This window comes from Cavia porcellus, unplaced genomic scaffold (genome assembly GCF_034190915.1).
Source record: "Cavia porcellus strain 051 isolate PalLab524CR breed Dunkin Hartley unplaced genomic scaffold, mCavPor4.1 scaffold_34, whole genome shotgun sequence".
Lineage (NCBI taxonomy): Eukaryota > Metazoa > Chordata > Mammalia > Rodentia > Caviidae > Cavia > Cavia porcellus.
This window is the reverse complement of record NW_026947517.1, coordinates 5,619,531-5,691,619: the sequence shown is the minus strand read 5'-3', so window position 1 is coordinate 5,691,619 and position 72,089 is coordinate 5,619,531. Positions and strand designations below refer to the sequence as shown.

The window sequence follows — 72,089 nt, the reverse complement described above, 5'->3', positions numbered from 1 at the left end:
TGGATGTTGCTTTAAATCATGAGTGTACCAGGTACTGACCATGAAGTAATACCAAGAGCAGATGCAACCATTGATCTTCTGTGCTTCCATTTTGTCCAGGCACACAATCAACTTGGACCAAATACTACCAATATTATAGACTACGTTCCTGGCCTCTGTACATGGGGACACAAAATAGAGGACGGATGTCATGGGAAGACACACAGAATGGGGTGATGCATCACTATATGAACTGAAGATGAATAAAAGGCAGGCAGGACACACTCCAACTGCACTTCTCAGATAGTTAGAGAGCAGCACCCTGTAGAGTACCCATGAGTAGAGTAACACTGAATACACCACTCTCTTTCTCACAGAGGCAACATGCCATGAGGTCGGGAAATGGAGATGCATTTCAGGCTTCCTGAAGAATGGAGGACAGATGGTCACAGCACTGTCCAGGGACTTCCATTAGCATGTGAGGGCTGCCTGGGTCAGCATTGCCCCATTCAGGGCATAGTGATGGCTGGGGCTGGGCTCTCTGTAGCTGGAGCAAGAGGCTGGTGTCCAACTCCACAGGATGCCTTGGGAGGGCAGTTTGGGAGGGAGGCCAGACCTGTACTGCTGCTTACAGCTGTCCTCCCTAGGACCAGTGCTTCCTTTACCGACTCCTGGTAGGTGCTGCTTGCCAAGTTGGGACACCCAGTCCAAACTAAACTGAGTCTTTTGGAAAAACCTGAACTCACTGAAGACAAGAACTACAGAGAGCAAGGTTTGGCCTTGTTCTTTTATTCTCTGGGTAGGGCATATGTAACTTTACATGGAGAAAGTCTCTCAAACTTAGGGCCTCCTGCAACAATGAGGCATGCACAAGTGAATGGGGCGAGGCAGAACAGGAAGCTTTTCTGGGGTGGATTTGTGCACAGAATTGTCTTTGAGAGGCCTTGGGAGGCTTTGGGGCCTGCGAGGATGAAGGACAGTTGGTGATTTTGCTCCGTCCTCTGAGGCAGGGCTGGTACCTGACTGAGCTCAAGTCCTACTTGCTGAGCTTATTCGAGCTCCAACTCCAGTGACCTCACCAGCTCTGGGATCAGTGTGAAAGCTATGCCCAGTTCAGTACCAGGACTTCATGAATTTCAGAGCTGGGGCTGTTGCTGGCACCATGGTAGACATCCTGAGCTGTGCATAGGGCCAAATCCTTAAAAGTATTGCCTTTCCCTTCCCTCCCCTTGTACCCCTTGTATTTCTTTCAGTTTGCATTTCTACTCTTATGTAATTCCTCTAAACATTACATTCTAAGTTAATATAAATTAACAGTGAAGATTTTATTAGTTTCAACTCAGTAGCCCTATCATAAGCGCATCGCCAATTTGTACAATATTCACATCTGTCGAGTTCTAGCTTTCTACTCAGTTTTGGACCCATCCATAGGCCTGTACTCTCCTGCTAGTCCCCATGTTCTTCTAACATTTCTCTCAATGTTATTTGCTACTCTGAATCTTTCATGTCAGTGCATCAGATTCTGTTTGGCCAAACATTACTGGAGGAGACTGGCTGCTATTGCTCTTTGATAGAAGAAAAAATACCAGATAGACAAAGTCTGCAGGGAGAATGTAGAGACCATTGTGTATATATTTATCTTTTCATGTTGGAAAATCTTTCCCATGATTTCAGTGACAGAACAGAGACTGAAAGTTCTGATACATCTCATTTGAAAAACAGAAACAAGACTAATGTAGAGACCACAGCAGGAAATCTTTCTGTACAACCAATATTCAGATAGATGATTGTTATTACAGGTGTGACAGATGTCTCAAGAGTCCACTTTCTGAGAGAACTGACAAATTATTGTAACTCAAAAGCAATCACCACACATGGCCAAGAAGTACAGAAAATGCTGAGCCTCCCAAAGCTGAAGCACGGAGGGGACAGATCCCTGAGATGTGCTGTGTCCCCATTCGATGGCAGGTTCTAAGGCAGATGCTGAACAGCACACATGAAATTATGGGGTGCAAAGCAGAACCTTGACATGCAGCTCCCTTCAGAGCTATACACTGGTGTCCCTGCAGCATGCAGGGCTAAGAACAGAGATTTCTCCCAGAGAGAAACTTGCAAAACTTTTCAAGATTTCTGTTCAAGAGTTTGATTCACAGTACTGTTTGAAGCAGAAAGGAACCGGGACCCTCCCTAGCCTCCACATAGAGGGTGTACAGGAGAGCTACCTGGAGGATGCTGTGCATGGTTGCTGGAACTAAGTGACCACAGGGCCACAGAGGTGAAAGTCAAGGGACCGACAACCTCATGGCAGCACAAGGCTTTCCAAGAGCCAGCCAGTGCACAGGGAGTCTCTACAGCAATCCAATGCTTCCAAAAACCAAGGCCAGATTGGGGAAAGGACATTTGGATGTCAGTGGGGCCAGTCAACTAATGAGCAGCCCTTCCTGGCACAGCTGTGCAAAGCATGTCCCTCTGGGGATAACCCTCCAGCAGGTCCAACTCACTGTCTTTTTCAAGTCTGGCAGCAAGGAAGTCACACAGAAACACAGCAACACAGTTGAAGTTTTCTCAAAATAAATTGTTTAGCTTCCTTTGAAGAAATGATTGAAAATGCACAGGTCTGGTGAAACAAGGCTGAGAAAAGTGCTCTGCATGTTGTGTAAATAAATTAGCCCTTGACAAGACATAGGACTAATGCCCATGAATAGGTGTGCAATGGCAGAGGCATAAAATCTCATCATGCAGATTCCATAAATGCAAAAGAAAATGGCAAATAAATGATACATTTACATGATTTTCCTTTGGAAGGATAATCCCTGCAACCACCTGGATTTACCAAGTCACATCAGTAAACCCAGGGCAAAACCTACCATACCATTCCATCACCCAGCAGTGAAGGCTCAGCAGCTCTGCTCCATGCTTGTTGCAGCTGCTGGTTGACTATTTCTAGGTGATTCTATCTGCACAAGCCATCTGCCCCTCTCTCAGCTCATGACTGCCGGGGTGTGGGCTGGACTATATGTTTACATAAAATCCCATCATGATTTCAGGATGGGTAGCAGGCTCTTGTCTACTGGAACTTATTTTTCAAGTTTGGGCATAAGAAATCTTAGACAATGTGCTTATCCAGTTGAGGGGAAATGAGATTGTTTGAAACAAATGCAGGAAACTCATTTTGTCAGTGGCAGATTCAGTTGGTACTGAAGCCTATACTTTGGAGGTAAAAACACACGAGTCAAGGTTTTCTTTTCAAGGTGCTAGAAGGCAAAGAAATATCCCCAAATTCAGTTTCTGCTTTGTTTCCCCATGCTATGAAGCTGCAGATAGGATTCTGAGCATTCAAGCATATGGGTTTGAAGTGCAGTAGAAATTTGTAAGAACTTTAGTTAACTGGGGTATGAAAAGACAAATAAATGTTTTTTGCAAAATGCAATTCTAAATATATGTTTAAATAACTAAAGAAACCACAGAAAAAGAACAAAAAGAAAAAGTAATGACAATTTTGTGTATTGTTCCAATGCCAAAGCCTCAGTCAGAAATTAGAGGGGCAAAATTTGCAGACTGGCAGTGTCAATGTGGTCAGTGATATTTGTGCATGTGGGGCTAACATTGTGCCCCACCCACTATGCCAGCTGAACACATGGCAGCACCTGAAGCCTGGTGGAGGCTGATTCCAGGACCTAGGAACTGAGGATCCTGGGGCTGAGGAGGCAGAGTCTTGGCTGCACCCTGGCAGGGCTGCAGCATGGATACAGTGGGGGAAAGGGGTGTAAGGCAGGCAGTGCTGGTCTCCTCTGCATGCTGCTCACTCCCTAGGCTGCCTGGCAGCCAGATGATTCAGGCCTTCCTTGCTGGAAATATAAACACTGAACCAAATCTCTTGCTGTCCTCTGGCAGTAGCAGGCACAGATGTGCATGGTGGCTTCTAGGGTGTTTTCTAGAACCACTGCACCATGGAAGGGCTCTGCATGACCTCATGTGTAAGAGATAGTGATAAACAGAGTGTTACCTTTCTGAATATCAATACTCCTTTACACACACACACATATAGATAGATAGATATTTGAACTTTATATGTGTTGTGGTACATTCAGTGGTTTCTAACTATTCACAGCTAAGCTGAGTAAGAAGAGAATATGGGTGTGGTCAGCCTCATTCTTTATAATGAAGCCATAGATGCTGAATTCCCAGTTTAAATGTATACAGGTTGAGTTTCATAGTCACAGATTTCACACCTCAAGTTTCTACATAGAGTGGCAGCCTGGAAGAGGAAGCCCAAAGCTGTGCAGACCTCTGTTGAGATCTAAAGGTGGGGAAGATGGACCAGGCAGAGGTACTGGACACCGTGACACCTAGCAGGAACCATGGCAAGAAAGGCCCAGATTCAGGCCTGCTGACCCATGAATGAGCTTCTCAGAAAACAGCACAGCTTGCAGGCTGGACAGGAGATGGCTGGAATGGCCCTGCTGCCAGAGCTCCTGCCTGCAGGCATAAGGCCCCCTGTCTCCCTCAGGGGACCTTTCTTCAAGAAGGTCATCCTGTTACAGAGCCCACCTTGACTGAATGTCTTCCACTCAGGTGCAGATCTCAACTGCCACATGTGGACTCACCACAGCTGTGGAGCAGTTCAGAAAATGGGGACACTGCAGGCTGGTCAAGGTATGGAGCCTGAAATAAGAGGTGGGCTCAGGACTGCTACAGTTTCCTTCAGTAGAAGCAACATGATGAGAATATTTTGCTTAAAAGGCTAAATAACTGAAAGTAGTTACTCACAATAATATACACTGTAGGGTTAGTTTGAGGATACCAAAGAAAATGGCTGCATCCCTAAGTAAAATGAAATATGACCCTTAATGGATGTGTGGTTTCCTTTGATGTCACTGACCCACAGACATCAGGGACAGACACACTGGTGAACAGAGCAAAAATTAGAAACAAAAATCAACATCCAAAACCAAAACAAACCCTTGGAAAGTAGGACTGCAGGGAAAATAATGTTTTACCCTGGCCTGGCCTTCTGGAGGGCAGCGTGCCCCAAGTAGCTTTAACTTTCACACCTTTATGGGGGTCTGAATTCAAACAATAATCAAATTCCAGGAGGGATCAAATAAAAAGAGAATGTGCTTCAAGAACACCAAACCTCAGTCCCAGTGCAGAAGGCAATTAGAGTGATGCTCTGAAGCACATGCTGACCACAGTTAAAAAGCAGAGAATCCAAAACAGTATTAATGGGATTTTCAGTCTTACTCTCTGTGAAAGAAACTGCAGGCGAGGAAGGGAGCACATAGCTTAAGTAGATCGACTCTTTCTGCAAAGTGTCTAAAAAACAAAGCTGAACAGTTTATTCCATGAATACACAACATTGCTATCAATTGCCAATGTAGGATAATGTACACCTGTAATCCCAGCACTCTGGGAGGGTGAGAAAGAATGAGGAAAGGTTTAAGCCTAGCCTGGGAAACTTAGAAAGTTAGTAAGACCATGTATTAAAATTTGTAAATAATTTTACAAATGTATGAAAATATCCATCATTTAGAAATTCCAGAAATCCCAGTGGTTAATATGTTAACCACTATTAATCTATAATCATTTTTACCATTTTATACACTCAAAAAGAGTATCTTTATAAGATTCTTATCATTATTTCAAAAAAGATAGTAATCCCTTGATCAAATTCTTGTTCAAAATATAAATTTAGGACAGAAAAAATAAGAATGAACAAATTCTCTTCATACTGAGCTACTCATATACTTAGAGGGTATATTCAGTAGCATATCTGCACTCATTTCAGTAAAAACTTTAAAATATTAAAACAATACAAACACCAGGTAGAACATCAATGCCTACATGATGGTAAATCTTATGATAATTGTGTTGACTAAAACACATATTCAAGAAAACCTCACAAAGATTTGATTTCTCAATTGACAGGTGACTTTTGACTTTTCATTATCTTATTTCATCTTTCTTTCTTTCTTTCATTTTGTTTTTAGAAAAGGCTTTGCTATGCAGTTCAGGCTGGTCTTCTTACCTTGTAGCCCAGGATGACCTCAAACTCACTACAATCCCCCTGCCTCAACCTTCTGAGTACTGGAATGACAGGTGTGCACCAACATCCCTGACTGGGTTTTCCTTTTTAAATGTTCTCCAAAGCAAAATTAGTCAGATTATGTTATATTCTTATATTTTCTCAGGTTGATTATTCAAAGTCAAATCAGAAAACACTGAAAACACGTTGAAGGAGTTTCAAAATTGTAACCAACACATAACATAGTGGAACATAACATAGCATGGCATACTATAGCATAATAAAACAAAACAAAAACCAACCACTCAACTCTGCTTGAATCAACTACTTCCAAAGATACTTTAAGAATTTCTAAGGTAGCCATACAACAGAAATATGATCCAGTAATTTCACATTCAAGCACTTTTCTTTGAAATAAAAACATACATACACACAAGAATATGAATAAAAATGGCTATCGTACCCTGTTTTCAAGAATCAAGCCATAAACAGAACAAATCCCCATCAGCACATAGGTGACACATGCATGAACAAGTCACAGTTGTTTGGTTCAGCCCCATAATAGCAGGTAGTGACAGCACAGGTGGACCCCAGCATGGAGACACTGCTTGAAGTATACCAAGCAAAGAGCACGGCCACTAAACAGGCTCAGCACCATCACCTACAGGAAAGGCAAACTACCCAGGAGGGACACAAAACTCATGGTCTGTTTGGGATGGGAGGACAGGAAGTGATAGCAGCTACTAGGAGATAAGTTCCCCAGGAGTGACACGCATGTGTCCTTCATCCACATGGGGCAATGATGTTCATGGCCTTGCAAAGCCTTCCCTTGTTCTCACCACCTGCTGTCCCCCACCCACAGGCTGTCAGAGTAGGGAGCACTACAGTGTGTGGCTGAGGTAAACATCCAAGGACTCATAAGTAATCATTCATAGACATATGAGAGCAAGACTTGCTAGGAATCCTCCTCCCCTAGACATGTGGTGTTTTAGCATGAAACATTCACATTCTTCAAGGAAAAATATTATGGGCAATCTGGGAACATCTCCATACTCCCTTATGGAACTGAAATGAAACTAACATATGCCCAGGAAAGCAAGTCACCTGAAAATGTGACAGATCTCTAAGTGAAGACACTAAATACCTCATCTTCAGAGACAAGGGACCCTTTGGATGGAATTGTGTAATTGGCACCATGCCTGCCACATCTGAAGCATCTACATGTTTGCTGCATTTAAATTTTCAAAGTGTAGCAAAGTGTAAAACCACACTCAGTTTTCCAGTTTTTCACCTACTCTTTCTAAGGAGAACAGATTTATTCCACAATAAAAATAAATTGGGCATTAGAGGTGGCAGCCCAACTATGGACCCTAGGGTATGACCTCATTTGCTTGGCAACAGATCTAAACAGAACTCTGAAGGCTCTGGTCATCAAGCACCTTGATCTGGTGACAGTTGGCCTTCACAGGCACTTGGCTAGAGAGAGTGATAAGTCAATATGTTATGCTGCATTCCCAGGCCTCAAAACCCCAGCCTCAGACCCGCCATGGGAAAGCTACCTTGGGACAAGTGAGAGGATGGTTAGTTCAGCCAAGATACTTCAGGATGCTCACAGGGAACTGCCCAACCATCAAAGGCAGAACAGGACAGGATTCACCAGGCCTAGTCCTCAGGCATCCAGACAGAAGAGGGAGCCTAGGCCATATGTCCCTAGGCTCTGCCCCAGCCACTCAGAGACACAGACTCCATGACAAGGCTATTTAGGCCTGGCCTCCACTGTAAGTCTGCATAAACAATTCCCTCCCTAGGTCATCAGTGTGAGGGGGTCTGAGGACAGGCACTGAGGGCAGATGCTCCCGGGCAGGGTCAGGGAAACTGAGCCTGGGCCACTGTTATGTTCCCGCTCCCACCTAGGACAGGGTTGTCAGGTGGAGAAGGGCAGGGCCATGTTTATCCACAGCCTCTAGAGTCATCTCCTGTCCTCCTGGGTAGAAGTCTGGGACAGTGCTTTTTGTCTTTGAGGAACATAAGTTTATGTTGTTTATCAAAGTGAATCCTGTGGTTTCTCAGAGCCTCAGGCTTTCTCCAGGTTTTCTGGCTCTGGCCCAACAGAGCTGTACACAGGACACTGGCATGGAGTTGGCAACTGGGCCCTGTGTGACATGTCCCTGCTCCCGACACGGTACCCACAATAACAATAAATATCTGCTCTGATGCAGGATATGTCAGCAGAAGGGACTGTATAGCGGCCCATAGAGTACTGAGGGGAGTTTAGGGTCAGATTAACCCTTTAAGCACATCCATCCAGGACTTGTCAAACACTGCACCTGTGGTCCTGCTCTCAAGGAATCTAGACTCCAAGTGCTCAAATACCGTATGCTCTCTACTCAGCTTCTACCTTGTCACAGGCAAGGTCATTGTACACACATTGGTGGGAGAAGGGGAAATGGGACACAAACACAAAGTCACTTCATTTCTTGGCATGATTGAATTCTGCCATTGTATCTCATATTCAGACCTAGGCCTGGTGTCCATGCACCATTAGCTGGCTGCCTCTCCACCCTATCTCCAGCTATTACACATCATCAACTCACCACAGATGTGCTCACCTCAAATGTCAGTCCACTCTGTCCATTTCTCTGGCACTTGTCTTACAGGAATTTTTCAGGCACCACAGTTCCTATCATAGGAACCTCAGGGCTAAATGAGCACAAGAAAAGAGCAGTGAACACAGCTGCTCACCTTCCATGGCTATGGAAGGGTAACTTAATTCCTTCCTGTGGACATTCTATCAGGAAACTGGGGAACATTCTGTGGGGCCTCAATAATGGATCTGGAAATCCAGAATGATCCTCCATTTTCTTATCTATAAAATTGGAGGCTGTCTTAAGACTCATAGGTTTTGTTAATGCATAGATTTCTATTCTGCCTCTCCTCTATTGAAGTGATGTGAGCATGGTAGTATTCCTTAGTGAGCCCTATACCACAAGCCTCTGTGGGCCATTTGGCATGTGGGCTTTGCTTCAGCTCCAAACCTTCTGAGAAGTCATGTGCACAACATCAATTCCATGTCTCCCCACTCTCTCATCACAGATTGGAAGTCAGCCAGCAGAGAGCCTGGCAGAGGTCTGTACAGCAAGCCAGGTGCAGGCAGAATGACCTCACAGCCTGAAAGAGACTCTGGACTTAGCCTTCCTGGACAGCTGCCCCAGCTCTGGCCATTCCTCTCTGGCTTCCTCCATGGCTGACATCTCAACCCTACAGGCACCAAAGCTGAGAAGGTGAGTTCTTACCTTAGCAGCCCAGCAAAACTTTGCCACCTGCAGATTCAGGTCCTGGTCATGTGCAAGTTGATCACTCAATCCCAGTTTACAATGCTGAATGATGAGGTGCTGAGTGAATTGAGAACTCAGGGTCACTGGGGATGAAATGGGGGCTCCAGGCAAAGTGGTTAGCTGTGGCCTTGGCCCCATGAAGACATACAGTAGAGGCTGTGCTGATTCCCATGAATGATCTTCCATCCCCCTTACTTTGGGGAAGCTGTTCTATTCTTTGGAAATGAGATTGGAGAGTCACTATATGGGCCTCAGGGTTTGTTCAGTGCAGGAAACCCTGAGGACAGCAAAGAATCCATGACTGTCACATATCATGGAAGAGCAAATAGGTGTAATCATGCTACAAATACACATGAAGACACATTGTGTGCAGACACATTTCTGGGTATTGGCCGTGACCTTGTAAGCAGAGCAGATGCAACTCCTGCCCTTTTGAGTTACAATGTTCTTTGGAGGCCACAGAGTCACTATTTGCAGCAGAACAGGTATTGCTCACCTAAAAGCCATTTTCTGGACCCCAGGCCTCCCTTGGTGTGGGTATAGACCATGCATAAGTGGGTACAGCAATGGATCACTGCCTAAGCAGAGACTGCACAGAGGCAAAACAGATACCGACTGACCTCTCACTTCTCAGATATTCATGGAGCAGCAGCCCTGATCCACTGAGTGCCATGACATGGCATATAGCAGTCACTGCCTTCACCAAGCTGACTGCACTGGAGAGGGGCAGGGAGACAATGTGTCAGAAAGTACAAGTGTGATACAACTATGCAAGGTCTCCCTCTCACAGAGATTTCTTTTAGCCACTAAGGTCTTCTTGTGCCCAAAGTGCCCCACTGTGCATGGGGGAGGCTGTGGCTGGATGCTGTACAGACTGGGCAGAAGGTCTACACACCCCTCCCTACAGATGAGATGCCCAGGTATATCAGGCCTCTCACTCAGCTGGCTCCCTTCTGCCCCAGGTCCACATCTTCTGTGCTTGACTCTTCATTGGAACTGTACTTCCATGTAGATCCCCAGGCTAAGCTTCTTCAGGAACAGCTAGAGCATCCTGAACCTCCCAGGCCTGAGCTCCAGAATTTGTGGGCTTGTGGGGAGTGGATATGCCTTGGAACTCAGCAAAGTGCCCAAATGCTGTGTGACCCAGGAGCATGAGATCCTCAGCAGTCAGTGTGAGGATGTAGTCAGGGAGGCTTTGCTAGGGCTGAGCTGGCGCACACAGCTGCCTCTGACAGGCAGTGGGAAGGTTTTACCCCACAAAATCCATGAGCAGTTGGTGATATTTTCTCTTCCTGAAATCACAGGGCCAGTTTCAGTCCATGCATAAGTTGCACCTCCTGACCTTGTGCCAGCTCTGCCTGCAGCTCCCTCACCAGCTCTGGCCCCACAGCAAGAGCCAGCACCTGGATTCCCTTGTCCATCAGCTGCAGAGCTGGACCTCCTGGATGCTCCATAGCAGGAGTCATCTCTTGAGTTTTAACTGTGGGCAGCTCTTGACCCAAACCTGCCATTTCCCTCTCTTCCAGTTTTATTTATCATTGTATTCATCACTACTCTTATTTCTCAGAGATTTGTTAGTGACAGAACAAAATAAATCAAATTTAACATTTTAATGAAGTTTAAAGTAATCAGCTTGTTGGCATTCAGTGTATTCTCAATGTTGTGCGGATTTTCCGGCTATCCTATTCCAGAATGTTCTTCAAATTTTTACACAATGCTTTTTTTTTTACTTTCCCCTGATGCAGCACCCCAGCCACCAGTGATCTTATGTCCTTATAATTAACTTATGCTAAATTTCCCACATCAATGCAATCAAGTTTTCTTTGCCCAGAGAATGCTGGTAGTGACTTTTTAGTTTTAGTTAGATTTAGGGTTCAGGTTAGAGTTAGGGTTAGGGCTGGACTAAGCTTCCAAATATTGCATTATGCCCACTGCAATGATCATAAAGAAAGAAAAATCCAGACAAAGCAGTGCTTTGTGCTGGCAATGGCTTGGCCCTGAGCTAGGTTCTCAATGTCTGCAACATTAAGAACAGTGATGAGTTGATGGACTGCACCATTGTGCACAAGGTAGGGCCTAACTTCCATTCTATGCATCACATGTGCCATGGACCTACCAAAAACATAATCAGTACACACTGTAAATAAGTAGTAATAAAATATGATAATTTATAAGCAAAACACACAGCAAGAAAATCCACTTCTGATATGTGGGAATAAAAGCACTACTGATGAAAAATCTCATGCAGGAAGGACACACTCTACCTGGTCAGCACTGAGTCCTTCATGCACATGCAAACCTGAAGATCAAAGCATCAGCTGTCCTCAAACTAAGACCTCACTAATGGAATTTTGGGGCCAACCTTACTATCATGGGAAGTGCACTTTTATACTTTGCTCTATGCAAAATCTAACAGAGATGCATAGAGATCTCACTGTGTGCTGACTACCCAAGATCCCCAGAAGCAGCTCACTTGGGAAGACAGGTGAACCCACACTGCCAATAGCTGGTGATGACTAAGTCATGGAACAGCAAGTGAAAACAAAATGCAGGCAAATCTTCTGGAGGAGTCCTCAGTTGGGCTCCCAAGTCCAGCCTTTGTAGCTCTGCTCAGACTCCTGATTTCTAGCAAAGTGATCAAAATAGCTGTCTCCTCTCTGGCCTCAGGATACAGGCTCAGAAGTGGGTGTAACACTTACAGCTGAAAGTGCCCCTTGTCCTTCTCTATTTTCTGTCTTGGCAGAGAAAGCCCCTTGTCTTCCTCTACTTTCCTCCCCTGCCTGCCCAGTGGAAGTTCGAAGGCTGAGCTGCTGCCAATCGGGCTGGTTGGAGATGGCTAGCAGGGCATTCAACATACGTTTTATCAACATACTTTTATATGTGACACAATAAGAACAGGTGCCTTGCAGAGTACATAAGGAGCTGATTTCAGTAGGGGTTGTGATGAGCATGGGTTCTCCCTACCACACATTAATGCTGTGCCTGGCTTTAACACACTATGAACCACAGGAAATGTGAGTCCCCATGGGTTCAGGAATCAGGGGAGGCTAAGATATTCTGGTAAGTAACTCCACTGTGTTACAGTTGGGTCAACAGATAACACTGTCCTTGGCCTTCAGCCTTGGGATTGACTCATCTGAGCCATTGTCTGACCAGTCTGCTTGAAGGCTGCACATCTGTTGCTTGGGAAGCTGCGTTCCAGGTCAAGGTCATTTTAGAACATTAATGCTCTGTGCATAGAGAGGAGGGATGCAAGTGAGGCAGATGTTTGTCACAGGGCTTAGGAATTGATCTTCAAGGTGCAGGCTTGAAACACGGTCCTTTTCTAAAGCTGTACCCCAAAAGAGATTTGGGCTGTAGGATGTTATGTGTGCCTTGGAACAGGGGACAGAGACTTTACTTTTGTGGGGTACTAAAGTTCCCTGTGTCTGTGGTATGAGATTTTCTCAGAGACAGGGTGGTGAATGGATATTTTAGTGGGTAAAAGGAGAAGAAACCACACAGAGCCAACATTAGCAACAGCAATAAACAAGTATCTTTTTTATGGAGCCTGGATATATCATCCATCATTAGGCATTACATTCTTGCATACTGTCACAAACCTTAGCGCATCCATGGCAGTCTATGCTAAGTTCTGCTTATAGACTTGTGTGCATGCTGTGCATATGCCATTCAGTTGGGTCAGTTCCATACAGTCCTCAAAGCCTTTGGCTTGAAAAAATGTGAAGTGGTTTCCCACATTCCACCATCTCAAATATCAGGGAAAATATGCTTATTGTAAGTGACCCATATGGTGTACTCATGCACACAAAGACCACAACCACAAGAAATGTAAAGAATAATACCACTAATCCCACCACAGTGCAGCTTATGGCCACCCAGAGTGAAGTGGATCCCAAGGATTATCTCCACTGCATGTACAGGTCTTGCTGCAAGGCGTGGAGGGCAGAGAACTCCACATCCAATTCTTTTAAAAATTTTTTATTCAAAGAAACAATAAAAAAGGTATCATACGGAATGCAATAAAATTAACATCATAAAATCACTAGTTGATACATTACATATTGTCATCTTAAAAATAATTGTGAAAGTTACAAAAAAGCATAAAAAGTGGCAAAACACTCAAACATTTACAGTGCAAACCTTTCTTATCAATGATTAACAGAAATTTAGTAATGTGGACATCTATCTTACACACTATACATATCATTATACCCTTTAGAGCAGTTTCCTTTCTCCTTTACAATATGTATTATACATTTTGGATCATATTACTTTGTTATTTTTTAATATGTTTTACACCATAGACACAATATGATATTTACTACTGTGAGTGTTATTTCACTTGGGAGGATATTCTCAAGTTGCCTCCATTTACCTATAAAGAACTCAAGACCATACTTTTCTATATCTGAGTAGTAGTAAAAATGTATAAAAATACATTTTTCATCCACTCTTCAGCTGATGACCATTTTGGTTGTTTTCAAGATTTGGCTATCACCTATTGTGTTGCTATGAACATGGGTGCACATATATCACTGTGACATGACATTTTCAGTTTTTCTGTGAAAATACCCAGGAAAGGAATAACTGGATTGAATGGAACTTACAATCCTAGTTTTTTGAGGAATCTCAATACTTATTTCCACAGTGGTTGCACCAATCTGCACGCCCATCAAATCATCAAGAAGATTATACACCATGACCAAGTGGGATTTATGCCAGGAACACCGGGGTAATTCTTGATGTTCCTTTTCCCCACACTTTCACCCACATTTATTATCAGTTGATTTCTTGATGGTAGCCATTCTTTCTGGAGTGAGAGGAAATCTCAATGCTGTCTTAATGTGCATTTCTCAAATGATCATTAATGGTGAACATTTTTTCATGTATTTATTTGCCATTTATATATCTTCATCTGAGAACTGTGTGTTTATTTTTGATGCCCATTTGTGGAGATGGTCTTCGAATCTGGGGGGCTTGATGTTTTTCAGTTCTTTACATGTTCTGGATATAAGTCCTTGTCTGAGTGGCTGTTTGCTAAAATTCTTTCCCATTTTGTAGGTTTACTTTTCACTTAGTTGTTGATTTCTTTTGAAGTGAAAAATGTTTTAATTATATGAGATCCCAGTTGTTGATTCTTTGAAGTATTTCCTATGTGGTTTGCATTTTATTCACAAATTCTCTGCCAACCCCAATGTCCCCAAGATTTCTACCTACCTTGTTCTACAGTTGATTTAGTGTTTCTTTTTTAATATTTAGATTCTTGATCCATTTGGATTTTAGTTTAGTGTATGGTGACAAACATGAGTGTAGTTTAGTGTTCAGAATGTGGAAAGCCGATTTTTCCAAAACCATTTATTATGGAGGCTATCTTTCTTCTAGGGAACATATTTAGCCCATTTGTCAAATGTAAGGTGGCTGGTAGTGTTTGCATCTTCTAATTTATTCCATTGATCCTCAGGTCTCTGCCAGTAGTATGTTGATTTTTATTACTGTGACTCTGTAGTATAGTTTTAACTTAGGAATTGAGATCCCTCCTGTCTTGCCTTTGTTACCCAAAATCACCTTTGCTATTCTACATTTCTTCTGTTTCCAGATGAATTGTCAGAATATTTTCTCTTGATCTGCAAGGTATGTTAATCCAGACAGATTACATCAATTTCTCATTTGTGTATTCATGGACTCTTGGCACGGCAAAAAAAAAAAGAATTCAGGAATTTTTTGGAATTCTTAGGCTTCTTTGTTTTCTTAATTATGTTCCTGGATTTATAGACATATAGACATCAAAATTGCTCCATGTTTAATTACATGTAGGTCATTTCATGTCTATTTCATATGAAGGAAATTAACACATTTTCTTTTGTTACAGAGCAGCACCATGGGAGAGTCACACTCATGTTTATACTTTAGATATTTTTAATGATAAATTATTAATTTTAATTTATGAGTGCTTAACAGGAAAAAAATCACAAAAGTAAAGTATTGTAGTTGTAATACAACCAATAAAATGTGAGGCACTGTGTGGTTCCAAGGAAAGTCTATAACCCAGTATAGAAACTGCAGTGTCGCAGGCAGCATGTCCATTGAATTCCCCTGTGGTTTATTTCCATACAATGTCATTAATATGGCTGCCTATGTCCTCTTCTCTAGACAGAGTAAATTTTCATAATGTCTGGGTCAACATGTCACCACCTACAAATTTCAGTTCTTACCCAGTAGTTCAGTCAAAGAACAAGACACGTGAGCCCAGCCCAATTAAAAATAATGAGGCCTTATTTACATAAGAAAAGAAACATAATGGTCAAGGAGGCAAACAAGTGGGAGAAATGAGCACTGGGAAACAGCAGTGGCATCAGGTCCCAGGTAGTAAAAGCCAGCCCAGAACTCGAATCCACCAGGATCCTGGCAGGGCTGGGGTAGATGGGGGGACCCAAGAGCTCTCCATGACTCCTCAGGAGCTGGGGTGCAGTCTTCAATCACAGATCTGCTGTGACATGGCATAAACCCCTGCAGCCTTCACAAAGGCCAGGTGATTGGTTGCTCCAAGCTATAAATGCTCCAGGCTGAAGTTAATTCCCCCAAGTCCTGGCTGCACTGTGCTGCCACTGGGGGCTGGGCAGCAGGAGAGATTAGGTCACTTATTCAGCAGCCCCATGGTTTCCCACAAAGAAATAGCTGAGCATGTGGGTTCCCCAGTGTGAACTAAGATGTGGCTCCTGAATTCCATGGAAATATAGAAAGTTTTCCTATGGTCTTTGAACCAAGTGATCCTATAAAGAGTCACAGGTTTGGGGCAAGGTATCAGGGACAGTGAGTGGTGAGTTCTAAGTCCAGGCCTTGCCCTGCTCAATGAACTGCATGTGACAATGGCAAAGTGAGGTAACCTGAAGATAATGGCCTTATTAGAGATGGTATCAAATTACAGGCAGGTGTGGATGGGGACAGTGCCCAGGTGAAGAGAACCCCTTGTGACCCCCTAGTGCCTCACCCCCAAGCATGCTAGAATCTCCACAGTAAAGGACTATGCATGTTATTCCACTCCCAATGGACATTTGAGAACCAGTGCCCAGAGAGGGACAATGCCAGTCCCAAGTCACAGGACATGGGCAGAGTGAAAAGGATGGGGGAGAAATCCAAAGGAGAAGGACCTCTTAGCACAGGACCCAGCCCACTCCCAAAGGCGTTAGAAAGGCAGCTCCCAAGCTCCTGGGACCTGAGCATAAACATGTGGGACTGATTTCAAGCAGCATCCCAAGTGCACACACACAGACACACAGACACACACACACACACACACACACACACACACACACACACACGAACACACAGTGATGCCATGGGCACACACTGGGTTGCTTAGAAGAAAAGTGATCTGATTTATTCAAGCTACATGCCTCAAATTCGCACCTTATTCCTGGGCTGAACTAGGCTGGCACCAACACAGAAAAGTACAATATGTCACTGGCCACCCAGAAGCTGGAAGGCTGGAGGAGAGGGACAAACCACTGCAGAATGCAGTAGAAGAGAAGACTCAGCACTATATCCCAATAAAGCAAAGGTACAGAGGTCAAGGTCACCACATGAGGGCATCTGAACAGCCTCACTGAGATGGAACTGATGCCTGAACCTGAGACATGCAGGCCCTAATGCTGTACAGAGTTGAGTCTGTGTGGCAGAAGACAGAGGACCAACCATTTAGAGATTCAAAGTCAAGAAAGATGAGAAGCGAGAACAGGGGGCCTGGGGAGAATAAGGGAGGGGAGGAGTGGGCGTGGGACAGGGGTGGGGGCAGAACCTCACATCTGCTATAGCTCGTCAGTGACCACTGATGATTGCATGCCTGCAAACTTAGGTACAACAGGTAAACTTCAGTTCTCTCAGGTTCTATGGGTTAGGAATTCAGGAGGTGCTGCTGCAGGATCCACCATAGTTTCTCCTGACAAGGCTGCAGGCTCAGTGGAAGCACAACTGTGGCAGAATCTGTTCTCAGGCTCTCTCTCTTGCTAATAGGTAGGAACACAGTTAGGATGGAGGTCTGATGTCTGTTCTGTCTGTTACCCTTTTTCTCTGCAAAGAGTGAGCCTCTCTTCAAGGAAGATGCAGAGACAGTCAGAGATATAGAGAGGAAAACAGAACAAAACAGAGAGGAAGGAAGGAAGAACAGAGGAGGGACACAGCAGGAGATTAGCCAGTCTTTTTATGTGTGAACCTTGATAGTCACATCCCATCACGTCTGCCATGTTCTGTTATTAAGAACAAGTAAGGAATTGGGGAGAGAGCTCAGGATAGAGCACTTGCCTACCTTGCATGAGGACCTGGGCTCAATTTCAGCCTGGCTAATACAAACCAGGACAAAATTCACTACCTGTGACCCATTCTCAAGGAATGGGCTACTCATGATGTGGCCATCAGAAGATGAGCTGTCAGCAGTTGAGCACGCTGGCCATGGGTGGGGTGACTCACACAGGTGTGAATGTAGGCACAGTGCTGGTAGATTTGGGGGTGTATCTCCATCCATAGTGCTTGCTTAGCCTGTGTGAGGTCTTGACTTGAGGCCACAGCACCAATACATAGAAGAAATTGAGATGTTTAGGGAACATAATGATGGCTGATCTGATGAACTTCTGCCCCCTCATGATGCCACCAGGGAAACATGTCCAGGAGGTGAGTGTCATTTACACCACCATACAGAAAGATCTAGGCCTATTTGCAATGTGTTCACCTCCCTCCCAACCCTTCATGGATTTCACCTCTAATTCTGTACACTGTGTACACATGACATCAGCTCACAAGCTTTAAAAGTGTCATCTCTCACCTCTGATGATGTCCCGGGGAAGCAGATGCCAAAATGACTTCCACAGTTCAGGGGGACACACTGGAAAAGACCTGAGAGGCATGGTGTCTTTTCTAAGTTGACAAGGGAAGTTGGAAGGAGGATGTGGGTATAAAACAAGGTCTTCTCAGACCAGGGACCCTGGCTTCATTGCAATTTTTCCTTTCCCGTGGGGAAGCTTTGCCTCCTGCCAAGGATCCATCACTTGGGTGGAGCAGTTGTCTTCACTCTGAAGGACACTGGGCAGTCATTCCATGTGCTTCCATGGTATCCAGAGCAAGAATCTCTGCGGGATGCCAGATGACCCACTTCCACACAGACATCATGGAGGGAGCTGATGGGTGCCTTAAATCATCAGTGTACCAGGCATTGAACATGATGCAATGACCAGAGCAGATACAAACACTGGTCTCTTGTAATTCCATGTTATGAAGGCCACACAGTCACCCTAGAGAGCAGACCATGTACCACCCACATTATGGTGAATGTGCCTAACTTCTTGGCCTCTGTACATATGGACATAAAATAGGGGAAAGAGAGACTCACAAAGGCACACAGAATGGGGGGATGCATCAGTATATGAACTGAAGGTGGAGGAAAGGCAGGGAGGATGCACTCCCACTGTCCACTCACTTCTTGGATAGTTATAGAGCAGCACCCTGTGGAGCACCCATGATTAGAGTAACACTGCAGACTCCACTTGCTTTCTCACAGAGGCAACAGGCCACAAGGGTGGAAAAGGGAGTTGCATTTCAGGCTTCCTACAGAGTGAAGGACAGATGGTAACAGCACTGTCCAGGGACCTCTGACAGGAAGTGAGGGCTGATTATGGTTAGCACACAGGATACTCTGGGGGGGCAGTTTGGGAGGGAGGCCAGACATGTAGTGCTGCTTACACCTGTCCTCAGGATCAGAGTTTCTCTTCTTGGCTCCTGGCAGGTGCTGCTAAGCAAGGTGGTACAATCAGCCCAACCTAATTTGATTGATTTTGGCCAAGCTCACTGAAAATGAGAACTACAGTGAGAAGGAATTGGCCTGGGTCTGTTGGTTTCTGAGGAGGACACGGGGCACATTAGAGGGAGAAATACGCTCAGACTTGGGGCCTCCTGCAACACAGAGGCATGCAGAAGTGAGTGGGGTGAAGGAGAATGGGAAGCTTTCCTGGGGTGCATTTGTGCACATAGCTGTCCCTGACAGGCCCTGGGAGGTTTTGGGGCCTGCAAGGAGCAAGGACAGTTGGTGATTTTTCTAAAGCAGGGCTGGTACCAGACTGAGCTCAAGGTCTACTTACAGATCTTGTGCCAACTCCACCCCCAATGACCTCACCAGCTCTGGGATCAACCTGAAAATAAAAGGGCAGATACCGGGTCTGGTGGAATTCCAAGGCAGGTCCTAAGTTCCAACATGGCATGCATCTCAGGAGACATTGCTAGTTCTCGCCCTGGAAGGGCTGCGGTGGGCCACACTACCATCGCTTACCAGGAGGGGAGGAATTCAAACTGGAAATAATATATCAGGTAAAAGAAGAAATAATAAAAGAAATGAAAGAGATGCTGAACATATCTAAAGAAGACACAGCAAAAAAATTGGAGGAACTAAACAAAAGGATAGAATCTCTGGGTGAACAATATAAGAAACAAGAAGGAAAAAAAAAAAGAAAAAAAAAAGTAATGCTAATGTGTGGGGTTTTGTCTTCAATGCCTCAGCCTCATTTAGAAAGGAAAGGATTAAAATTTGTGAAATGGAAGTGTCACTGTGGAAAATGGACTTGGCCCCCAAGGCACTGATGGTCTGGCCCACTATGTAAGTCCAACCCAGGGCAGAGCCTGGAGCCTGGTGGAGGCTGAGGCCAGGACCCAGGAGTTGAGGCCCCTGGGGCTGAGGTGGCAGAGTATTTGCTGCACCCTCGTGGCTCTGCCTTATTGGGCCTGCAGGGCTGCAGCATGGATGCAGTGGTGGAAAGGGGTGTAAGCAGGATGTGCTGGGCTCCTCTGCATGCTGCACACTCCCTGCGTGGCCTGAGCACAGGAAGATTCAAGTCCTACTTGCTGGAAAAAGAAACTCTGAGGAAGATTCTGGGTGTCCTCTACCAGACACAGATGAGCACAGTGACTTCTCAGGTAGGGAGGGCAGGACACCCACCACAGCGGGATCTGCATGGCTTCATGTGTTGGGAGTTTAAAAGTTAGTCATCAATGATGTGTTGCCTTTCTGAATAAAAAGACTCCTTATTTTATGTAACTATAAAGTGAAGCTTGAATGTTCTTCTATATGCTTATCCTACATTACAGATAAAAGAAAATTAAGTCATCCATTTCTACTCACCTATTCAAGAAAATACCGACTATTTATTCTTAAGTGAATTGAACAGGAGAGAAGTAATATTGAAGGGAGCACTATAAATAATGCAGTGGAAAATAAAATGGAAAAACCGCAAAGGCATCCCTCCCAGGATGAGAGGTCTGCCATTGACCAGCTCCTCTCTCCTGTCCTCACCTGCTGTGCAGGTCTGTGTCTCTTCACTGCTGAGTGGAGAGAGAGCCAGGACACAAGCTCTCTTCCATCTCAGGAAAGATCAGGGACATGGCCTAGGACATGGCCTTCTTTCAGCATTTTCAGTGGCTGCCATTTATAAAAAATTCAGCAGCTGTGCTGTGGAACATTCCTGGTTTCTAACTGTCCACACCTTAACTGATTAAGAAGAGAATATGGTGTCTATCAATCTCATTTTTATAATGAACCTGAGAAGTGGAATTTCCAGGTTAAAAGTATATAAGATGAATTTGAGGGTCACAGATATTTCACCTGAAGCCTCAGCATAGAGTTAGAGCCTGGTAGAGGAAGACTGAGTCTGCTCAGTGGAGATCTGAAGTCAGGGAGATGGTCCAGGCAGAGGTGCAGGACACCATGACACCTAGCAGGAACCATGGCTAAAAAAGGCCCAGTCCAGGCTGCCTCATCCATCAGTGAGTTCTAAGGAAAGTATCACACACTCCACACTGGACAGGAGAGAGCTGGAATGGTTCCAGAGCTCCTCCCTACATGCCTGAGGCCACCTGTCTCACTCAGGGGAGTTCTGTAGGAGAAGGCCAGTCTGCTACAGAGCTCAAATTGACTGAATGTTTTCCACACAGGTACAGATCTGATCTGCCACGTATTGACTCACCATAGCTATGGAACAGGACAGGTGTTACAGGGTGCAGGCCAGGAGATGTAGGCACTGCAGGCAGGTCAGGGTACAAAGCTTTAAATAAGAGACCAGGCCCTCACCAGCCCCAGTTTCCTCCAGCAGTAACCAAACCCTGCAAGAGTATGCATTAAAAACTGAGTAACTGAAAGGAGTTACTCACAAAATTATATATCATGGAGATAGTTTGAAGATACAAAAGTAAATGGTAGCATCCGTAAATAACATGAGATGTGACCCTTAAAGGATATGTGGTGTCCATTGATATCCCCGAACCACATGCATCAGAAGGAAACCATCTGCTGAACAGAGCAATAAGGAGCACAGGCAATGGGTAAACATCACAGCTGCTTAAAAACAGCAACAAAGCTGGGATACAATAAGTGCACTGGTGACTTTTATCCAGTATGTGATAAAGAATGAATACTGATTGTTTTTCAATTCTTCCATCAAGTTGAAGAAAAAACCACCACCAACTTCTTTTAAGTGACAAGTCATCCTGAGAATGAAGCCAGACAATAATGTGTTAAAAATAAAATAAATGAAAACACTCTGTTGGCTAATATTCCTAACAAACATACACAAAAGTATTCAGCTAACTGTTTGCAACATTAACTCATCAGCATGTTCAAAATTAACCAACACGATCAACACTGGGCTCAATCTCAGTGGTGCAAGAATATTTCCTCTCGCAAAAAATAGTAAGTGTTGCTTCACACATTCACAGCATAAGGCACAGCTAACCCCTGAAGAGATTTGGAAAAACAGCTTTGAGAACCTGGAAAGTTCACCATTTTTTCATGATAAAAATCATTCATAGACTATAAGTAGGAGGAATGGACCTCAGCACAGCATGGCAAGCTCCATCCTTGACATGGTGCTCAAAGGCTGACAAGCTGCAAGCTTAGCTTCTAGGGTCAGGAAGCAGACAAGGCTTGCAACTCTTTTCAACATACTGTACTTGAAGGCCTGGCCATAGAATTTAATCCAGAAAGAGAAAGCAAAGCATTCCAAATCAGAAAGGAAGAATTAACTGTTGTTGCAGTTCTCCTGAGGGTGCAGCATTGTATATAAGAAATTTAAACTCCATTGACAACCTTATAGAACAAATTCACAAATCACTTAATTTACAGGATAGATGAGCAACATGCCCTAATCAATTCATTACTATGTACTACAAATTGTAGCCTCAAATACAAAGAACACAACTCATTTCACAAATAATCAGAAATAACTAATGATTAGGTTAAATTTGTAGTATCACAGACAATAAAATAAAAACACCCAAACTAAAACCATTCCAAGTAATGAGTGAAAACATTATATGGCTTCAAACCAGTGTGACTGGGAATCATGATTACCACATGCTTTCATGTATTCTTATCGTTTCTTATACTCGGGAAACTATTTGGTATTTATACAGGTGAGTTTGATTTATTTCACTTATAAGTATAATCGTGAGCTGCGTCCACTTATTTATAAATGTCTCAATGTGATCATTCTTTATAGCTGAGTAGTACTCCATTGTATAAAAATACCACAACTTTTTTATCCATTCCTCAGTTGATGGACATTTAGGTTGTTTCCAAGATCTAGCTATTACAAATTGTGCTGCTATAAACATGGGTGCACATATATCACTGTGGTATGATGCTTTCAGTTCTTCTGGGAATATGCCTCGGAGTGGAATAGGTGGGTCAAATTGTGCTTCCAGTCCCAGCTTTCTGAGAAATCTCCAGAAGGATCTCCACAATGCTTGCACCAGTCTACACTCTCACCAACAGTGTGGGAGAGTTCCTTTTTCCCCACAGCCTCTCCAGCATTTGTTATTGGTGGTTTTCTTGATCTTGGCCATTATTTCAGGAGTGAGATGAAATCTTAGTGTGGTTTTAATTTGCATTTCTCTAATGACTAGCGATGCTGAAATTTTTTTCATATATTTATTTGCTGTTTGTATTTCTTCATCTGAAAATTGTTTATTCATCTCCAATGCCCATTTTTGGATGGGGTCTTTGAATTTTGGGGGTCTAATTTTTTTTAAATTCTTTGTATGTTTTAGACAGAAGTCCTTTGTCTGAGGGATAGTTCACTAGGATTTTTTTCCCAGTTTGTGGGTTTTCTTTTCACTATGTTAGAGATTTCTTCTGATGTGCAGAAACTTTTTAATAAGATGTGATCCCAGTTATTGACTCTGGGAAGAATTTCCCATGCAGTTTGAGTCTTGTTCATGAATTCTCTACCTACCCCTATGTCTTTAAGGTTTTTTCCCAATTTGTCTTCCAATAGATTTAGTGTTTCTGTTTTAATATTTAGATCTTTGATCCATTTAGATTTTATTTTAGTATATGGTGACAGGCATGGGTCTAGTTTTAGTTTTTGGCATATGGAGAGCCAGTTTTTCCACCACCATTTATTAAAGAGACTGTCATTCTTCCAGTGAATATGTTTGGCTCCTTTTTTGAAGATAAGGTGGTGGAGTGTTTTAGTAGTTGTGGTTGTAACTTCTAATCTATTCCAGCGATTTTTGGCTCTGTTTTGATTCCAGTACCATGTTGATTTTACTACAGATGCTTTGTAGTAAAACTTCAAGTCAGGGATTGTGATGTCTCCTGCCTTGCCTTTGCTGCTTAGAACTGTCCTTGCTATTCTAGGTCTCTTCTGGTTCCATACGAATTTTAGGATTGATTTCTCGAGATCTATGAGGTATGTTGATGGTATTTTTATCGGGATTGCATTGAATATGTATAACAGTTTTGGGAGAATTGCCATTTTCACAATATTTATTCTTCCTATCCATGAGCAAGGGATGTCTTTCCATTTCCTGAGATCATCTTCAATTTCATTTTTCAATGCATTGTGATTTTCCCCGTATAGGTCTTTCACTTCTTTCATGAGAGTAATTCCTAAATATTTCATTTTCTTGGTTGCTAGTGTAAAGGGTGTGGCTTCTCTTATTTCTCTCTCTGTGGTTTTGTTGTTAGTATATACGAATGCTATTGATTTTTGAGTGTTGATTTTGTATCCAGCCACATTGCTGAATTTATTTATTATATCTAGGAGTCTTTCAATGGAATTTTGGGGGTCTTCTATGTAGAGTATCATATCATCTGCAAATAGTGATAATTTAACTTCTTCTTTTCCTATCGTTATGTCTTTTATTTTTCTTTCATGTCTAATTGCTCTGGCTAGTATTTCCAGTACAATGTTAAATAGGAGCGGTGACAGGGGACATCCTTGTCTTGTGCCTGATTTTAAAGTAAAGGCCTTCAATTTTTGGCCATTTAGTTTGATACTGGCTGTTGGTTTGTCATAGATGGCCTTTATTATGTTGAGGTAAAGACCATCTATTCCAATTTTCTGTAAGGTTCTTATCATAAATGAATTTTGTACCGTATCAAATGCTTTTTCTGCATCTATAGAAATGATCATGTGATTCTTACATTTGACTCTATTGATAAGATGGATTACATTTATTGATTTATGTATATTGAACCATCCCTGCATACCTGGAATGAATCCCACTTGGTCATGGTGTATAATCTTCTTGATGACTTGCTGCATCCTATTTGCGAATATTTTATTGAGGATCTTTGCATCCGTGTTCATTAAGGAGATTGGTCTGTAGTTCTCTTTTTCAGTTGGGTCTTTCTCAGGTTTTGGTACTATAGTAATATTTGTTTCCAGGAATGACTTAAGAAGGATTGTTTCCCTTTCAATTTCATTGAAGAGTTTGAGGAGTGTCTCCATTAAGTCCTCTTTGTATTTCTTGTAGAATTCTGCAGTGAATCCATCTGGGCCTGGGCTCTTCTTTGTAGGTAATGACTTAATTACATTTTTGATTTCATGAATAGAAATTGGGTTATTCAGCAGTTTTACTTCTTCTTGACTTAGCTTTGGTACTTCATATGCTTCTAGAAATCTGTCTATTTCTTCTGTGTTATCTAACCTTTGAGAGTAGAAGTTTTTGATATAGGTGTTGATGATCTTCTGTATTTCTATTGAGTCTGTACTGATTTCACCTTTTTCATTCCTTATTGCATGCATTTGAGCTTTTACTTTCCTTTTTTTAAATAAAGTTTGATAGGGGCTTATCAATTTTATTTATTCTTTCAAAGAACCAACTCTTTGATTCATTGATTCTTTGTATTGTTTTCTTAGTCTCTATTGCATTGATTTCTGCTCTGATTTTTATAATTTCCTCTTTTCTTTTGGCTTTGGGATTGACTTGCTCTTCTTTTTATAGTTGTTTGAGGTGTAGCATCAAGTTATTTATTTGTATTTGTTCGTTTTCCCTGATGTGGGAACTCAGTGCAACAAATTTCCCTTTGAGGACAGCTTTCATTGCATCCTACAGATTCTGGTAAGTTGTATTTGTGTTCTCATTTGTTTGTAGGTATTGTTTAATTTCCTCTTTAATTTCCTCTGTGACCCACTGATTACTCAAGAGTGTGTTATTCAGTTTCCATGTGTTTATGGGATTTTTGCAGTATGCAAAGTTTTTGATATTCTCAAAGTTCATTAGGTTGGTTATACAAAACCAAATCAGAAAGTACTGAAAACACCCTGAAGCACTTTCAAAATCCTCACCAACATATAACATAATATAAGATAACAGAGCATAATATAGTATAGCATAATAACACAAAACAAAATAAAAAAGGAACCACATAACTCTGCTTTAAACATCTGCTTCCAAAGATACAGTAAGAATTTCTAAGTTATCCATACACCAGCTATATGATGCATTTTCTTTGAAATAAAGTCAGTATCCACTCAAATGCTTGTGTAAGAATGAGTGTGGCAGCTTCCTTTTGAAGTCTGACCCAAAAACATAAAAAATGGCCATCACAAGATGGGTGACAGGTGCATGTGCTTGGTTCAGCCACATAATAGTGGGTGGTGGAAGCACAGAGAGAGCCCAGCATGGAAACACTGCTTCAAGGAGACCAACCAAAGAGTATTACAACTGAAAAGGCTCAGCACCATCACCTCTAGGAAAGGGAAACTACCCATCAGGGACACAAAGCCCATGGTCTGATTGGGATCGGAGGAAAGGAAGTGACAGCAGCAGCTAGGAGACAAGTTCCCCAGGAGTGATGCACATGTGTCCTTCATCTGTACTGGGTGATGATATCACCTCCCCTTGTACTCACCACCTGATGTCCCCCCTCCCTGGAGGTCAGAGTTTGGAGCACTACAGTGTATAGCTGAGTTGAACATCTAAGGATGAATAAATAATCATTCCTAAGCACATGAGAGTAAAACTGGCTATGAATCCTCCTGCCCTGGATATATGGGGTTTATAACATGAGACCTTCACATTGTTTGGTAAAATTATTATGGGTATTCAGCTTCCTAATGGAACTGTAATGAAAGTAAGATAAGCCCAAGAAAGGAAGTCATCCTAACATTTGACAAATCTTTAACAGAAGACAATGTGTCTTTCATCCTCCGAGATAATGGACCCTTTGGATGGACATTTGTGTTTGGCACCCAGCCTAACACATCTGAAGTATCTACATGTTTCCTGCATTAAAATCTTCAAAGTGCAACAAAGTCTAAAAGTAGGCTCATTTTTCTAGCATTTTAACTTGTTGTTTCTAAGGAGGACGTAGATTTGTTCCACAACAAAAAGCAAGGTGAGATCACAGAGGAAGGCCAAATTGTGCACCCCAGTGCATGACCTCACTTCCTTGGCGATAGGTCCAAACAGACCTCTGAAGGCTCAGGTCACCAGGCACCTTGGTCTGGTGACAGTTGGTCTTTACAGACAGTTGGCTCAAGACAGTGAGCAGGGAGCAGGTTATGCTGCTTTCCCAGGACACAAGACCCCAGCCTCAGGATCCCGCATAGGTAGACCATGTGGGAATGGCTGAAAAAATGGTTCACTCATCCCAGAGCCTTCAGGATGATTGCTGGCAAATGCCAAATGACAAGGGCATTAAAGGACAGGGCTCACTGTACCCAGCCTTCTGGCACCTAGAGGCAGGAGAGAGACCAGGACAGGTGTCACTAGACTCAGCCACAAGCCACTCAGACTGACTGAGTTCAGCAGAGTAACATTAAGGCCTGACCACCACTGTGAGTCCCCCTACACAATTCCTGCCCTAAGTCATGTGTGACTGGGTCTGACATGCCCTGAAGGCAGATCCTCCTGGGCAGGTGCAGGTGCTGGGAGGATGCAAGCCTGGGCCACTGTCAGGTTCCCACCCAAAACCAGGCTGGCAGAGCAGAAGGGCGGCACCCTTGTTTAATCCACAATCTCCAGATTCATCTTCTGTCTGCCTGAGTATAAATATGGGACAGAGTTGTCTGTCTTACAGAAATATAAGATTATCTGTGTTCACAAAGTAAAACCTGTGTTGTCTCAGAGCCTCTGGCTTCCTGCCAGAAGCTGTGCTCTGCCTCAGCAGAGTGGCATATAGGACACCAGTCTAGAGGTGGTCACAAAGCTATGTGTTTCATGGCCTTGCAGCAGACTCTGGGACCCACAACAGGTGCTGGCTCAGGCACAAAGTGTGTGTACAGAAAGGACTATAGAGACTCTCAGATGACAGAGAGTATCTTCGGGTCATGCTACACTGTACTTAACTGTCAGCATTTGCATGAAACTCTAGCCAGGATTACTGACCCTCTGATTATCCATGGAAATTTTAAAAATGTTTTCTAAGGAAAGTAGAAAAAGAAACAGTTATGTACAGCTATGTTTCACTGCAGTACACTGACAGCTCTGAACCCAGCAGACAATGTCATGAGGCTGGTGATATGCACATCACCACCTCAATAAGGCCAAAATTTCTACAAATACTGGAGGTAAAATATGGAAATACTTTAACAACAAAAACAGTTGAAATAAAATATCCTGAATATGCACTTAATATACCAAATATAAGTAGGCCTGGTGGCTCTTGTGTGGAGCCCAGTACTTGAGACACTAAGGAAGGAGAATTGTTTGAGACTAGTCTGGGTTATAATGTGACCTCAAAACCAGTCTGAACTTCATAGCAACATGCTTCCTCAAAAAGATAAATACATCAAATCTAATGAACGTAATAGTGTACTAGTGATGCCCTTGTGACATTAGCATCACTATCATATTTACACTGACCTGTAGTCTACTGGAAAACCTAAGTCACAGCCGACTTCACAATAAATTATAACACCGTTTATCAAATGGAGTACACTAGTGAGTATTTGTTGTTCGTCATTGGTATTTGGTGGTGATGGAGCAGTGCTTGCTGCTGCTCTCCACAGAAAAATGACTATTGCTGCAGTAACAGGAATCTGCATGAATCACTGCAATATGTCTTTAACTCTTTGGGGAAGAGACCCACTAAAGGAAGCACTGCACTAATGACAATTACTGATTTTAGTCTTTTGAATACTTTAAAAACTGACTTCAGTAATAGTTGAACTACTTACCTACATTTCCACCAACAACATTAAATAGCTCCTTTTCTCCTGTAGTCTCCTGAATGTTCTTTAGATCTTATGGTGATTTGTTTTCTCTGAAATGACATGATGTCCCTATTTGCATTTCTCTATTGTGCAAAAATGCTCAATAGTTCTTCAGGTATTTCTTGGCAATTTGTACATATTCTGAAAAATGTGTGTTCCTTTCATGTTCCTATTGGTTTTACATGTTAGCTGTCAGGGAGTAATAGGCAAAATTTCTCTCCTTCTCTAGTTTATTCCTTCATCCTTTTGGTTTGACTTATTTGTGGCTTCTTTGTTTAAGCAGGAGGATTAAAATCTTACAAAGTCCTTTTTGCTTGTTTTGTCACCCTATCTTATTTTCTACACAAAACAACAGCAATAGTACTAAAAAAATGTTTTTAATACCTCTACATTCAGAACACGGAATGTCTGGCTCTTTCATGTTTCACTATGTTTTACTCCATTAGAGGCATATTTGAGACTGCTGCACAAATTACCAAAAAATGTACACTTCCTGAGTAAAGAAAAATCACAATTTTCAGTAGTGATTCTTTTATCCTACTGTACATTTATATTCTTGACCTCAACGTACTTGTTTCCTTAAACTTCAAATGCAGGCATAAAAACAACTGTTTCACACTCTGCTAAACCATCTAGCAATTGCCTCCCAAAGTCAGCTTCAAAGCCATAATTATCTCATCTCATTCTCTCCTGATGCTTGAACTAAATAAATCATCTTTAGCCTAATCTTTATAGGTAACTCCTTACCAATGCAATTATATAAATACAAAATGATCAAAAATTGCACACTTTTTGTTAGTTTTTTTTAAATAACAAGGAATATAAAAGTGACAATTCTACTGTATTCAATACAAGAATGAATGTGTTAAATTGACAACTGCCCAAATGATGCTCAGGATGGTCACTGCATAAACAAATGTGTTTCCCAAGTGATTCTCCGGGATAACTGCTAGTTGGCCAACTGATAAAAGGACAACTACTGATGTGCAATTATGAGTATTAAAAAATGTTGATGTGGGGCTGGGGATTTAGCTCAGCGGCACAAGTGCCTGCCTTGCAAGCAGGCAGTCATTAGTTCAATCCCTGGTACTGATAAAAATGAAAAAGACCAAAAAAAAAATGTTGATGCTTGGGAAGAAAGGGAGGAGATCTAAAGCATTAAGCAACATCTGCAGAACTTGAAGATATATTTTGAGACAAGGTCACTCTAATTGTGTAGGTTAGACTCAACTTCCTCTTCCACTAATTTAAGCCCACTGAGGTGCTAGAATTACAAGCATGCATCAACAGGACCAGCAAGATTTACTTCCATGGTAAAATGAGAAAGTGCATGTACTCAGGATATATGTCTCATAGATTCAGTATTCTATTATTAGCTGTAATACAAACTCCAAATATTCCGATTGATGGTAAGCAGAAATATGCTGCAGGAGATCTGACCACATGATGTAGTGCATAGAGGCTGACAATGTACTTCACAGTGTCTTTTACTTTGTGAAGTATATCAAGTTCTTCAGGTTCAAAATAGATATAGTTTTAGTGGTGATTACATAAGAGGTGAGTAATTTATTTTCTCAGGGATAATCCAGACTTGGGCAAGCTATCTTCACTGGATTAGAGTTATTTAATGCAATGTTCACTTGTGTTTTCATAACACCACAGTTTTTAACAACATAATTCCTAAGCAGATTTTGTATTCAACAACATGGCATTAAACATGTTGCAAATTACATGAATGTTAAAATGAGTGTGAAAACCACAGGCCACAGGAAACCAACTGGGACTCATGGCCCAGTGTATGTGTTTAAAGATAATCAGTACACACCACAAACATGATGCACTGGTCCTTATAAATAAAGTGATATGCCATTGTATAAATTCACAATTCAGTACAACAGAACACAATCTGAAACGTAATTTCGCAAATTTACTTTTTACTGTGTTCACTGCTCAAAATTTAGGTTTCCCTTCATGCCATTACTTCAGTATTTTAGGAAAAAACAGTAATAATTACAAAATATATAATGCATTCACAGCATCAAGGTATAAAATAAAGGCATTTGCGTGATACATCCAATAACAACATTTTCCCCAAAACAACTCCACATTTAAGAAAAATTGATTTCAAAGTATGGTTACTCATAAATCATGGCAAATTTTATAATTTCTGGAGATATTGATATATATATTGTGATGTGCTATTGGAGACAACTTATGATTCTGTCAGTATGGCACAATCAGAAATTCACAGTAGTATGGTTTATATTTGGTACATGTGGGGAAACCTTACTAGCAAATACAGAGGTAATATAAACATAACAAGTAAAATTCTGATGGTTAGAAAAACAAAGGTTTACTTAAATGACCAATATTGGCTCCACTGAGAAACAAAATCAGGCAACATAGTTTACATGGTATGATATCCAGTGATGTTAGGAAATCAGCAGATGTCTTGTCACAACTTGGAAAACATAACATTCATTAATGTACAAGTTACGTGAAAAGAACACAACTTTGTCAAAAACACATACTCCAAGCATCTACAAATGTATATCTTAATTCCAAATATTGCCTCAACTTCAGAAACATCATTTATGAAAGAGAAAATGAAGCATGTGCATAAAATATTAAAACAACACCATGTTAAAATTACAATTCCCAAAAAAATAAGAGACTAGACTAATATCACTCTGAACAGTGAATAATAGTATTGCTCAATTTCATATCATAATGCTACAGAATTAGCATTGGGTTTCTTAGTGTCAATTCTTCAGAGTATCTGTTCATTACATTATGCATTATATTATTTGTTTAAAAAATAGGTTAGAAATTCTTCCGATGTGTGAATCTCTATGTGTATATCTATCCTTTCTGTGTTATGGCGGAAAACAGATCAAAATAGGACAACAAAACAAGTTCCTAGAAAATCATGATATGAAAGAGACATATAAGACCACAATATTACTTGATATACAGTACTTACTATGCTTTCTCTTGTTATTTTCAATAGAATTGTCCACCTCATCAGGGACTATACAATTAAGCATAACATTATATAGCTATTTTTATAAAAACACAAATTTGAAGACGTTTTAGGATGTGAAAGCAGTTAATAATCAAACCTGATGTAGAACCTGTGGTTTGCTGCCAGGACCAGCAAGTCAGGCCAAGGCACGGAATTTTATCCCAGTCTGAAGGAACTGCCTTCCTCAACTGGGGACCAGCCCGTGGTTGCCCACTGGGAAAAGTGATTTGGGACCAGCGAGTCAGAACCAGGGAGTCGGGCCAAGGCACAGAATCCTTTCCCAGTTTGGGGTAACTCTCTCCCTCACCTGGGGACCAGCCCACAGATTCCTGCTGGGACCAGCAAGTGGGGCCAAGGAACAGATTCCAATTCCAGTCTGGGGGAACTCCCTACATTGCCACCAAGTTCGGCCGAGGCATGGAATCCCGTCCCAATCTAGTGAACTCACTCCCTCACTTGGAACAACACTTGAAGCTTGAAAATACAGCAAAATGACAAAATGAAAGACCAAAATGCAATCTCAAACATTCATCCCATCCCCAAGAAGCCTAGGAACCATGTGCATAGAAGAAAACACATTCCACTGAAATCCCTGAAATAATAGTAACTGAAATAAAGAAGCAACTTTGGGAAGCATTAAAGAAATTCAAACTAGAAATAATCTTGTAGGTAAAAAAAAAAAGAAATGAAGGAGATTCTGAACATATCTAAAGAAGACACCGTTAAAAAATTGGAGGAACTAAACAAAAAGATAGAATCCCTGGATGAACTCTATAAGAAACAAACAGAATACATAAAGCAGATGCAAAGTGATATACAGGAAATAAAAAACTCCATTGAAAGTTGTAAAAACTGCTTCAATGAATGTGAAGATAGAATCTCAGACCTTGAAGACAAGATTGCAGCCAGTGAACAGGATAGGAAAGATCTTTTAAAAATAACAAGAAATCAGGAAATAATTATTCAACACCTGCAATATGACGCAAAGCAGAACAATATAAGGTTGATAGGGATAAATGAAAAAGAAGGGGACATCGTAAAGGATGTCAAGAGGATATTTAGAGAATTTATAGCTGAAAAGTTCCCTAACACAAGATTGGAAACTGATATCAAGGTCAATGAAGCATATAGAAATCCAAATAGCCATAACCAAAATAAATCTACACCCAGACATATAATAATGACCATCCCAGAAACTGAGCAAAAGAATAGAATATTAAAAGCTGTCAGAGAGAATAGACAGATCACCTATAAAGGAAAATGTATCAGAATCACAGCAGACTTCTCAGCACAAACAATAAAGTCAAGAAGAGCAGGCAGTGAAGTATTTCAGATCCTAAAGGAAAATGATTTCCAACCTAGACTGATGTACCCTGCAAAACTGTCCTTCAAAATCAATGGAGAAATAAGATACTTCTATGACAAAGAAAAGCTGAAAAACTTCATGATCACCAAGCCAAGCCCATAAAGAGTACTGAAAGACAGCCTAGATACATAGATAGAGATAATATAGAAATTGTTGTTCATTTTCTGTTAACTGGCTCTAAATACCCTGTAATTCTATCATTTTCTTGAATGGCTTCACACTGTCTTGATATGATTGATTCTATAGTATACGAAATGATACTCAAACAATTCAAGCAAAGAGGCACTATGGTGACTAATATTATGTTAGATTATCTGGTGGTGAATAAAAAGATGCTTTAATTGTTCAGTTCTGACCTGTGTTGTTCTATTACAATGTCTTTTATCTTGATCTCCATGCTTTTTAAAAAAAATTCTATTTTTTCTTATTTTTTTTTCACTTAAAGGAAAACTAAATTAAAAAGTAGCGGGATATATTATAGTAATTTTTGTTTTCCTATTAACCTCCCCATCTTGTTCTGCCGGATTTTACTATATTCTATTTTTGTTTGATAGTATCAAGTTTGAGGGTATAGGCAACCATTCTGTAGGCAATAAAATTTACTATGATGCCCATTATGGTTTGACTATTATCTTCTTTTGAAATCCTGTAAGGCCTTCAGTGTAGATTTTATTGTTCTTGTTCTGTACTGTTTTGATCAATTGTATTATACCTGATTATATAGCAACTCTTTTTAAAAATAGCAAGAGGCACAATGTAACCATTTTTGATCACCTGATATTCTATTTTTGCATCAAGTACAATGCCCATCCTTATGTTCTAACCAACTCTGTTTTGTTAACTCACTTGAGGTTTTATTCTCTTCAAAAAGAGTAATAAGAACTATGGGAGTAAAAAAAAAAAAACCCCAAAAGTGTAATTGTTATTGTGAAGAAGAGAGGAAAGTAAGGTGGTCTAAGAGATATAAGTGCCTGTTTGAGTGTGTAGGGAGGAAAACCATATTACTGAGCTTTGTTGCATCATTGAACGGAACTGTCTGCAATCTCGCTGTAGGAATGTTCACTTTATACGCTTTAATTTTATAATTTGGACAACTGTTTCTAAGAAGACAATATGTATCCTATTAACTAGTGATTTCTTACTGTATTTTTTTCTTGAAATTCTGTATGATTTGTACCCTTTCCTGCTTTGTTTTTTTATGTTCTTTTTTCTCTTTAAATAAAAAAATTAAACCTGGAATTTATATCTTGTATTTATTTTTTGGTACTGGGGATCAAACTGATGACCTCACACTTGCCAGGCAGGTGCTTAAGCCACTAAGCTAAATCCCCAGCCCCGCAATATATATCTTTTACATCTTATCATCTTCAGACTAGTGGCCTCTACTCTTGGACTTGATACCAGCAAGCATACCAAATGTGAATAAAATCAGTCAAGGCCAAATAACATTCAAACAAACCAGCTTAAAATAAGTTCAGTCATAGTAAGACAATGTTAGTAATACAGGGTTTCAGTTTTAGTTAATAGGAAATTAAGGACAATTACCATCATGGTATAACCTGCCATTTTTGGGTTATCTCTCTGTGCCCGCAAATCTAATATGAGTAGACAGACCAGAACAAAATATAATCAAACTAAACAGAGCAACAGAACTACTGTAGCTTTTAAATCCTGATACACTTTTAACAATGTGCTCTGCCTTCTTTTTTTAGGCAGTTCCTCACCTTTCTCCTTCTCAGGATTCTATTATTCACTGTTCAGAGTGATATTAGTTTAGTCTCTTATGTTCAATTTCAGCATACATAAAAATAAAGATGTCTACTACGAAAAGAATGAGACACATTATGGTAATCATTATCAACTTCCCCAAAATCAGTCTTGAAGATCAAAAAAGCCTGCATCATCCTGTAATTATTTGATTAGCTCCATAATGTTCAGTATATATGCAATGCTTGTGAAGCTGCGAACAACTATTTTGAACAAAACTAGAGACAGTAAGATAGAAAATGAACATCTCAGTGGACTTGCTTTGAAACCTGTGTTTCCTTAACTTGTTTCCTTATGAACTGTTCTGTTCTGTTTTGTCATGTTTAATCTTATCGTCTTTAAGATAAAAAACAAGTTTGTAGAACAGATAAGCATATTAATAAGTTTTTGTTGGATCACTGAGGTGAACTGTTTGCAATGTCATTATTTGAATATCACTTTGTATGCTTTAATTTTGTAACTTGAACAATTACTTCTAAGATGACAATATGTAACTAATCAACTCGTGATTTCTTATTGTTTATTTTTCAGACTTCTGTATTATTTCTACACTTTTTGATTTTTTTCTTTAAATAAAAATAATTCACCAAAAATATAAAAATTAAGGTTTAAAGACAAAATATTAAGTACATAGACACTATCCATACTTGAAAGTGAAAAGCCCATTTTAGTTTACCATGTTTAATTACAAGATGCCATGTTGAAGCACAAAGATACTTTAAAAAATCTAAAGAGGTATAACTGATTAACTGAAAACCATACAAAATATGTACTTGAGTAGAGCTCCACTTCAGATTTGTCATTTCTGGAAAATTTGTGAAGAAATATTGACATCAAACTTCTGTATTGATTATTTCTTCAGGTCTACTTGGACTTTTTAAAGTAAACTTAGATTTAAACTGTCGGAAGAGTGCTGATTTTTCTATATATTTAACAACAAACATGGATTGCCATATTTCTCACATTGTTCATGCACATAGGATCCAGTGAGTTCTTTCAGATATGTAACAATGATCATGTGTGCTGAGAATATTCCCATAACACATAGGATTTATCTCTTGTGTGAGCTTCTTCACGTATTTCACTTATAATCTGGCTGATGAAAGTGTCTCCACTTGCTTACGTAGCCAGTGGTTCTTCCCAGTGTGAATTCTTTCATTTGTTTTGCAATGACTGTATGTGGTAAAAACTTTGCCACATTGTTATATACATAGTGGAGTCATTGATGTATTTTACAAAACCCATGTGTGGTGAAATCTTTCCCACATTCTTCACATAAACAGGGTTTCTCAACATTTTAAATTTTTTCATGTATTGGACAATGAGCATTTCTGCTGAAACCTTTCCCACATTCCTTACATATATAAGTTTTCTGCCCAGGGTGAAATTTTTCATGCATTATGCAATATGTACTTTTGCTCAAAAAATTCTCATGATGCTTGTATACACTAGTTCTACCTTGAGTGTGAACTTTCATGTTGCTTACAATGTCCAGGTTGGGTAAAAGCTTTCCCACATTGCTTACATACATAGGGTTTCTCTCCAGTGTGAATTCTTTCATGTATTTTACAATTTGCCCATGTGTTAAAGGCTTTCCCACATTGCTTACATACATATGGTTTCTCTCCAGTGTGAATTCTTTCATGAACCTTACAATATGCACGTGTGTTAAAAGCTTTCCCACATTGCTCACATACATATGGTTTCTCTCCAGTGTGAATTCTTTCATGTTGCTTACAATTTCCATGTCGGGTAAAACCTTTCCCACATTCCTTACATACATAGGGTTTCTCTCCAGTGTGAATTCTTTCATGTTTCTTTAAAATTCCCCATGTGTTAAAAGCTTTCCCACATTGCTTACATATATATGGTTTCTCTCCATTGTGAATTCTTTCATGTTGCTTACAAAGTCCATGTCGGGTAAAAGCTTTCCCACATTGCTTACATACATATGGTTTCTCGCCAGTGTGAATTCTTTCATGTTGCTTACAAGCTCCATGTTGGGTAAAACCTCTCCCACATTGCTTACATACATATGGTTTCTCTCCAGTGTGAATTCTTTCATGTATTTTACAGTTTGCCCGTGTGTTAAAAGCTTTCCCACATTGCTTACATACATAGGGTTTCTCTCCAGTGTGAATTCTTTCATGTATTTTACAATTTGCCCGTGTGTTAAAAGCTTTCCCACATTTCTTACATACATATGGTTTCACTCCAGTGTGAATTATTTCATGTTGCTTACAGTATCCAGATTTGGTGAACCCTTTTCCACACTGCTGACATACATAGGATTTCTCTCCACTGCAATATTTTTCATGGATCTGAACATTGTGGTGTGTTTCTGCTTCTTTCACATTCACATTACCTTCTGCAGTACAAGGGAATACTTCTTTACACTGATTCCAAGATGTATGTCCATAGGATTTCCCTAGCTTGTCATTTCTGTAAAAAAAAAAAAAATCACATATTGGATTGATAACCATATTACTAAGTTTTTATTGAAGATTTGAACAAAATTGTTTGCAGTCTCGCTGTTTGAATCCCCACATCATAGGTTTCACTTTTGTATTTCATTAACTATTTCTATGAGCAGCATATGTAATCAGTGTCTTTAGATTTCTTACTGTTTATTTTCACTTTGAAAGTGGTATCATTTCTACTTATTTTGTTTTTTTTTAGTCTTTCCTTACATTAAACAAAAAAAAAAGAAACATTCACAGTGAAATGGGTCTCAGTTTAATGACTGCATTAATGTCAAGTTCTGTTTTTAATGCCTGCTAAGAAACTCTGACCATGAAGTAACAGATGGCCTTGTAAGACATGTTGAAAACAACCATTCCCAAAAGACTGGTACACACTTGGAAATCTTAAAATTTGGTACCTTTTGAAATGCAGAATCTTTAGCTTCACTTTGGGTATGGGTACATCTGTGTATCATATACAGATCACTATGATATGTTTCCCCATCACAATCTCCCTTCTGTCCTTAACCTGTAGTTCCCTTTTCCATATAATCAGTCTTACTTTTCTCTATTAACTATTTCATTTCATTCCACAATTTATATTTTGGTTTCTCATCTAAGAGAAACCCTGTGAACTTTTAGGTTTTATAGCTGAGCTATTTCACCGAATTGATGTGAGAAAGAACCACCTATTTCTTATGGCAAATAACATTATATTCTTTATTTTTTTGACATTATATAACACATCTTTTTCTTTTCCATGCTTGGAATGAACAACAGCTATTAGCGTAAAATCTATAGCTTTTTAAATCTGTTTTAAGAGATTTTCACTGATCATTAAACTTTGAAGTTTGAACTTGAATTTGCAATTCTGCAAAATCTGATTCCTAGTGTGCTGGATTTACAAGAATGCACAATCACAAAGAGTGTATTAACGTTTTCCTTCTCCACAAATCCAGTAATAGATAGCTAAGCTTCTTCAAGGCCTGATCTATTATAACTTGATCTGCTTTGTATGAGTAAGCATGTATCAGTATTTTATGTGCATTTTGAATTTTTAAAAATATATCCAGGACAAGTATTAGGGCATCAATTTCTAGAGATAACTGCAGACTGATATTCAGAATGAGTGCACTTAACATTCTACCAGCCTTCTAAGAATTTTAGTCAGAATGGCTGATTCTTTAGAGCATGGTTTGAAAACACAAGAACTCCATTTTATTTCAAGTTCTATTGCAATCTAAGCAACTTTTAGATGATGAATGTGTTGTATTCACATGTATATATGGGTAGAAAAACTGAAGAGAGAATGTCATAACTCAAAGTGTATGCCTTTCATACACATCTATATGAAATGTCATAAATTTTCTTGATTTAATCCACTCATTATACATACCCTAGCTTATACGTCTTCGGAGAATATTACTGACAATAAATTGAATGGTGCCTCATTTCTTTGGTGGTATTTTTCTGCTGACTCACTAATTACTTAGGAACATTCCTTCTCCTTATGAGTGTGAATTACCTTAAGTACCTCCAGTAAATTTTGCATTCTTTTTCAGCTTCCTGGATATCCCCAAGTCCTCCTGAATTGTAGACATAGAAATACACGTGCTCATTAGAATAATACATACAAATTAATAGATTTTGTTTAGAGTTATGATATAATGTATCCAGGTCTGAGCTATTTTTAAAAATATTTTCACATTGTTTTTAATGAAACAGCGACATACAACATTCTGACAGCATGAGTAACAAAAATATTTCATCCTTACCTATCACAGTCATGTTCCTAAAGGTTTCGCCCATCACATCTCTGTAGAGGTTCTTTTGGGATGGACTCAGCAAAGTCCACTCCTCATTGCTGAAGTTCACAACCACATCCTCAAAGGTCACCACGTCCTAAAGGATCATACATAGATTTTTCACATGAAGGTTGAGACACCAGGTTTGGGATACCTTAAATTCTCTCCTACAAATCTGAATCAAAAGCAAAATGTGGTGGTATATATCTATAATGCCAGCACTCAAAAGGCTGAGGCAGGATGGTTTCAGTGAGTTCAGGTCAATTCTAGGCCCTGAACTCAAAAGGCTGAGGCAAGATGGTTTCAGTGAATTCAGGGCAATTCTAGGGTGTTCAAATCTAGCTGATATACATATAGAAAGCTTGTCTCAATAAAACAAAACTAAACTAAACAAATACAACCAAACAAAACAGCTGAATGAAGACTGATTTCTTCAAATTTAAATCCATGTCTTGGTCATTAATTTTGTGTATATACACATTTTTGAAGACAGCAAATTTGATGATAGATTGCAACCCACTGCTAATGTAACAGTGAAATAGGAGCACTAATTCTTGTGCTGAGTCACTGCAAAATTCCCTGTGTACTGTCTCTAATGCAGAGCTCACAGTGAGAAGCCTGCAGGACCAGCATCCATAAAGCACAGAGGTAGATAAATATTCCATGAATCAACTGGGAACCCAAGCAAGCACCTCCCTTCCCTGGTAAGTGGTGGCAGTGTGGCAGACTGTGGCCCATCAAGGGGGCAAACCAGCAGCAGCTCCTGAGATCCATGCCATGCTGGAATTTAGGACACTTGGAAGGCAAGCAATCACCACTTCTCCCTGGTAAGTGGTGGAGGTCTGGCAGAATGCGGCCCTTCCAGTGGGAGAACTAGCAGCAGCTCCTGAGATCCGCGCCTTGTGGGAACTTAGGACGCTGTGAAACCAAACAACAGGCCTGTCTCCCTACTAAGCAATAGTGAACCTACTGATGCACGGCCTAGAATCAAACATCCCACTTCCCTACCCCTCTTCTCCTGTCACACACACCCCCCGTTAGCAAATGGGAACCAGAAATCTGAGCGAATCCTGGGAAGCAGATGATAACAAATAAGGGGGACTTCCTTCTACTGTCTCTTTGAAGGCAAATATTTTTATTACTGTTTTGCTCTTTTCTGATTAATGGTATTGCTCTATTCAATATTCTGTTTTGGTAAGTACTATAATGTTCTGTATTTCATCTCATTTTGATATACGTGTTTGAAAGAACAACTATTGGAGCTGGGGATTTAGCTCAGTGGCATAAGCACCTGCCTTGCAAGCAGACAGTCGTGGGCTCGATCCCCGGTACTGATAAAAAGGAAAAAGACAAAAAAAAAAAGAACAACTATTATAAAGATAATAAAATATACTGTGATACCTATTACTGTTATTGCAGTAACCAGTTGTGAAGTTGTGTACCAGTTTCACTGTATGATCTTAGTTGGCCTTATTCTGCCTTGTTCTGTTGTATTTTACCACTTTCAAAATTTAAAAAAAACCTCATCAATCACTTTAATAGGCTGCAGATAATGTCTCTTCAAATCTCATTTAGGCCAGTGAGTACTTTGTTCTTAATATACTTCAGCAGCACTTTGAAACATGAATTTGCTTTCATAGAACAAAACATAAATAACATCCAATAACTCAAACGTTAGTGGAAAATGCTGTTTTTAAAAAATAAGTATATAAAATGGAACCAGGCCCAAGCTGTAATTTATAGCTCACTGTCACCAAGCATTCACTTTCAATTCAGATATAAGGAATATATCTTGTGAGGCTGGTGAAGGACTTCTTCCTTGAATTTGGGGCTATCCTAAGTTACAGAGCTGTCTAAAATAGAGAAACCCTGACTGTGACACCCCAAAGACAAAGTGAAACTTGAAAAGAGACTGCATAAGACACCTTTGGTTTGTTTTTTAAAATTATAGCCATATAATATGGAAAAATTCCAAAAATATTCAACACTTTCTGGGAAACAATGTGGATATCTTCCATTTCAACAAAGAAAACACTTTCATAGTTGGCTATTTAGCTCAGTGGCATGAATGCCTCCCTGGAAAGCATAGGTCATGTGCTCAATCCTTGGTACAAAAAAATCCACATTTTACCTTCATGACACTGGGGCATAATTAGAGATAATCCAAATTAGATCTCAAGTATGGAACAGAAAATTCATGGGTTGGCAAGGATGTGAAATACTGATTGTTGCCAGAGCTGGTGTTGATCACCTCAAGGAAGCAATCAGAACCCAACTTTAACTTCACACTTACTCTACGAACTACCTGAATTTCAGTGAAGACCCTCTCTGTTGTATGTCCTGCTATTGGCTTCCTGCACTCTGTCAGTCACTTGCACATCCTTTCCACACTCCTCTGTTCCATCCTCAGCAGGAACCCCTTCATGCCTAACTATTGATACCACTGCAAAATTTCTGTTTATTGCTTCTTCTTTACACCACTCAGTAAATTCCATTGCAGAGCATTTTCATATTTAAACTATGAACAACCAAGCCACTAAATCAGCTCTTAATTCAGAGATGACACACCTTTTTCTTTCCATTCAGAAGGAAATCACGTGTATATGTCCATGCAAATGCCTAAATTTCAGCATTTTTGATGAGAATTTAACAGGTAGCCCTTTCTGGAATTTGTACTTCACAAATTTTTACCCCGTCCTTGATAACACTTTCATATTTGCTTCATTTTTCTCAGACTTCAAAACTCTATGGCTGTTCTTACAAACCTAGTCTGTGAGCAAGGGTGCCACCTAAATAATTAAGTATGTTCAGAAATTATTTTGCACTGATCTGTATAACACACAGGAGTTCATGACTTGTTTGGGAAGCATTTTTCCACTGAGGCACACTACTACACATCTCTGCATTCTCAGGAACTTTGCCACTATCTGTCATGAGGATGGAAATATGAGAACATAGTATAAATTGAGGAGATCACTATAAATACAAAAAAACCCAAGTTTAAGTTGAGCCATTGTGGCTATGAGGCCCTGCATTACAGACATTAATAAACTCCGGACACTCTAGATCTGCTACTCTGAGGAAAGGGAGCAGAGATCTAGCTCACTACTGCTCTACAAGCTACAAAAAGCATCATAATCAGGGTCTTCCCAAGCTCCTTCCAGTACCTAAGATGGTGGAGTTACCAGGCTAGCAATGAATTTCAAAGATGATACTTGAGTCTACTGCTGTCATAGTGAAGCCAGGGTACTGGGGACCCCAAATCACCCTTGCCAACAGCAAGAGACAAAAGGGACAGTGAATGACCCATGGTCAATGCTGGAGGACCTCAGGAGCTGAAGCTAACTAAATACCTGTGGCTCCAGACACCTGAACTACTCCTAAACACTTGTAACTTGTTTCACCCATTCCACCCTACTTCTGGGCTCCCATCCACAAACTCACTATTCCATGGTTCTAGGATCTCTCAGGATCTTTGCTAATCAGGCCACAGGACATCAAAGTACTAAATGAGATCCAGCAAGCATTTTGGTACCAGCATTATACTCAGAACAGATAAATCATCCTGAGACACTGGAAGAGACCGAAGTCACAGCCAGCAATGGCCCACCTGATTGGACAGTTCATATAGCCTGCCCCTTCATCACTGATTGACTCCTGCTCTACTGCCTTCCTTCTGAGTCAACAATATACAGGGAAAGGAACCCCTTCCTGCAAGAGAGGATCCCAAATGATAGACTGTAGTGCAGAGACTTCTGGAGCTGCCATTCTTCTACAGTGGTGAACTGAGCTAGACAGAGGAGTGTTTGTACTGAAGAGCGTTAGCTCAGGCTTTTAATTTTCAAATCCATTTTATTTCATTGAAAAAAGAGCACATCAACTAAAATTGAATTTCAATATATGTCAATCAGAGGGCAACACTGGTATATACATTGCACATTGTCATCCCCATATCATTCACCCAGAGCACAAGACATCTCTAATCAATTTTCAAAAAAGTACTGTTACAGGCACCTGAGTTACTTAAATACTCTTCACATGGACCAAGTCTAGGTCCTCCAAGGAGCTAATGCAGGAAACCAGATACCTTGCAACTATGGGGAAGACTGACACCTCATGCTATGGGCCAAGGCTCAAGACAATGATAAACAAATTCATCCATATTCTAAGGATAGATATTCTAAATAGTTCCCTAGCACTCTGAGGAAGTTAGGAGTCACCATTCAAAGAAATGTATCCTTATCCTAAAGACTGACATTCTAAATAGTTCCTGTCATACTGAGGAACTCAGAAGTCACCCTCCCAAACCCCTAAAGGAAGAGTCACAGCTGCCTAAGAATGTCCGCTTTCTATGTGACTCCCTTCCCCCTTTGTTCCCAATTTAATCAGCTTTACCTGAACTTAATAATCCTATTGGCTACCATAGCTCTCTCCCATCTTATGCCCATCTGCATTGTGAGTTCCTAGTTTTCCCCACCTTAAACTCATTTCACCACATGATTTTACTCTATAAAGGTCCCTAGAAAGGACAGTGTTTAGCAACCTGCTCAGGACCCCTTATCACTCTCAGGCAGCTTTCTTTCTCTCAATAAGTACATTCTGTATTTTGATTTCTTCATTCCAATCAAAGGATGTACTTCAAAGTGTTTTACCCTAGAAACAATTACAAGACCTCATGGTGGTAGTTCAAAGTGGAAGAATGTGAAATCAGGGATGCTTACTCATATGGCCACTTCCTCTATTCTCCTTAATTACAACTTCCTCTTTCTTCCCCAGGGGCCTAATGAAAATTCCCATCAGCTCTCACATGACATCAATCTCCCCTCAAGCACCACATCCAGTCAAAATTAACATATACCCCATAACCCCAGAGTCAGTTGGAAAAAAAAAAAAGCCAAATCCTTGGGGCCTGTGGGCTCCTCTCCACATTCTTTAAGTAAAAGGCCACTTTTACATTTCTTATATTCTGCTTCTCTACTGTGCTAATTTATCTCCTCAGTAACTTCAGTAATCTAATCCATTTTAAACCTATCTCACTACACAATTTTATTCTATAAAATTCCTAGAAAAGACAGAGTCCTTTGCTACCAGCTCAGAACCCCTCCTGTTTCTCCCAGACAGAAGCTTTCTGATAGGATTTTTGGTGTAATAAAGAAGAGAATATAAAGTCAAAATGGCATTTATTCTAAGAATATGGAGAGAACCCCATGACCACTGGGGGTCTGGCTTTTTCTTCTGGAAAAGTATGGGTGGCATACAAGTAGTTTTTGACTTGGTTGGTGGTTAAAGTTGTCATTGCTGATATGCAAGTAGCTGATTGAGATTCCTTCCTTGCCACAAGTAGCTTGAATAGGGAAAAGGAAAGTCACTTCAAGGTAAAAGTCCCCTGCTTCCACCTCAACTTCCAAAATATCCTATTTAGAGCAAAATATTATCACTTTCTTTCTCTCAATAAATATATTCTGCTCTTCAACTCTGTTGTTCCTAAAATTCATTCTTGCACTTTAGAGAACACAAACTCATCGCAGACATAGAAGGTCAGGAATTTCATTCCACTTTATCACGGTATGGCTGCCTGTATTTCTAACTAACTCAGCTGCCTGTAACTTTAAGAATTGTTTATCAATTTGACTTGGACCAATTGTAGCAAATAAAATATTCTTAATGGATATAGGGAAATATAACATTAAATTGAAAAAATGATTAACACAGTGTTTCTAGCTAGCATCAGCCAACATTTTCAATTTTCAAGTTTGTGGGAAAACAAAAAATAAAAACAACTCAGAAAATAGCAATCCTATAGGGGACAGAATATCATTCATTGTAGTTGCCATGTTATCTGCAGGTATTTCATAGATCACAAAAGAAACATTGAGCGTATTAAATACCAAGTATCACTTTCAATAAATGTGCTCATAGCACTGCATCAATGACAACTGTGAATTTTTTTTCTGTATGAGGGATTGAACTCATGACCTTCTGCTCTCCAGGCAGCTCATTGTATCACTGAGCTCAATCCCCCGCCCAAACAGCTTTAGATACAAAATATGACTATTAACAATGTTTAATTTGCCATTGACATATTTAGTATAAATTTTGTAAACCTACATTTTCACAAATGCAATTATTTTCTTTCCTTGCAGTTTAAATTACTTTTTTTTTTAGGTACTAGGGATCAAAGTTACAATCTACCACTATCCAGGCAGGCGTTTCTGTCTGCTGAGCTAAATCCTTGGCGTGTATTAATGAATATTTCACTTTATTCATTCAAATAGTACTGTGATTTTAGCAAAGGTTTTCAATGTAGACAAAAATTGATATACAATCAGAGAGGAACAGGAACCTCAAAGAGTCAATGCAAAAAAATAAATACAACAATCACTGCTACAGGCACAGCTGAAGAAAGCCAGACCTGAAGGTGAAGATGCAGTGACCATGTCTACATGCTCCTGAAGAGAAAAACAACAGCTTGAAATGTACTACAGTTACCACCACCTCCTCCAGGAAGTGCAGATAGGCATCAATTACCATACTCAATGACCAGAACAACTGGACTATTGTTCCCACAAAATGCCTTGGCTCTTTCCACATACCTTTTCTGGCTAACTTGTTCCCCTGATGAATAATATTAGTTAAGCACCTATAAGCTTATAGATTGATTGTAGTTTGAGACCCACAGTTTGCCCACATTGTGACTATCCTGTATAAATGATCGCTGACAATATGACTGTGGCCAAAACACTGAAGACCACTCCTGAAAATTCAGAGCTATTCTCTCTTTTTTTCTAAGACAATTTTTGAACTTTTTTGGTTTGTGACTTCATTTCTCAATATTGTCAGCCATTAAAGGGTGCATTTGATATCAAGCAGGGCAGGATTATATTTCTATTATCTCAATTTAAATATGAAATGTCTGCTAAAGGCATTGTTCCAAAGCCTGAATTTCAAGCTGTTTGTTTGCCCTGAGTTTAACATTTCCATGAGCTTTTAGAAGTCCTCATTCTAGTGAACTGTAAATGTATTGGAGGAAGGAGGTCACTGCTGTGCTGTAGCACAATAGGTGCCATTCCTAAGCCTGTGTTTGTCACTACCTCCTGAATGCCACTGCATGCCACTACCTGGCCTTCTTTCCTCTGCCAGCATCATTCAATAATTCCCATTTTACATAAGTCAAATTTCACTCAGCTCTATTTTTGTTTGTTTTCAATAGTCTTTCTGTCTAATTTGTTGTTCTTTTTTTTCATTTTAGTTTTTTGATTTAAAGACATAGTCTCACTTTGGAGTTCTGGCCAGCCTTGCACTCACTATGCAGGTTAGGCTGTCATTGAATACAAGCCCATTCTCCTGTTTCAGCTTCTTCATTGTTTGGGAAAATAGGTGGGCATTATAGCACATGGTGTTTGTCTTTTTTCTCCTTTCTTTTTCACAATTATTCTTTCATTTCAGTGACACTGTCATTTAATCCTGAGTTTTGCTTGTGTCAGTAAAGGTTTCTGCAGCTTGAGGTGAGTTTGTGAACAATAATATAGGAAGCCAATATAGGAACCCAATTGAGAAATGTGGAATTTCATAGCTGGTCTCAGGACCACCTGTATACAGAACCCCCACCCCCATATCAGGATCTAAACAAGAGGCTCTGAACTGGAAAGTTACAGATGTTTTAAAAGATAAAATCACAAAAAGATCCTGTTGGAAATAATTTAGCTAGAATCTTATAATAATGGTTGGATGACAACTGTATTCTGCTTCTTTTGTTGAGCAGGTTAATTTTTTTTCTTTGGGTACAGCTCATTTTGCTTTTCTCTTGGGACTTCAACACTGAGTAATTTTCCATTTTTCTGGGTGAAATACAGGGTACTAAAGCTCAAGATGGCATCTATTATGCCAAGCTACAACACAGCTAAGTTACAAGCCTCAATATTTTCTAGGGTAAAAACACACATATCTATAATCTGAACACTCAAGAGGCTGAGGCAGGAGTGCTGCTTTGAGGTTAGGGCAATTCTGTTCTCCATATAGGGTTCAAATCTAGCTGATATACATAGAGAACACTTGTCTCAATAAAACAAAACTAAACTAAACAAATAAAATCAAACAAAACAGCTGAATGGAGACTGATTTCTTCAATCTTAATTCCACATCTTGGGGATTAATTTTTGGTATATACACATTATTTGAGACAGCAAATTTAATGCTCTATTGCAACTCACAGCTAATGTAACAGCCAAATAGGAGCACTCATTCTTATGCTGAGTCACTGCAAGAGTCCCTGTGCGCTGTCTCTAAAGCAGAGCTCATAGTGAGAGCCTGCAGGACCAGCATCCATAAAGCACAGAGGCAGACAAATATCTCATCAATCACTTTGATGTACTAACAATGATATCTCTTCAAATCTCATTTAGGCCACTGAGTCCTTTGTTCTTACTATACTTAAGCAGCATTTTGATATTTAAATTTGGTTTCATAGAACAAAACATAAATAACATCAAATATGATACATAAATAATAACTCAAATGTTCATGGAAAACTGCTGTATGTAAAAAAATGTATAAACAATGAAACCAGGTACAAGTTTCAAATTAGAGCTCAGTGTCACCAAGTGATGACTCTCCATTCAGATACAAGAAATATATCTTGGGAGGCTGATGCAGGAGAACTTCCTTGAGTTTGGGGCTAGCCTAATTTACAGAGCTGTCTGAAATAGAGAAACCCTGACTGAGACACCCCACAGACAACGTGAAACTTGAAAAGTGACTGCATACGACACCTTTGGTTTGCTTTAAAAATTATATCCATACAATATAGAAAAATTCCACAATATTCAACAATTTCTTAAGGAACAGTGTTGATATCATACATAGTATACAGAAAACACTTTCAGAGTGGGGTATTTAGCTCAGCAGCATGAACACCTACCTAGCAAGCTTGAGATCATGAGTTTGATTCCTGTTACAAAAAAAATTCAAATTTCACCTTCATGACACTGGGTCATAATTAGAGATAATCAAAATTAGATCTCAAGTGAAGAACACAGAATTCATGGGTTGACAAGGATGTGGAATAATGATTCTTACCAGAGCTGGTGTTTTTCACCTCAAGGAAGAAATCAGAATCCAACTTTAGCTTCATGCTTACCCTAAGAACTACCTGACTTTCAGGGAAAAGACTCTCTGTTGTATGTCCTGCTATTGGCACACTGAGTCCTGCCAGTCAATTCCACATCCTTTCCATGCTCCTCTGATCCACCCTAAGCAGATAACCATTCACGACTAAGCTATTGATATCCCTGCACAATTTCAATTTATGGCATCTCTTTTACACCACTTAGCAAAGTCCATTCAGAGCATTTCCATATTTAAACAATGTATATGATCAACCAAGCTATTAAATCGCCTCTTAATTCAGAGATGACACCCATATTCCTTTCCATTCAGAAGGATATCATGTGTATAAGTTCATGCAAATGACTAAATTTAGGCATTTTTCAAAGAGAATTTAACAGGCAGCCCTTTCTGGAATTTGTCCTTAGCAAACACACTTTACCCTGCCCTTGATGACACTTTTATATCTGCTTCATTTTTCTCAAAATTTAAACCTCTATGGCTGATCTCACAAACATAGTTTATGAGCACATGTGTCACATAAAGTATGTTCAGAAATTCTTTGCATTGTTCTGTATAATACACAGCAGTTCATCCGGTGTTTGGGAGGCCTTCCTCCACTGAGGCACATCACTACACATCTCTGAATTCTCAGAACCTTTGCCTCCACCTTTCATGTGCATGGAAATATGAGAACGTAATATAAATTTAGGCGATCACAAAATACATAACTGCATAAGTTTAAGGAGAGCAGTTGTGGCTATGAGGTCCTGCATCACAGACATTTATAAACTTCTGGCTTCCACATTTGTTGCTGACAGAAATGAGGGCAGAGACCCAGCTTATTACACCTGCACCCAGCTTGAAACCACATTGGAATCAGGGTCTCCTCATGCCCCTTCCTGGGCCCAGACTGTTGGAGGAACAAGGGCAGCAGGCGATTTCAAAAATGGCATTGTGGCCTGGTGGTATCACAGTTGCAACAGTGTTCTAGGGACCCAGAACTGTCCTGGACCCAGAGAGAGGTAAAAGGGACAGAGGATGACTCACTGCTAGCACTAGAGGACCTCAGGATCTGAGGCTAAGTACACAGGCTCTAGACAGCACAGCTGCTTCTCACCACTTCTTTTTTTTGTTGTTGTTGTTCTTTTTCCTTTTTTTCGGTAGGGGAGATCAAACTCATGACTGCCTGCTTTTAAGGCAGGCACTTATGCCGCTGAGCTAAACCCCCAGCCCCTTCTCACCACTTCTAACTAGTCTCAAACGGATTCCACCCCATTTTACTGCGCCCATCCCATAACATCACCATTGTGTAGTTTGGAGATCTCCCAGGTTCTTTCTAAGCAGTCCACGGAGAACAGAAGCAAAAAATAGTGGTCTAGCAAACATCTAGTGCTCCCTTTTTTGCCCTGGCCTTGCAATTGACACCATGACACCGGAAGAGACCGCCTACCTTGGCCTGCCTGATTGGACAGTTCTTACAGCCGGCCTCTTCATCACTGATTGGCTCCCGCTCTCCTGCCTGCCTTCCCCACCAAGAATAATGACAGAAAAAAAATCCACCCTGTAACTGAGGGTCCCCAATGAAACATGGTGGAGGCTTCTGGAGCTGGCTGTTTTCTGGAATGTTGATCTCAGCTCATCTGATGAGTATTTGCACTGAAAGTCTTTACCTCAGTCCTTGTTTTTTCTCCCAAACCCATTTTATTTGAAAGTTAAAAAGTAAAAAAGTGGTCCAGGGATTTAGCTTAAGCACCTGTCTGGCAAGCTAGAGGTCCTACATTCCATCCAAGATCTGGCTACCACAAACTGTGCTGCTATAAACATGGGTGCACATATATCACTGTGGTATGATGATTTTTATTCTTTTGGGTAGATACCCAGAAGTAGAATACCTGAGTTGAGTGGGACCTGTAGACCTAGTTGGTGTGGAATTCCCACACTGATTTTCACAGTGGTTGCTTTACCACCAACAATGGAAAAGGGTTGCTTTTCTCCCCACAACCCCTCCGGCATTCCTTATTGCTTGATTTCTTGACAGTAGGCATTTTTTCTGGGGCAAGGTGACATATCAGTGTTATTTAATTTCCAATTGTTAAATGACGAGTGATGCAGAACATTTTGTCACATATTTATTTGCTGTTTCTATTTCTTCATCTGAGAACTGTGTATTTCACTTCAGATGCACTTTTTTGGATTGGGTCTTTAAATCTGGGAAGACTGAAATATTTTAGTTTTCCGTGCTCTCAATAGTAATACTTTGTCTGAGGAACAGTTGGCAAACATTTTCTCCCATGTTGTGGGTTTTCTCTTCACTGTGTTAGTGATTTCACTTGCTGTTAAAAAGTTTTTCAGTATGGTGAGATTCTCACTTAATTATCTTTGATTTTTGCTCTTCAATCCATGTTTTCTTCATAAAGTCTTTGCTTACATCCATGACTTCAAGAGTTTTACTTTATCTTGAAGCAGATTTAATGTTTCTGTTTTAATATAAGATCTTTCATCTATTCTGATCTTAGCTTAATACACATTGAAAGATAATATTCAGAATGTATAGAGCCAGTTTTTCCAGCACCATTTATTAAAGAGGCTGCTCTTTTTCCAGTGATTCTGTTTGGCACCTTTGTCAAAGATAAGATGATTTAGTGGTCTGGGGTGGTTTCTCCATCTTCTAATTTGTTCCTTTGATCTTTGGGTCTGGTTTTGTTTGTTTTGTTTTTTGTCAGTACCACACCTGTTTTTTTTTTTTAATCACAATACCTTTATAGTACAATTGCAACTCAGGGATTTTGATGAACCCTATCTTTTCTTTGTTGGCCAGGATCACCTTTGCTACTCTATGTCTCTTCTGGTTCCAGATGAATTTTAGGATTTATTTTGTGTAATTCTTTGAGATATGCTATGGGGTTTTGATTGGGATTGCACTGAATGTGTACAATAGCTTTGGAAGTATGGTCATTTTCACTACATTGAATTTCCCTACCCAAGACTATGGGATAGCTCTTAATTTTAGAATATCTTCAGTCTCCTTGTTGAGAGTCCTGTAGTTTACAATGTAGAGGTCATTTACATCCTTTGTTAGATTGATTCCTAAGTATTTCATTTTGTTGGATGCTATTGTAAAAGTTTTTGTTTCCTTGAATTCTCTTTCCATGAGTTTTTTTATTCTTGTTTATGAAGTCTATGGATTGTTGAGTGTTGCCTTTGTAACCAGCTATATTACTGAATTTGCTTCTCAAACTAGAAGTATTTTGGTGGAATTTTTAGGGTCTTCTAATTAGAGTATCATGTCTTCTGCAAATAATGATAGTTTAACATTTTCCTTTCCATCATTATTCCTTTTATTTCTTTCTCTTGTCTAATTGCTCCAGCTAGTTTCCAGGACTATATTGAATAAGATTGGAGGCAGTAAACATCCTTGTTTTGTTCCTGATTTTAGAGTGAAAGCTTTCAGTTTTTGTCCACTTAGTATGAGGTTGACTGTTGGTTTGTAATAAAAGGCTTTTATCACATTGAGATAAAGATCATCTGTCCAATTTTTGTAGGTTTTTTATTATGAATGGGTGATGGACTTTGGCAAAATCTTTTCAGCATGTATTGAAGTGATCAAATGATATTTGCTTTTGGATTTGTCAATACGGTGTATTATAGGTATGGTTTTATGTATATTGAGCCACCCCTGTGTCCCAGGGAATAATTCCACTTGATCGTGGTGTAAAACCTTCTTGATGATATTCTGCAGTCTGTTTGCCAGTATCTTACTGAGGATTTTTACTTCAACGTTCACTAGCCAGAATGGTCTGTAATTCTCTTTCTTATTTGGATTGTTCTCTGGTTTTGGTATCAGGGTAATGCTTGCTTCCAGGAATGAATTGGGAAGTACCATTTACCATTCGATTTCATTAAATTTTGAGAAGTGGTGGTGTTAGCTCTTCTCTAAATTTCTTATTTATCCCTGCCATTTCATGGCTACCCTGATTTCTTTCAAGGATCAGTGGACTCTTTCCATAATGGGCTGCAAATGTTTTCAGGATTCAGGTTCAATCCTCCAGGAATAAATATCCACTGATGTCAGAAAATATTCTGAGAACAGGCCAGGGTGGGACACAACAGAACAGAGAGTTGGAAGTCTGTGTTAGAGGCAGCAGACTTCATTTTCATGACTTTCACTCGTTTCTATTAATTTTCCACCTAGAAACCCAGTATGTGAACACCAAAGGAGCACAGTTACCATGTAAAGTGAAGACATTGCATTTAAATGATAGTAATGGTCTGCAACAGAGTAAGGATGTAATAAAAGCATGCATCAGTTCTCCAAGACAAGTTTGCTACTCATTCAGACTCATATAAATGCAGAATTCTGAAAGTGATCATATTGCCAAGCATGGGGGTGACAATTATTGCTGAAATGGAACAAATTCCTAATCCAATTAAAAATTTCCTTCTGGTGAGGCGGGGACACCCAAGGACTTCACACTCTAAGTTTCCCTTGCCATATAGTTCCCTTGTCACTAATTGGCACTCAGCTCTTTGTTGTACTCTACTCAAAAAAAGCAGGGCCCCATGATGAAGAAACAGAGCAAGACTCCAAGATGAAAAATGGGGCAAGATGTCTTTTTTAAAAGAAGTGCCTTTATTTTAGCTGGCCCAGTGACACAGTGCAGATGGAATTTGCAAAGCTGTGCAACTGAGTTAGAGGTTTGACTGATTTTTATAGTTCATTTATGATTAGTTCATTGATCATTAAGTACATAGTGATGAGAAACAGAAATAAGGTTGGCCTTTGTTTCCCTTTGCTTGAGGTCAGAGGCATTTCACAGTGCGTGGTTTGCCAATTCATAGCCCTTGGTCTGTCAATTCCAGGAACATTTGTCTCTCATAAAGGGAACAGTGGTTGACACAGCATCATTTGTCTCTTACAAGGGGAACAAAAGTTGACATAGCACACAGGTCACTAAGGTGGGGGGGATGACGCATTACAGAACAGCAGAACGATGTGGTCAGTTAATTTATAACTATGTGGTTTGTGCTTGGTTACTAGGGTAATTAGCTCAGTACAGAATGACAATATTACTAATAACTATCTTTTTAAGTGATTATTTTGTTATCTTTTAATCAATTATTTTAATTTTTAGCATCTTAGTATAACATTCCCCACTGATTTTGTAAGCGATCCAAATCATTGGCTCATGGAATTTTCAAGCAGTGGTATTCGTTCATAAACTTAGGTCCTTAAAACCATGAGTTTTATTGTTTGAACCTGGTCTTTGACATAATATACTTGTTGTACTCTACTCAAAAAACAGGGCCCCATGATGAAAAATGGGGCAAGACCCCAAGATGACAAACGGGGCAAGACATCTTTTTTAAAAGAAGCACTTTTATTTTAGCTGGCCCAGTGACACAGTGCAGATGGAATTTGCAAAGCTGTGCAACTGAGTTAGAGTTTTGACTGATTTTTATAGTTCATTTATGATTAGCTCGTTGATCATTAAGTACATAGTGATGAGAAACAGAAATAAGGTGGGCCTTTGTTCCCTTTTGCTTGAGGTCAGAGGCATTTCACAGTGGGTGGTTAGCCAACTCATAGCCCTTGGTCTGCCAATTTCAGGAACATTTGTCTCTCATAAAGGGAACAGTGGTTGACGCAGCATCATTTGTCTCTTACAAGGGGAACAAAATTGACACAGCACACAGGTCACTAAGGTGGGGGGGATGACACATTACAGAACAGCAGAATGACGTGGTCAGTTAATTTATAACTATGTGGTTGGTGCTTGGTTACTAGGGTAATGAGCTAAGTACAGAATGACAATATTACTAATAAATATATTTTAAGTAACTATTTTTGTTAATTATCTTTTAATCAATTATTTTAATTTTTAGCATCTTAGTATAACAATACTAATCTGTGTATAATGCAAGGTCCAATTGTTAAACAAGTAAGTAAGATTAACAGAGGTCTGGAGGCTGCTATGATTAACGTTGTCAACCAGGGAGATAGAGAAAACCATCGCTCAAACCAATCCTGTTCAGCTTGTCTGGCTTGTTCTTGATCCTGTAGCTGCCTTTTAAGGCTGGCCATACTTTGTCTGATAACCCCAGAATGATTGGCATACAAACAACAATTTTTTTTCCGAATGCCAGACAAAAGCCTCTTTTTTTATGGACAGGAGATCTAGACCCTGCCGGTTTTGTAAAACCATCTCAGTCAGTGAACATAAAGAATCGTCTAATTTGGAGACAAAGTCACTAAGGGCTGCTAAATCTTGGTCAATGAGTACATGTAAGTGTCCATAATTTTGGTATTTTGACTATTAGGCTGGACACTCTTAAACCTATTGACCTTGTTATCTCAATTTTTAGTAATACAGGTAATAATTCAGGATTTTTTTTTGTCTTACTGGACTCTTTAAGTCAAAGCTAGGGAACAAGTGACTCCTATCATTATCTCTAGAGTACCAATACACTTGGGGAAAGATATGGACTAATATGTAAAGCTCAGGACACTGGGTGAACAGGTGATGCATGGAACAAGGGGTTATATTAGACGTACAGGCAAACAAGGCTCCATTGGGAGCAACAAGGTGTTGATTAGCAGGATAGGAAAAGTATAAATCAAAGCTGAAGGGGTAGGATTACAGAGTGCAGCATTAGGGAAAGTGTGAAAGGAGTAGGAGGCAGAGTAAACACAGATTCCTGGAGCACCCTGTACATTGTCCAGTGTGAGCAGGGGCTTAGCATCCCACCAACAAAGGTGTCATCTGTACAGGAATTTAAAAGTTGATTTGCCATAAGCAATGTCCAGAGGCAAGAAGGGGCTAGAGATGTCACAGAAATCGCAGAGGGCAAAAAGGTCTCAGGAGCAGGAAGTCTAGTGGAGAACAGAAGATTGGGTCTCAAGAGTAAAGAAAAAGTTAAAGACCCCATTTATTTTCCTGTCAAGGAGATACAAATTTACAACCCCAATGTGTACAAAAATATTTCATCTGTACGGATTGTGAACACCTATAATCAGAGGCTGGCTGTTGGTTTTGGGGGCAAAGATACCAGCCAGTGGACTGTAATTTCTTTTGAATACATAGGTCCTCGTAAGTCTCCATTAGCAACCACTCAGGCAGCATGACATGCAAACCCAACAACATTTTTTATTTAATTTTTTCTGGGATGTTATCTAATAGGGAACATATATCTATCTTAACTATCTCATAGACAGTAGCATTGGGTACCAATAATTTACCAGTGAAATAGTCAGTAATTTTAAGTTTTAAACAGTGGGGTTACAAGGTATCTCCTTGGGTGTCCATGAGGAATAACACCTAAGAACAAGATTATCAGATACAATTGGCAATCTTAAGCTTTAAAGAATCCTTGGAGGGAACAACAGTCCACTTATCTGTAGGTTGATCTCTGTCAAAGGCCAGAACTGGCTTGAAGTGGCAATGATGAATCGAGGCAGGCTTTTCGTGACTTTGATGTCAGTCAAAGTGCTGAGGACCATGGTGTAAGGGTCTTTTCACCATGGTTTGACTGACTCACGGTGATGTCTCTTGATGAGTAGTGTCCTACATTTCACTGCAGGAGGTTTATCCTCAGGATGGGTTGTAGGCAGAGGTTGTTGTTCTCAGAATAACTGGTGGATGGAAGTCAGAGCTAGCTGAAGGGCCTGGAGGAACTTAACAAAATCTTGATTAGCCAGATCAGCTAATTTTTTTTTAGAAATCTTAGGAATAAGAGGAGGAAGTCTCCAACATAGAACTTTAAAGGGGAAACAACTGTAACATATGGGGTACATTGCACACACAAGAAGGCAAAAGGAAGGATACTCACCCAGTTCTCGCCAGTTTTTAATGCCATCTTAGTTATTACCATTTTTAAAGTCTGGTTTATCCTCTTTACTTGTCCTGAACTTTAAGGTCGGTAAGCACAATGGAGTTTTTAATCAATCTGCAAAGCTTGGGTTAGTTTTTGAGTTATCTGGGCTATAAAAGCCAGGCCATTGTCAGGCCCCATGGATAAAGGGAGGCCAAATTTGGAAAAGTGCTATCAGGACTGACTCAAGATTTAGTAGGAAGAGCTATCTACCAGTACTCATTCCCTTAAAGTCCAGGCTTTTTTATTTTTGTGAATTCTATTTGTCAATGATTTTCAGGCATAGTCCCACGGTACCAAGTGGTTTTCATTTGTTGTGTTTGCTTAGGATTTACCAACTGGCACTGAGGGCCTCTAAGGCTCACAGACTGAGTAAGCTTTGATAACTGAGGGATAAAGAAATGATCTCAAAAAGAGCAGCGAATTTTGATCCTCCCATGTGAGTGGACTGATGAGCTTGTTGGATGAGTTTTTATCTCAAGGCCTCATGGAGGAGGACTCGATTATCAGGCAGTTGGTACCAGGCCCCAGAGATATCAGAATTTGCTTGGAGTTGAGCTGCCAAATGTAAGTCTTTTTGAGTGCAAAAGGGCTTTGACAGAGTGGATGGAATCAGTAGCAATGCCAGGATTCTCTCAATCCCCACTGATTTTGTGGCTGCTTTTTGGGTAGCTGCGTCTGTTAGATTATTTAATAGCCATATTCCTTGGCATCCAAATGGCAGCTAACAAATCCAAAACTTGGGGAGCATTTTTATCTTTTGGCCGCCTTAAGTCAATGAACCTCATTCCTGGTAAATGGCCCGATGAACATGGCCAGTAGCAAATGCATATCTGCTATCAGTCTGACAACTTGAGGGCCTCAGTGAGGGCAATGAGTTTAGCCCATTGGGCTGATGTTTTTGGCTCTAAGGTTTGTTCCCATAGAATCTGAGAGTCTGTGACAATGGCTCCCATGACTTGCTTACCTTGATATATGTGACTGCTTTCATCAGAGAAATATGATGGAACTACGGACAGTGGCTCATCTGTCAAGTCTGGTCGAAGCCCCATGAAATGATCAGAGGGACAAGGAGAGGTCATCATCAGGCAGCTGAGTATCTGGGTTTAAAGACACTGCCCCCTTGAAACTGATGGTAGTCAGATCTAGAAGTAATGCCTGATAGGCAGCCATCCATCCGATGAAGCTTTAATGAGAGTCTCCAGTGAATGAGAGGAGATAATTAAAAGTTTTTGTCCAAATGTCACCTTTTGGGCCATTTTCACCAGGAGGGCCACTCAGGCAATCATCTGAAGGCAAGGCAGACATTGGGCTGCCCTATTATCAAGTCTCTTGGAAAGATAGGCAATAGGCTTTTGCCATGACCCTAAACTCTGGGTCAGGACTCCTTTTGCTATCCCTTGTTTTTTATCAACACAGAGGGAAAGAGGTTTCTGCAACTTTGACAGAGCCAGAGCTGGCGCTTCTGTTAAGGCTGATTTCAATTGCGGAAAAGCCTGGTCTCGTGAGTCTGTAATCTAAAGCAGGCAATATCCTATGGCTCCTAGAAATTCTCATATTTGCTTTTTAGTCACAGGAACTGGAATCTGTTGAATGGCTTGCACCAGCTGGAAGGAAAGAGTCAGTTTTAAGCAAACTCTAATAACTAACTGAGGGGCATTTTTTAAAATCTCTCAAGCCTTTGCAATTGTTGCTTAATATCAGGTGCTGACAGTTACAAAGGTATTATTAATGGCCCTTGCCTTTTTAGGTGCTACCAGATCTACAGGTGTCGAAATATAATAGGCCTTTAGCAATCTCTCCAGAAACCCCGAGGAAGAGTCATCATCTAATTGTCTCAACTCTGCTACCTTGGACAAATTGGTGGGTTTTCTGGCAGCCCTTAAAGGCTTCTGAGAACAACTGGTGATACTGAACTAGAACCTTCTTACCTCTGGTTGTCCGATCGGGGTGGGACAAAGGGAAAACACGGTTCTGGCATTCAGCATCAGATTACAGCTTTTTATTTGGAATGCACACTGCTTTTTATCCCACAACATGAATGATTTTTTTTCTCTATCTTTTACTGTAAACAAAACCTGCAAAATCTGCTGGCAGTCATCCCAAGTGGGGTGATGAGTGGAGAAGACAAATTCCAAAAGAGAAACAAGGCCCTGAGGGTCCTTAGAAAAAAGGGGGGTGAGGAAGAGGAGTCCAGCAATTCTGAATGCTGATGGCTTTTAGTCCAGATGGGACTGAGAATCACAGTCCTCTTTAATTTTTATTTTCATAGGCAAATATATTTTATATATGGTCAACACTGACTTTTTATCATTATATAAAGTTGGGATGACAGAGGTCTCCAGTTTATCCTCCCCTTTTTAGAATATAATCTCATTTTAATGGAAACATTTTTTGTAAAAGTTTACTGATCCAATACTGTCAAATTCTGAACACATTTGATTTTCTGTTTTTCTGTTTCTGTTTATTACCTGTCAATTACCTTTTTTCTAGCTTTTTAGACAGCATTAAAACTTTTAACAAAGTCCTTGAAGTGACTTTCTTAGTAGTTTAAAATATATTAAATCATTTTATGTCTTTTTACCACCTTAAAATGTTACACTTTAAAAACTGTAACTTTTTAAATTGGCTCAATAACAGTAGGACCTGACTTTATTTGGTAAAGCCAATATGATTTTAAAAACCATAAACATATATATGTATTGTCATATATTTACATTTTAACCAGGAAAACACTTTTAAAATCATGCCAATGTTGTACATAATCAGTTGAGGACTAAAACATTAAACAAGGTGCCACAAAAGACAAGACTAACATTAAAGACACAAACAAAGGATTTTCTGTCCATGGTTTAGTGACCTAAAGGGAAATAAACTTTTATTATGGCCCTTAAGTCCAATAAGCTGCATGGAACATGCAACAGTAGTTTAAGAGAAAAAAGAAATCTAAATGTTAGTACTGAGGTAATAGATTCAAATGAACAAATGGCTCCACTGTAAAAATATACCAAGCACAAAACCAAATGTATAAAAAATCCCAAATCACAAATGGGATAGAAGCCCTGTCCCAGAGGGCATCCTGCTCTCGTGCAGAAGGAGCCAGCCAAGCTCCTCTGCAACTTCAAAGGTGCACATTCAAATTACAAAGAACAAAAGATCCAAATACTTACATATGTTTTAAGCCAATCGATTGGTGAAAAACTGTGGGGAGGGGTCCCCATGTAATCCTGGATGAGCCCCCAAAAGGTTGTACTCTACTCAAAAAACATGGACCTATGATGAAAAAACAGGGCAAGACCCCAAGATGAAAAACGGGGCAAGACATCCTTTTTAAAAGAAGTGCTTTTATCTTAGCTGGCCCAGCAACACAGTGCAGATGGAATTTGCAAAGCTGTGCCACTGAGTTAGAGTTTTGACTGATTTTTATAGTTCATTTATGATTAGCTCATTGATCATTAAGTACATAGTGATGAGAAACAGAAATAAGGTGGGACTTTGTTCCCATTTGCTTGAGGTCAGAGGCATTTCACAGTGGGTGGTTAGCCAATTCATAGCCCTTGGTCTGGCAATTCCAGGAACATTTGTCTCTCATAAAGGGAACAATGGTTGACACAGCATCCTTTGTCTCTTACAAGGGGAACAAAAGTTGACATGGCACACTGGTCACTAAGGTGGGGGGGATGACACATTACAGAACAGCAGAATGACATGGTCAGTTAATTTATAACTATGTGGTTGGTGCTTGGTTATTAGAGTAATGAGCTCAGTAGAATGACAATATTACTAATAACTATTTTTTAGTAACTATCTTTTAATCAATTATTTTAATTTTTAGCATCTTAGTATAACACTCTTCAGGATTTTAATATTCCTAGAAGTCATATATTCCGTAAAGCCTGGTGATCCATTTGTTAACACCTTTTTGGCTTCAGAAATTTGTAGGATATTACTATGATCGCTTCTATATGTGTAAACTGCAGCCATGTGTGTTGGAACCCATGAACCAAATCTGGTCCCTGGATCCTTCCTCTCAAGTTCTGAAACTGTTCTCTGGCACCCTGACCTCATAAAAAAGTTACCTTTTCCTTTTCACTTTTTTCCAAGATATTTATGCTTTGGAAACAGTCAAAACCAAGCTTCCCTCATGGAAACAATGAGATAAAGAATATATTAATATTAAATTCTGTAAGTCAGGTATTTGTACCTGTATAAAAGTAAAGAAATAAATATCTAATATAATTCAGCTAGCTGTATGTTCTGAATAATCTTCCAAATGCATCAACACATTCTTCAACTAATTATGTAAATGAGTTTTTAATCTATGAAAACCCTAAAAGTTTTTTAGCATTTACCTGTTTCAATTTGACTCCAGCAATTCTTTGGAGATCAAAACCACTTAATTTTCTGTACAATCCATTCTCTGCCAAGCAGGTATAACTGGCATCTGGTGAGGAATTCATGGTTAAAACAAATGAACTGCTACAAACACCGAGACTCATGTTACATAGTACTTAGCAAGTTGGTGGAGGCCTCCTTTATTATCTACCAATTTCACTTATAAGTACTGACTTAGAAAAGTTATGCAGAATACTCACAATGATGTAAAGAGGTGTATAATCATGCCTTCTGAGAAATCACTATAATACCCCTCAATATGTTAATAAGGTAGCATATGTTGATAAGTTAGCAATACACTTGTTGATAATAACCCTTCCATCTACAGGTAAAACAAATTAACAAGCAAGAAAATTTTCAGGAAACTTACAGTTATCCTATCTGGAAGTTAATTTTCTGATGGGGCCTATGCCTAAATATATATCCCCCAAAAGAGTGCACAGCAAAGGACCAAAAGAATGAGAAAAGTGGCATTGTCTTGAGGGCAACAGGAAGAGTGAAATCTTCTTCAGAACACATAACTCTGCTAACCAGCCAGCCACCTGTCACTAGGCACCTCATATTTAATCAGAAAAGCAAGGAAGTGAGTGGACAATGGTAAAAACCTGAGCAGCCCCTGGGAGAGGTTCAAGGAACTCGCAGAGCAACAGATGATTCTAATTAAGAAAAACTATCCAGGAAGTCTCCTGGTGGCCTCAGCTGTGGCCTATCTTGTTCCTTGCAGTGTCTGCTCATTCTAAAATCAGTCATGCCCAGACCACACCACAGCCCTGCACATGTATTCATCTTCAACCCTATCCAACATCTCTCTCTTATTTTGTTTTGTTGACTCCCAGGATGGGTGGCCAGGTTAAGGTGGGGAAGCACTGAGGAGAACTCCAATTTAAACTAATCATAGTCCATCAGTTCATAACAGTAGTCATTTACCAGTATACCCAGCAATTGTCAGAGAATGTTAGTGATCCTAGCTTTCCCCACAGCCAAGCTTTTACATTGTACTATATCTTCAGAGGCCAGACCTTTCTGCAGGATGTCCAAGGCCAAGCTAACATGAGACCTGCGTTAACTACTGTCTTAGATATTTTTTACTTGTTTCTGAGACAAAATACCTGAAGCTCAAGTTGAGAAAAGAAAGGTTTATTTCTTCAGTTTTTGGAGGTTTCAGTCCACACTCAATTGGCTCCAAGGCAGATGGGCATGGCTGGGACACAGTTCATGGCAGCTGCAAACAGCAAGCAGGAACCAGCAAAAAGCAAGACACACTTTCTTCCTGCCATTATATTACATCCTGGCTTCATGCCTATGTGGGTGTAGCACCAACACCATCAATCCACGTACTACACAATGAACCATCACAAATGCACAATGTAAACTCATGAAGCCTGGGGGACACAGGCATAAACCATGACATTCCACCCCTGGCCCCCAGGACTCATGTACATCCAATATACAAAAGACATTTAGTCCACTTCCAAGAGTTGCCAACGTCCTATGTTTCAGCATTGCTGAACAGTCCAATTCCCAAATCTCATCCAAGATCTAAGGCAAACTCTTAACTGTAACCCCTGTACAAATGAAACAAGGTTAAACAGTTCTCAAATGCAAAGGCACAAGGTACACGTTACCACTGCAAAGGTTACAAGAAGGAGAATATAAAGCATTGGGAACAAAAGAAGTCCAGCAGGGTGAACATTAAGTCCTAGAATTCCATGTTCAGCATCAGAAGCAATCTGGTTGCAAACTCCAAAAGTTTGGATAATTCCACCCCCATGGCACTTCCACTGATTTTAACTCCCACAGCTTTTCTCTTAAATCTTCTCTGCTCTCTTTTTGCAGCTTCCCTTGAATCATCCACATTCCTGCCTTTTAAAAACTGCAGTCTATACCACACCTTTGGCTTCACCCTTACATCTTCACAAATTGCCCTCTCAGGGGCACACTTTTTGGCCTCCCAGGCACTTTACAGTTGATGTGGATGCCATCTTGCTTCAGAATTTGTTCATTTTCCTTGCACCTAAAATCAGCACCTTGTGGATACCACCAAGGTTTTCTGCTGACTGGAGCAGTACATAGGCTTTTCTGTCTTTTGGTTATAGGGTTCAGTTGCCTGGATTGCAGGGCTCTGTTTATCTGATTGTGAAGAAAAGCTTCTCCAAGTTGCCACCATTCTGGAACCTCAAGTGGCCTCTGTCACCATTCTGGAAACATGGCACTCTGCAGCTTTTCCCTCTGAGCAAATTCTTTCACTTTTGCAGTGAGGCTGCATAGGATGTGGACCCCTTCCTATGATGCCCCGTGGCCATTTTTCTTATCTCTCTGTTTCTCCTGAAGAATCAAAATCTCAACTCTGTCTTTGCAATCCACAGACTTCCTGGAATTTTTCTTCTGGCCAAACTCAGAGCATTGTACACTATCATGCTGATCTCTTATGCTTTTGATATGCAACATAAATCTGGCTAAAAGACCCCAACAATAGCCATGCCACAGCCTCAAAGATTGATTGCTTTTTAATTTCTTTTTCAAGATTAATCAGTCCATTGCCCTTTGTCTCAGTCTCAGCAAAGTCTCTGGGCAGGAGCAAAATGCAGAAAACCTTCTGCCAAGCCATAACACACACATTGTGGAGTCCAACGACCAATGCAGTCCTTCTTCCCAACATAAACCTCCCAAGAAACCTTTACCATCAAACCCACTATCAGACTTCTGGTCTCCTGAGCTCTGACCAGAGTCCCCTCTACAGAACAGCCTAAGCTGCTCCAGCTCTATGCATCCAGGTGACATGTCCAAACCTACCTACAAGCCATTTCCAAATCCTCTCAAAAAACATAGTCAAGTATAATCACAGCAAATGACCTCACTCTAGGTACCAATTCTGTCTTAATTACTTTTTACTTGTTGCTGAGACAAAATACCTGAAGCCCAATTTGAGAAAGGAAAAGTTTATATTTTACAGTTTTTGCAGGTTTCAGTTCACACTCAGTTGGCTCCAAGGCAGGCAGGTATGGCTGGGTCACAGTTCATGGAGGCTGAAAACAGCAAGCAGGAACCAGCAAAAAGCAAGACACACCTTCTTCCTGCCATTGAATTACATCCTGGCTCCACTCCCAATGTGGGTTTAGCACTGACACCATCAATCCAAGCACTAGACAATGAACCATCACAAATACACAATGCAAATGTATGAGGCCTGCAGGACACATGCATAAACCATGACAACTACAGTCAGTTACTTACTTCCTATCAAGGTCACTTAGGTCTTCTCAGGAGTTATCTTAGAACCATGCATAACATCTCATGGCTCTTCTGTCAGTGTCAGCCACTTAGAAGAGTCACAATCATTGCTTGACCACATTGCTCTCTGTGAAAGCTTGGAAGATTTTTCTCATGGTGAATCTTTTTAGGCACACCTTGCATTGAAGGTGACTTTCCTCTGTGGTCTCATCATCTTCATGATGAGACAACCAGGGACTCACTGAATATCTTAGGATGATGCAATAAGAAGTTATTTTATATCCTGGGTCTCCACCACCCTTGAAGTGCTGGGGTGAAAATATTGGCTATCCATTTATCCCATCTGTTTCTCTAAGTTTTGGCTTCCAAACCTTAGCTTTCAAACATCCAAAAGAAGTTTTTGTTAACAATAGAGTATATTAGAGGCAGTAAGTGTAACAGTACTATTTTATCTAAACATGAAACAACTTAGAACATTAAATGAATCCTATTTTCTTCTATCCATGGACATTTTAGCATTTGAATACCTAGAGTATTAACAGTTGCATATTTTACATAATATAGCAGGAATCAGAACCATACATAGTATTGTATCCTGACAATAATGAGATTCTTGTAATAATCTAAATTCTTGTTTTGACATACAATATCCCATTTAGCCAATCACCCTTATCTAATACACAAGAAGTTTTTTGTGTATTATTGAACAACTTGTTGATCTTTAGTTGAATGTAAATCTCACAAGTCTTTGTTATTAGCAAAGGTGTGCACATGAGACAAAAATCTGTTACCATAAGTAATCCCCATTTTACAATCATGGAGTCTTATGCATCCAGCATTATGAATATATGCAATACATCATATAGTTGACTACAATCAACTGTCACAACCATGTGAAGCCTTTATACAAGCATCATCAAACCAAAAATATGTATTACTTCATTTGATAATGACCAATGTGAACATTTAGGAATACATTTCATAAATTTATGTGAGGTGTCTCCTATAATGCCCTGGATATCATTGAGGTCTCTAATCAATGGACAAAAACTGGTTAAAAGTGTTACCAGACTGCTGCTTTCTTATTTATCAATCAGAGCTTGGTCCACTAATCTCACTGCTAAGGGACTTTATTTATTTATTTATCTTTTTAAATTTATTTTTATTTAAAGAAAGAGAAAACAAAACAGAAAGCAGGCATAAATAGTACATACATTCAAAGAAAATAATAAACAGTAATAAATCACTAGTTTGTGTTTACCTATTGTCCTGTTACAAATAATTGTTCAAGATACAAAAGTGGGCCATATAAATGGGAATTCAAACAGGGAGACTGCATATAGTTCTGTTCAACTATCTAATAAAAACTAAGTAATATGGAAATCAATCCTATACACTTAAACATGTATGTATTTATCCATATATTCATTTATGTTGAGTTTAAACAAACCAAAGCAGATTAAAATTACTCTAATTGAAGATTAATGGTATTGCTTGATTTCACATCATCACACTATGAAATCAACACTGGGTACTTTAGTCCCTTTTTTTCTCCTTCAAAGTATTTGTTCATTTCATCATGTGTCATAAGATCAGTTCTTGTAAATTGTTGATAGGTTTTATGGAAGCATGCATCTTAACATGTGTTACTATCCTTTCTATATTAGAGGGAGAAACAGAACAAAGCAGGACAGAGCAAAACATAATCCTAGAGATACATAAAACTAAAAAGACATATAAAACTGCTGTACAAGGAGTTCTACCATGGTTACTGTGTTGTCTCTTGTTATCATCAATAAAAATGGCTATATCATCAGATAAAGTATAATTGAATCTATCAGTGCATAACAGTATTAACGAAATAGAACTTTGTAGATAGTGTAGAGCTACAAAAATAGATATTAATCAAATCAGAATGGGTATTATAGTGAATCATTGCTATTTTCAGTAAAGATGTCTACACTCTGACGATACTATCAACCTAATGGTTTCGAATAAAATAGTCAATAATAAGAAGCAATCAAACAAATCAGATTTAACTAAAATCAGTAGTGATATAACAGTATAAGTTATAGAGGGATCCAGTTTAAGTTAACAGGAAATTAAAGATGATTACTGTGGTATATCCTGATATTTTTGGGATAGCTGTCTGTGCCCTCAGATCTAGTGCTTGTATAAAAACTGGAATGGAATAAGTTCTATCTAAGTAGAGTGGTACAAGTAATATGGGTTTTAATTCCTGATACACTTATAACAATATCTTCTTCTGTCTTTTTAAAGACTATTCTTTCCCTTTTACTCCCCCAGGGTGTACTGTGTATTTTTGGCTCTCCCTAACACCCTGGGTTTTATATTGTGGGGGGCAACCTGCTATTTATCTAAATGTTTCTGAACTTTCTCACTCCTGGCCTTGATTTCTAGTTGTATTCCTTTACTTATTAAAGCCCATCTTTCCAACCTACCCATAAATACTGGTCCAGTTGCCCCTATTACTCACTCATTCCCTATCACATCGAGTTCTATTTTCTTATATTCAATTTTGGTCCAAATACTCTTCTTCAGGTCAATTATAGTTCCTATAAAGAGCATCTTGGTTGGCCCTATTTCTTGATCCACTCTTCCTGTGATTATCTCATTTTTTCCTTAATTTAGTGTATATATGACATCTGCATTAGAAATTATATTGAACCTTCTCTGTCTCATTTCTGCTGTTCTCTTTTTCTGTCATCATTTGTCTTCTTCACTTTGATTTTTGCTCCATTCATTGTGGCCTCTCTACCACTGTTCCTGAAATCCTGGTGATTTTCTTTCTCTTTAGAATGTCCTATAGTATTCTCTGTAGGGTTGGATTGGTGGTTGTAAATTCTCCCGGTTCCTCTTTATCTTGGAAGCATCTTGTTTCTCCATTAATTTCTAGAAAAATTTTTCAGGATACATCAATCTGGGCCATAGGTTATTTTCTTTCACAACTTGGAATGATTCACTGAATTTTCTTCTCCATTTGATGGTTTGTGCCAAGAAGTCTCATGTAATTTTGATGGACTTTCCCTTATAAATGATCCATTTCTTGTCTCTGACAGCTTTTAATATTCTGTTCTTATATTGGATTTCTGGGATCTTGATTATTATATGCCTATGTGTAGTTCTGTTTTGGTTTAGGTGGGTGGAGTTCTGTATACCTCATACACCAGATTATCTTTTTCTTTTCCAATGCTTGGGATGTTTTCCATATTTTTGTGAATAGCCTTTGTAGTTCCTTTATTTGTACTCCTGCTTCTTCATTCACATTCGTTTTTCTTAAGCTATACATGCTTTTCTCATCATCTAGCCTGTGTATTGTTACTACTTGTTTCCTTGTTATTTTTAAGAAATTTTTCCTTTCATGATCCCACAGTGCAAACCTGTCCTCTAGTTTCGATAATCTATTCTTAGTTTCTTGCAATCAAATTTGCCAGCTTTCAAAGGAGCTTTTAAATTCATGGTTGTCTCTTTGAACCAGCTTCCTTTATTCTATTTTTTCTCTATTTTCTTCATGAAATAATTATCCTCTTTTTTTTGTTTTCTGCCCTTTTTCCATGTTTTTTCTTGAGAGGTGCTTAGCATTTCTTAAATTATTCTATTTATATCTTGCTTTACTCGGTTAAAAACTTCACATTTCAAATTATCTATGCGTTCCTGAAGATATTGCTTTATATCTACTGGGCCCATGTCTGATATTGCATGTTTGTTGTCCTCATTCTCCTTTGCATTTACCTTTCCTGGATCCATGTTCTCATGATCGGGGAATGGGAACCCTTTCTTGTTGCTTCCTCTTATTATTTTTTGTTCCTTCCATACAGGTGTATATGGGAGGTCCAGGTTCTTTCTTTGTTGGTTACAGTTTGTCTGAAGTGCTGATTGTATATTCCCACCCAGTGCAGTGTACTATGTAGATACAGACCAGGGAAGCCTATGCTGGGTCCACCCCTCTGGATTAATCAGACTGCTTAAGGCTTCACTGCATTAGGGTAAACTGACAGGCATTGGGACTGGTATGGGCTAGCCTATTGGTCTCAGCCTGAGGCGTGACACAGGTCAGGTGCTCCCCATCAATCCCACTTGAGAAGGGAAAAGCTGACTGAAGTCACTGAAGCCCCTTGTTCTGGCCAATTTGCCCCATCATAGAATATCATCTCTTGGAGCTTTATGGAAGTGGTTTACTCCCGTCACTCACAACAGGTCGATGCAGGGGTCTCTTCCAGCTCAGCTGTCAGTTAAGATCACAAACTCCCATCCTCAGTGCGAATGCACCTCCAGTGAGATGAAACTGATGAGATTTTGTGTAGTTCCATAAATCTTGGCTGCATGAGATCAAGTGTAGGAGTGCAGCAATTTAAGTGGCAGCACCAAGACTGTAGCTGTTTCAGTAGAAGCATTGGGACTGTATTTTTAAATGGTTTCTCTCAGCTTAATTTGCTCCAGGCTTTGGAGGGTCTATCTTCCTCTGCCTGGGTCTTACTATGCTGTATTATTTTTGGAAACTAAGTTGACATCTCAGAGAGTCTCTGTAGCCTGCTGTTACCTATCCACCATCTTTTCTCCTCCAGGACTTTGTTTATTCATCCTAATAATATAATTTCTAAATAATGAGACTGTAAATCAGTGATGAATAACAACATATTGCATTCATATACCCAGTCTTTGTGACATTTGGAGCAGCTGGCAACTAATGTGAAACCATGTCTCGTAAATTCACAACCCAAATATATCTTTGATCAAACAATGCAAACTTGGAAAAAGAGAAAAGGTACTGAGCTTAAAATGAAAGGAACAGCTGTTCACATAGTGGACAATTGGACAAACAGACAGATGATCAGTGTGGATTCAAACAAACACAGAAATCAGCACACAATTTGTCAGGGTCTGTGATAATATTTAAGTTCCCCAAAGGCCATTTATGTACTTGTACCATGCCTCTTTGTTAAACTAGCTGCCCTCTTAAACCCCATGCTCCCAGTGCTGGAACACCTGTTCACCTCAAGCATTCCATGCCCTCAGCATGATTCCCAGATATTCGGTGCCACTTGAGCAAGCCTGTATGGGTATTTTTGCTTTCTGCTTTACAGATATGAACAATGAGTAGCTCAGCAACTCCCAGCAACTGCTTAAAAATGGACTGGACAAACAGGCAACTGATATATGGACAGACTGATAAACATCTTACAAAATCGGAGTGCACTCAATCATATCCTTAATCAAGCCAAATTACAATACCTTCTTACAAATTTCAAATCTATAACTATGAATCAACCAAGTGGATTTGCTTTAGACCAACTGGTAGAGATCTTATAAAAAGGATCAAAGGCCTGATTCAGGGAGAGTTGAAATGGTGGTATTGCATTTTGTAGCCTGTGATGCCAACTCATTCCCTACAGGGCTAACACGGTTAGCAATCCACACAAGACCTTAGCAAAAACACAGAGGATTCTCCTTCCCCAGATCAACAGAGGCATCAGCTCTAGCCCTCATGGGCCTTGGGGAGTTTTGTATAATACAAAATGGTTTGTCAGAGGTATATACTGGCAAGAATGTATTTGAATCAGGGAAGAAAAGAGTCTCATTGAGACAGACAACTGACCTAAAGTAAATAGCACCATGAAGAGAATAGGAAAAGCTGTGCAGGAAGTGCATTTTTCTTTTTTAATTGTTTAAAGAGAGGAAATGTTCTTTTCTTATTTTTTATTTAAAATAGACTAAACAAAACAGAAAACAGGTAGAAAAGATATATGCTTTCAAAGACAAACGAAACTATAAGAAAGCACTGGTTTATGTTTACATATTGTCCTCTTACAAATAAGTGTTCAAGATACAAGAGTGGGATTATATAAAGTGGGGATTCACATGATTCCCCATTATGTGGCCTTGAAGTCTTACAAAATTTTCACTTATTAATTGGAATGGCTTTATTCTGGGATGCTTGATATGGAAATATTTGAAGCTATAGTATATTAAATTATATTCAAATATTTCAAGGAAAAAGACAGACACTATGGTAACTACTATTAAGTTGGGTTATTTGTGGTGAAGCACCAGGTTGCAGAAACTGTCACGCTTTGACCTATATTGTTATGTTTTTATGTCCTCTTTTATCTCAATCTCTCCATTATTCATTAAAAAATATTCAGTTATTTTTTATGATTTTTTAATTAAGGGGAAAAATTAAAAGAAATTAGCAGGATATATTATAGTAATTTTTTGATTTCCTATTAACTTAATTTGAAGTCCTGTAATACTCCCACTATCTTGTTGTGAATGATTAGAATCTATTCCATTCTGTATGATAGTATCAAGTTTAAGGGTATATGCAACTACTTTGAAGGCAATAAGATTCACTAAGATACCCATTCTGATTTGACTATTATCTCCTTTGGAAGTTCTGTAATGTTTACAATGTTTAGGTTTTATTGGTCTTATTCTCTACTGTTTAGTTCAACTTTATAGTACATAATGAGATAGACAATTCTTTTTAAGGAAGCAATAGGCATTATGGTAACAATTGTTGATAACCTTGTACTCTGTTTTTACATCATGGGCTATGGCTATCCTTGGTTTTGACTGACAGTTTTATTTTGCTATATTTGACTTTATTCTCTTCCAAAAAAAAGGTAATAAGAACTAAGGAGTAATAAAACCCCAAATGTGTAAATTGTGTTGTAAAAAGAGAGGGAAAAAATGTCTAAAGGATACAACAGCAAGGGTGTTTAGGGATGTTAAATAGCTGACCATATTAAAGTTTTTAGTTGGATTATTGAAGACAACTGTTTACAGTCTCACCGTTTGAATGTCCACTTTGTATGCTTTGATACTGTGACTTGAGCAACTATCTCTAAGATGATAATGTTTAATCTATTAACTGGTGATTACTTACTGTTTTTTTTTGTAGTCTGTGTTACTTGTACGCGTTCACCATTTTGTTTTGTTTTTTCTCTTTTTCCTTTTAAACAATAATTTTTAAAAAGTGGGGATTCAAAGAGCAATGGATCAAAATCATGACTGTTCACTTGCAAGGCAGGCATTCATGCCACTGAGCTAATACTACAGCCCTGTGTTTGCAGAGGAAACAGCAGAGTACAGCAAAAAGGAAAAGTAAGCCTTGGTAAGTGCCAAGATAGTAGTGATTAAATTAATTCTAAGTACTATAGGTGTTCCAGTACATCTCAAGAGATGAGAGGGAATAGCATTGACAATGGAAATAAAATATCACCAAGTTAGTGAAGTACAAGAGAAACATCAGCTCCAGTAGCAAACATGAAAAGGAAAGGTCATCAATAGTTAAAGAGAGGCTTCGGCATGCATCTCCTATGGGAATAGCAGCAGACACCAAGTTGCAGTCAAATCTTTGATTTCCACAAATAACATGACAAGCTTTAGAGGAGACATAAGACAAGACAGTTAGTTGAGCTACAGATTCAGAAACATTTAGTTGAATGGGTACGAGAGATCACAATTGAATCAACAATATGCCTGCATAATCAGCATCAAAGATATAAAGAATCACAAAAGTGGCTATTTTTGATGCATGTGAACAGGAAAGAACCAGGCCAGCTGTCCCAGGAGGTAGGGGATCATGAAAAGTAGTAGGGACCTTATAAAACTTACCAGGGATTTCCAATGTAGGGCCAGGTGTCATAGAAATGTCTTTCAAAGAATTTTTGTACTCTGGCTTTGCATTTTTGTATGTTAATTGAGGTCAGACAGGTATATACTGCTATCATAAATATTTTTGGGAACTCAGGTTGTGCATCCTACATTTTTCTTCACATCAGAACATCAGTAAAAAACTTAAAGGACTTTCAAATTATTTTTCAATGAAAAATTACTGCCTCTGTGAGTGCATCCTTTAGTGACAATTTAGGTACACAGAGGCCAGACAGCATAGGTTGCAAAGGCTCATGTTCAGGTGACTGGCAGCACCATGCAGGTTCCTAACACACCTACTTCTTGCCCATGCAACACACAATGTAATGGCTTGATAGTGCTGGAGAAGCTATCAACAGTCCTGAAAATCAAGCTATTGATATAGCTGGGTTTCTCTCCAAGAGAAAAATGCCATATAACATTAGGTAACTAAAGAAATTTGTCCTGTCTCAAAAAGTCACATCTTATCCTTTCCCATCTGTTATAGTCATGGTTTTCGAGGAACGAGACTTAACATGGAACTTATAATTGATAAGATAATATAAAAATATTTATCCCAGAATGTCA

General features: G+C 39.7%; 1 protein-coding gene across 1 annotated transcript; it reads right to left on the bottom strand.

Annotated features, from left to right (window-relative positions):
• Positions 1-34,203: 34,203 nt before the first annotated feature.
• Positions 34,204-49,791, bottom strand: LOC134474621 (zinc finger protein 239-like). The gene is made up of 4 exons (XM_063243134.1): positions 49,654-49,791; positions 39,216-39,342; positions 38,966-39,026; positions 34,204-37,420 (listed from the first exon to the last, which is right to left on the bottom strand). The coding sequence occupies exons 1-4, from the start codon at positions 49,654-49,656 to the stop codon at positions 36,433-36,435; spliced, it is 1,179 nt and encodes a 392-aa protein (XP_063099204.1). The 5' UTR covers positions 49,657-49,791; the 3' UTR covers positions 34,204-36,432.
• Positions 49,792-72,089: the final 22,298 nt, after the last annotated feature.

Coding starts and splice junctions, on each gene's coding strand:
- LOC134474621 (XM_063243134.1), bottom strand. Junction 39,027..39,215: donor TAGGAACATGACTGTGATAG/GTAAGGATGAAA, acceptor TCTACAATTCAG/GAGGACTTGGGGATATCCAG. Junction 37,421..38,965: donor ATTTACTGGAGGTACTTAAG/GTAATTCACACT, acceptor TTTTTTTTACAG/AAATGACAAGCTAGGGAAAT.